The sequence below is a fragment of the Metopolophium dirhodum genome, chromosome 1, assembly GCF_019925205.1.
Source record: "Metopolophium dirhodum isolate CAU chromosome 1, ASM1992520v1, whole genome shotgun sequence".
NCBI lineage: Eukaryota > Metazoa > Arthropoda > Insecta > Hemiptera > Aphididae > Metopolophium > Metopolophium dirhodum.
Window position 1 is genome coordinate 56881633 of NC_083560.1, and position 72089 is coordinate 56953721.

Sequence of the window (72089 nt, forward strand, 5' to 3'; positions counted from 1 at the left end):
CTGACATCTTCTTTAAGTTCCTAACCTATTTAAAGTTCGACAGTTTGTTATATCGAAATAAACCAAATTATTATTATTTGTTTATTAATTATTTTACTGTTCGATATAACGATATAAGTCATATAGTATTACATCCATATTTTGTCTATGTTGCGCGTGGCTCAGAGAGAGAAAACAAATAGTGCGCTGATTTCCTCTTAAGTAATCTTTCAAGGAAATTGTTGTTGTAGTCAATTTCCACATACATAACGTGTTAATTAATAATTCCTAAAGAATTATATTATTTTGTACAAAAGTATTAAAATTAACTTACAATTTTGTATAACCCATGTATTTATAATTTTATAGTTTGAAAAATGTATATTGTATATTTTTTTGTGAAACCGCTACAAGATACTAAATATAGGCACAGCCGAACAGATACTTACTAGGTATACTTGAAAACAGTGGATATTTTAAGAAATTATCACTGGGCGACATGAAAAAAAATTCACGCTGACTATCAAAATCAACATATTATGAGCTTATAAAAAACTTTTCAGTATTAAATATTATAGAAAACATTACCTATATCTAACAATACTATCAAAACTCACAACACATAAATAATTACAAATAATTTATGAGTTAGGTAAATTAATTCTTATTAATTACAAAAAATGGAATCAATATTGTCAATGACATACAATATACATAATATAGGAGTATAATAAATAACATTATAAAAATAGATATAATAATTAAAATTACATTATTTTTTTAAACTTTTTCAAAGAACTTTTGTTACTTTTAACTAACTTAAATAAAGATAGTTACATTTTTTTCCATGTTATTTAGTAACTTATGTTTTATGAGTTAATTTATTTTATTGTCACGTTAAGTTAATTTTATTCCTAAACCACAGATCAAAATATATTACATTTTGTAAAAATGAATTTAAAAATAAAGTAATAATAATGCAAAATATTAAATATTATATTAATTACCTAATATATTATAATTTGTAATAATATTTATTATATTGAATATTCACAGAAATTAACAGAACATTAATTATATTACACCAATACTATTTTTACTAGTATTTATAACCAATGGTAATTTATTATCAAAGTATATATATTTCAATTAGTATTTTTGTATTTTGTAATATATTATAATTATTAAAAATAGGTACAGTATTTAGTTTAAGTCCAAGTATAAAATATTAGATTTTAAATTATTTTATATTTACCGAAAGTCGTCCTGTTGTCGTAATATCGTATGACGTATTACCTTGAAGACTTGAACGTTTAAACTGTTTAAAGGTTCAAAGTGAAATTATTATTTAGCTAATAGCTTGTAGGAACAAGAACTAAAATCAAATCAAAAACAATCAATTTGTAAATATTTGCCGGGACTATACTTACGACCAGATAAAACATGCCGCGTAGAATAAATCACATTTTTGGATTGTATTATTCTATGGATAAGTACTGCCTACGGGCTACGGTGAACGGTCACGTGGATTTTCTATTCTCAATAATTATTTGTCAAACGAAATGATATACGTCATAAATAAATATAAATTAATAAATATAAATTAAACATGATAAATAATCAATAAATACAATTTTATAATAATTTCAAACATCGATATTTTTACAAAAAATGGTTGTCGCCCAGTATATTAGTTAAAATATCCACTGCTTGAAAAGTACACCAATAATAAAATATTCAAATGACAAATGGGCTGTAGTGTATTAAGTGGCTTTGTGTATATTGTATAAAGTGTTCCGACGGGCGACGACCGACGATATTTGTCAAGTGTACTCATTCTTAATTCTTATTTCTTATGTTGGTCAATACTCATGGCCCAATGGTGTTATTTTGACTCGTGTCACATTTACCGACAATCATCGGAAAGAACACCATTACATCTGTGACGAATATGGAATAATTGTACAAGTAATAAGTATTGAAGCCTGAAGGATACCGCTTGTTCGATGGCATGGCAAGTAACCAGCAGGCAGCAGCTTAAAATATTGGCTACAATGAAATATGGCTATAGCATATAAGTAGTAAGTACTACAGCAGTCGTGAGAATATGACTTATAAAATAACAGAATATACAGGAAATTCCCAAAATAGTACGAATATGTTACTATTATATGTCAACATAAACAATGAGTAGACAAATGTCCTAATTAATGTCTTCGACTATTGGCACTGCCAAAAAAATTATTAAAAATCTGGGAACTCATTCTGCCTCTGTGAAATAGTAGATTTGAGATTTCCAGTGTACCATGTCATTAAATTTATGTAGTAATCTAAAATTATGATATTTATGATCGATATTTCTCTATTCTCTGTATCCTTATGAATTATGATATCTGGTAGGTGTAATATGTGATCTATTTATGGAAAAATGGTAAATACTTCTTATAATATTCATAATAATTGTATTTTATTATATTTTAATCTAATCGTTATTGTAAGTTGTTGACTTGTGTTTATATTGCAGGTACCTATATGCAATTTAAAGCGGGTACCTATCTTACAAGTTACAAACGTAATTATCTTATTTTAAAAGAGAATTTTAATGAGTTATTTTCTAAAATATTTAATACCGGCATTCAATTTGTGTAGCAAAAATATATAATTAAATAAAATGTGTGATATTTAGTGATATTTATATAACTGTCTTATTTTTTACGGAAATTATGAGATAAAATTATTAACTATGCCACTATTAATTGTAAACAATTTATTAATATTTATTATTATTTATTTACTTTTATAATTTAATTGAAAATTGTGTAAAGAAATATAAAAATAGCAGTACAGCGGACGCCGGACGGTCAATCGATGGCGGGGTGATACATTTTAAACGGCGTGGTGGCGCGGGCGGGTCGATAACAAACAAGTACCTACCAAAATAAAATTGTATTATAGAGTATAGACGTATAGTATTAGTGTATTACCATTGATTATAATTTATAATATAAACCAATAACAATAATTATCAATAATAATTTATTATTAATCGATAGTATTACAATGACGTAATGTCAATAAGTTTCAAGTACCTATCTATGGTTTATATTATAATGATATTTGAAGAATATTAAATTACAAATACAAAAAAATAACTAAAATCATTTTAAAATTATATATTTAATTTCTTCAAAATTTGAACTCCGAATGCATTTATAAAAAAAATGCGTGGGATGTATTTTGGATAATTTTAAAATGTATTAAGAAAAACTTGAGAGGAATCATGAAACCCATTGATGAACTTTTTCCGAAAAAAATTGTGCCCCAACATAAGATCCTGGATACGCCATTCATGGTATCATTACTGTAATATAGCTAGACAGTTAGTTTATTTTGTTTATTAATTGCCGAATATGTAAATATTGAACGCCGTTATTAGCCATTAAAGTATCAAACTCAATGATTCTTATATTATGAGATGATAATAATTATTAATAATATTATATAGGTAGGTACTGATGTACTATATGTCTATATCACTATTACAATTTACCTTATATTATAATATATACAATATACATGAATATTGAATACATGATACATCAATACATCATATTACATTGGGATGTTTCAATGGTTGTCGTACTCAGGCCCGTACTGGCTTACCGGGGAACCGGGCAAATGCAGTAGGTATCGACGATGCTCCCATGGAAATTACGTCCACATTAAAATGTTAGAGAAATATTGACCAACAGAATTTTCCATTAAAAACCCAATGGTTTTTTGCAGTTCAATATAATTAAAACATGTTTATTATATTTTGTGAAGATTAAAGAGGTAAACCAAATAAAGTAAGAAATACGTACACATAATTGATAATGTTTAAAATATATACAAACGTGGGGCACTGTGGCTACGTTACACCTTACACAGTTATTCATAATAAATAATAATAATAACAATAATATATTATAATATTAATAGTATCATAGAATATATTAATATTTAGTGTTCTAAAAATAATAAAGACCGACCATTTCTGTAAATCGACGGATTCCGCCGGGGACCCCTCACCCGTGTGGTCGTGGTGTGTACCATCGACCGTTTCTATTTTGGGTCTATTATGAGTAAATATGAAATTGTAATGCCTGTTTAGGTTGTATTATTAACTGTGATTTTTGTCACCAACAGTTTATTAGTATAAAATATTTAGTCGTACGGTTCGTTTTATTCACTCCACTCGCATTCGCATACGACCATCGCCCGTTGACCACGTCCTATACAAATTTATTGCGCACAAGTCTACTACGACGGCCAAGAAACATCTAATAGGTATTGTAAGTAGACATTATATTATTAATTAATTTACTATAAAACACCGTTTTGTTTTCATCATATTTTTAAATTGTTCATGTTTAGTTGGTGACAAAAAAAATAACATTATTATTATTATTATTATTATTACCATTATATTAGAATATACTCGTGAGATACTTAAAGAATTATAAGATGTAGGATGATGAGTGACGACACCAATAAATTAACACTTAAAGTTGTATAATTTTCAAAAAATTGTTACTTCATCAATTTCTATTAATATAGTATATACTATACTATCGTCTAATCTATATTATATTAAATATTTTATAATTGGTATTTTTATATTTTAAATATTTTTAAATTCAAATATTTAATACAATATTATCTATTTAAATATTTTATTAAGGGGATAAACGTTATTTGATTTTTTGGTGAAATCAGAAATGACCTATTGTACTTTCTGTATATTATATTGTTGATAAAGAAATTTAATAAAAAAAAACCCCCGACGGATGGGAATTTGCAAACTCGTGTATAACTTTGAAACTAAGTCCGACCGACAAATTCTGTAGGCATCACTGATTATTTTAAAACTCATTTTTCAAACTCAAAAACAAAGGTTTCCAAAAAAAACGTGGGGTTTTGCGACGTGAAACTGTAGAACTACAGTAAAGTGTAAACTGTATTGTCAGTTTTCACCATACTCCTCGAGCACAAAAAAAAGTGTCATTTTTATTTGGATTTTGGAATAAAGTATATAGTTACTATCAGGAATGTCCCGAGTTTTTTAGAGACTCTAATTGTATATAATATAATTAGTTAATTATATACTTAATATATTCTATAGCTTATAAGGACATTTAATACATTATTACTAGTTACTACAAAAATGTCAAATACTAATACCATACTCTGTTTTATTATATGAAAACGTCAAATAAAAATAAAATAAAAAATATCACATTAAAACTTAACTAAACATTTTCTTCCTAGATTTTATTGAAGCGAAGTTCGATCAGATATGTTTATAGTTTATTTTGGATGGGCCCTATACTTTGGTAATCGATATAGATTCCATTTAATGCGAATAAACAGTCATGACGTGTCATTTTGTTAGAAAGAAAAAAAAATCAATTTTTAAACATAAGTCATTAGTCATCATGACTATAAAAATGTCATTATCTTTAAGTTGTTTGGTTTTAAATACGAAAAAGGATTATTTTGAGTATTGAGTTTGTTAACAAATAACAGAAAACAAGTTTAATTTGCATAAATCGTTGTATATATTTCATACTAAAATTGAATATTTAAGTGTTCACTATTCAACCGATGCAAATTGCAAAAATTGATTTATTAATGAATTCAAAACTATTTTAAAAATTGAAATGGAGCATTGGAGCTACTGGAGTCTTGAAGTTGGTAGTCAAAATTTTAGATATATGTTAGGAGTGGCTGGATCATTAAGATAAAAAAAAACAGGTGTTTGCAAGTGCCTTATGTAAAATGTAAAGAAAAGTTTTAATGTATATTGTATTTTCCCCAATAAGATTTTTACCGATCAAGCAACTATGTTTAAGCTTAGGATCGATTTTTATTATTATTGACCATAAATATGTTATTACTAATATCCTCAAAAAATGACCTAAAAAATTTCTAAACATTTGTTTTAAATTTATAAAAATAATTTTTTTTAAATATTTTACTCGTATTTTACTATAAAATTATAACACGAAAATGACACGACGACTGTAATTGGCGAGATAAAATCGGATATTAATCGAATATTAGGAAAAAATAATAAAATGTAGGTATAATAATATTCATTACAATTTACAGACTACAGTCTACTACACGAAAACGACGCTACGACTAATCCGTGAAATAAAATCAGATAACTAATCTTAGTCCGTGATAATTTCCAAGTTTTAAGTTATCGGCATAGACAAAAAACGATAAGAAGTGAACTAGTGTGAAATGAGTAAAAATGACCTAAAAATGTCAAAAAATGCAAAATAAAATTTAGTTGTTCAGATTCAGATGCTAATGAGACACATTTGTGGACAGGAGAGCATTATCAAAAAAGTTCCAAAAAAAAAAAATGCAAAATGCATCAACTTCCGAGCCCTAGTTATTAGTTTTAATACTTTTATAAATATTAGTTTATATTATCATTTATCATGCACTTGTAAAATACGTTAATACTTTTGACTTTTCATCTTATAAATACTAATTATTATTATCAATATAACTGTGTCCACCTATTACTGTATCTACCTTTTATTCCTCACCTGGAGCGTATGGCCCAAAAATGCGTTCGGAACCTAGGATAGATGTCCCCCCAATGACCATGTCTGGGCCGGTCCTTTGGTCGATCGAATGTTCCTACTAAAGACCTAGCAGGTTAAAAAATACATAATATTATGTTAGTTCCTACACGGTGAAATAAAGACATAATATTATGGTAAATTCCTACATGGTAAAAAAATTACTTATCTTATCGTTTATCTGTTATTATTGGAATATAATAGTATGAATTAGGTGTTTATATATTTTATTATTTTTATAATAAATAATAAATTAATAATATATACCTTTTATTAAATTGCCTAATACCTATTTAAATTATTTTTTATATTATCTTATAATTAAACTGATGTCTTATAAAATAGTCTTTTAAATACTAAAAACATTTTTTGCCGTCCAGGAATTTAGGTTCTTACAGTCTTACACTTCTCATTAGTCATCAATTGTTGGAATGAACGTATGTAATTTTTACCTACTACTTTCGTGTAGGAACTTAAAATTCCCCCTCAGATCATGGTTAATAGTTAAATACAATTATTATTTTGCCTACATGCTACTGCATTAAATTTTATATTTTTATAGCATTTATCCACCAATCCACTCATTTGTTTAAAAGTGTAAATAAATTATTACCCTCACGTCTTGGACATGTATTGTTCCCAATATTCCAATGTACACAATAAGTTGAATCGTGTGAAAGTAATTAAATATAAGTGATTACTAAATTAAATGTTTAAGTGTAGACTGTAGACAGTAAATGTATTAATAAATTATAACTATTGACCATAAAATTACCTACCTCTTTTAATATTCTAAAAAGGAAATATTTTTAAAAATAAAATGTGGAAACACAATTACAACTGTGGAAAATATAATTTGATTACCGATGTATTTATTATTATACATCGGGATAAAATATCTATTTTTATTTTTTATCTAATACCTGTCTTGACCAAGGCTTGGTAGCAGTGTAGCAGTAGCACTGAGTTCAGTAGTTCATACAAATATAGGTTACCTACCTACAAATAAAACAGATATCGGCATATAAAACATTTATGCTTCAGATTTTTCAGATTTTATTTTGTGAAAATAGGTCCCAAACTCTCAAATGGCAAACGTAATTTAATTATTAAAAACTATAAAGTCGGCCACTGCTGGGAACATAGAACAGATAAATGGTATAGATTTAAGGATTTAATAAAGTATTATACAGTACTATTAGTATATATATAGTACTAGTATTGGTATTATATAAAATATAATCTGTGGTATATCTATTATTGCCACTAAAAAATAGTATCCTACAAAATATAAAAATTATGATTAATGAACAACAATTTCTGAGAAAGTAGGAAGGGTGAAATATTATAATCATAAGAATTAAATTATGCATTTTACAACACTATGTAATATAACCATGCGTATTAACATTGATTATAAATACTAGTATTTATAATCAATGGTATAAAGTATTAGTTATTACAATATTACATACGTCGCACAGTTGCTTATAATATTTTATATTAATGTATAGGTAAATTTATTCATTTAAATTTCATTTGATTGTTTTGAATTAGTGGTATAGATAAAATAACGTGTATATAGAGTGGGTAGCTAGAGGGGGCAGAGCATTTGTTGTTGAAACCTTTTGGGCTCTAGTTCTATGCTTTTGAGGAGTGAGGATCTCACTGACCCTATTTAAGTTTATCGGTTGTGTATGTAATATTAGTACCTACCAAAGACCAAAGTATTATTACTATTATAGTAGTACAGGTAGTTCAGCTACCGGTAAAGTGGTAAGTATAGTGTACACTGTACTACTGTAGTATATTGTATAATATATGACATGTCAGATTGTCAGTATAATAATTTTCTGAAAATTCATATGAAAATGAAACGATTGTCTAGCAAAATAATAGGTAAAAAAGTGTCTAATATGTCTATATCATTGACAAGGTCGGTGTGTATATAATATTATATTGGTATATTTATATATTATATCATATTATACGTGTGAGTATGTATAATATACTTTATAGGTAGGTAGTCAAAAATAAGGATATGCGTTTCTGTCACATTCTTTTTTCACGAAAATCGACACGACGTGGCATTATAATGTGAGTAATACGCGTCGTTGTTAGTCTGTAAATCGACCTCTATAATAATAATCGCACACCGTATGGCATGGCATGGCGTTTTACCGTCATCCACCGGCACAAATAATAATAAATAATAATATAATACTACGCAGTATTGCAGTAACGCCGACTACGCTGCCGAACGCACTTGGGACGGACGTTAGCAATCGCTATGCGTCTCGCACACTACTCGTCATAATAAATCGTTATATCGTCAACGTAACCGTGTTATAGTTTGTGTACACACATATATATATATATTATAATATAATATACGTGTATGAGGATATCGTGGCGGCGGCGCATGGCGTAACGTCGCATGGGAAAATCGGACGCGAGCCGAAAAAGTAATATTATTTTTATTACGTTTATGGTCGCGTTGACGACACAATAATATTTTACGACCGTCGTTAACAAAAATAATTATTGCCGTTTATTATACATCGACAACGCGTACCGTGTACACACACGTTTGGAAATCGTCGAAATCCCTATTCGTTTGTTTGGAATTTCCTAATTCGATCCATCGGAACTTGTGGATTGGACGATATCTATAATTAACCGACGCCGGCTATTATACGACGATTAATTTTAAATCACAGTCCACTAATTAATATTATTCACGATGCTAATAAGACATCATTGTGCAATGTTTTCGATAAAAATAGCGATCGCGATTTTTGGTATTACAGACAATCGTTGTTATGATTAATAATAATATAAAAATATCCCTACAAACGTTACTGCTAGAACCGACGAGTGCGTATACCCATATGACAATATTATTATTATTGTAATAATATTACGCGTATAACAATATTATATAGTGGGTTTGGCCGTTTGGGCAGCACGTAATATTGTGTCTGAACTCAACGTTGTAAGCGGAGTGAAAAAAAAAATATATATAATATATAACACCAACGACGGGCGGGCGGACGGGAAGTGAAAGAAGAGAAAAAAAAACTAGAAACCAACTCATGGAAAGGTTTAACGTATGTACGTATATATATTTTTTTTTGTTCAACGCGATTTCGTATTTTCGTTCCGCCGCGGCATGTTATATGGATTGTGTCGCCCGTCCGTGTGCGTTTCGGTGCGTGCGCGCGTCGTGTGTTGTGCTCGATGCGCGCGCGCCTGTCGACCGGCGGTTGCGCCAGCAACGGCGGCGGCCAACAATCCGGACGGCTGAGCCGGCGGCGCGGCCTGCACGCAGCACTTTCCACCGCTCTCGTCCCCGTCATCACCGACCACCGCGCCATCATCGTACACACGCGCGCACGCATTCACGCACGCACAAACACACGCACGATAGCACGCACGCACGCACGCCGCACTGTCGCTCGCGTGCGCCGTCGGCCGCCCACCCGCCAGTCCATCGACAACGCGTCCACAACGGTCGTCGGCGTTGTTTTGGTATTACCTTATTACACCACCTCAACCCCTTTCCGCATCGACGGATATCACCGCAGCGGCGCAGCCCGTTCGTCAGCACACCGCTGCCGCTGCTCACCATCGTTGTCGTAGTAGTCGCCGCCGCCGCCGCCGCCGAGTGTATTTGTTATTATTATTATTATTATTATTACTATTATTATTACCATCGAGTATCGAGTGCGCGTCGTCGTGTACTTACCTTCACGTCGTCTCGACTGCCGCAGCTATTATTACTATTATTATTATTATTATTATTTTTAGACGAATTATTATTATTATTATCGCGTTATCGGTGTAATTATTATCGTCGTGTTTTTCGGCGTTAATTTTCGATACTGTCAGTCCTCGAGGTGCCGTGTGTGACGTTCAATCATCGACCGCAGCACTAGCACACACAGTTTGTCGCCCACCGTCCGCCGACACGACAACCGGGGACGCGTTACCGTCGACCGCGAACCTTGTCCGTCCGCATTCCGTGCGCGCGTGTTTACAAAAAGCCATAGGTGCTAGGCACAACAGCCGCCATACCGCAAAACGTACGATCGTCGCCCGTAGCCCATTGTTCCGGATCGGTGGCGACGTGGTTGTCATAGTCGTCGAAACCGAACAAATACTTCGGGCGCGCGCCGTTCCGAGAACCGACGACGTTTGGTGCCGTCGTCTTTGTGCCTATCGATTATGGCGGCAGCTGCCGACGCCGCCGCCGCCGCCGCCATTTCTGTCGCTGCTGCCTTAACGCGACGGGTCACGGTTGTACTCGTTGTAGTTCGTCGTCATCGCGGCCGCCACGACGTTCGCGTGCCTACATTAACGACGCCACGTTTGTGCCACCAGTAGGTGACGCGAATATAGGGTTTTAGTCCGTAGACGTCATTGTCCGAACGACTGCTGACTCCGTACCGTCAAACCGACCGCGTTTTCCGACGTCTCCGAGCCACCTTCCAGCGGTACCTTACTCGTAAGTCCAACCTCGTGTTTCTCACATAACTGATACGATCCACCTGCAATAGTTACCCTAGTTGATGAATCACTCCAAGCAAGTGTCTGGTCTTTTGCCGCGTTCATAATATAATCGCGTTTTTCGCTACAGGTCTTTGCACAAACTCAAATTTTCGATTTTCGAGAATTTACACTGACCTTAGTTATCATTGACATAATATTATTATCTCTGCATTTTAAGTGTTAAGGTTTCCGTTAGATGTCTTATTTGTAACACTTCTGTTAAATTATGTTTCTAGGAGATACCTTCATGTTAAACGAAAATTGTGACTTCAATCATATCAAATGCCATATGAGCCACTTGTTTTGTTACATAGACTTGCGCCTGAAGACGTAAATCACTTGATTCGACAAAATCCTCCTCCTCCCACGATTACCAATCAACCACAGTAAGTAGTCAATTCAAACGTTCTATCATAATTCAAATATACTTAATTTATTTAGTATGGGAAATTTTGTTTCTATTAGAAATGCCCACTCATTTCAAAACAATGAAGGGAACAAAACCCAAACACTGGAGAAGGATGTAGTCTTAAACAAAAGTAATTTACGTTTAGAAAAGAAACAAAAATCGACCGCTCGGTCGTCACCTAAATTACGACATCTAAAATCTAATTTAAATGGCGTGAATCATGATAAACAAGAACAAGAAAAATTTACCAAGGAACAAAAAGTCACAAACAATCGGATAGGAGAAATATCATTTGCTGAAAAATCTAAACATTCTAAACTTTTAACAACTGATTTTTTTAAAAAAGAATTAGTTGTAGTTATTGATAATTGCTTCAATGAGGTGTATAGAGATATGGTAAATAGTACAGCTCAACATCCGAAAACACGAAACCCTACCAATTCAACAGTAGCCTCCAACAGCAATACTAGTAGTAGTAATTCTGTAGCTTCGACTCGAGACTCAGCAGTTGGTAAAGAACACATCATAGATGACACTATTATGATAACAACTACGAAATCTCCACTATCTACTGCAACTCCAGTCGTAGAGGTAAATATTAGTACTTTATTTATAACAAATAAATTAATATTTAAATAATTGTAACTATAGTCTATTCTACAAGAAAATAATCAGTCAGTCGACCGATTTTTGTCAGTGCTGCGCATCTCTGACCAACTATCCGTAGTTAGCGTGTTTAATTAATGTGGTTCTCGATGTGTCCATCACATGTTTTGTGAAGTGTAAAAACTAATTATTCTCTCATGGAATAGACTGTAGGTCTGTTGAACTAATTAAAAATAGTTTTAGAACACTTTTTATGACTATTTTATAATAATGCACCTAGTGCAGATATTTATGGTGAATTTTTTTTTGCAACCAGAAAATATTTGAACATTATTTGCATTTGTTTATACAAATTTGATAAAATGGACATAGTGTGTTATCAAAACGGATACGGAGACCCACCTTATTTGACGAAGTAAAAATGGAATATACACTAGTGCTCTATCAGTTTTGTTATTTGTATACCTATATATTTATTAGTAAACCAAAAATTATTAGACAACAAACATACTACGCATTTTTAAATAAAATTAAAATTTTAGTTATGAAGTCATTAACATATAATTTACCAACACATATTCAAACATTTTATTCATAAGCTGTATAAAATTGAATTACAAAATAATAGTTTTAGACTTATCTAGAGTCACACCTTTATTAATTGATGTTTTCGTATACGTTGCACTGTTCTGTGGAGTTATAGCTATACACCGTGTTTACTGACCAATAAGAAGTGGCACCATTCGAGTTCCATCAAATACGTTAAAATGGTGTCATACCATATTACTTTGTGAATATTTTAATTAATAGAACAATATTATTCCATCTGTTTGGCAATAATGAATGTTAACAAAGACAAGTTAAATTTTGTTATTTAAGTAAACATGGAGTATTCGCCATAAAAGATAATTAATTGGGGGACGGAGTGGCCGAGCGGACTAAGCCTTTGGCTGCGATGCAGTCAACCCGAGTTCGATTCCTCGGCCATGGGCGGCATTTTTCTTTAGGCATGGTGTCCGAAGAACAAGTGCTGCCATCCCCCACCCGGGCATGGCAGATACCTACAAGTACTTGAAAATCTGCCAAAAACCACACACACGTGTTTACCAACCAACAATATCCTCCCCTACAAATAAACAAACAAACAGCTAATGGCCATAGTTGCCGGGCTTAAAGACCAAATAAAAAAAAAAAATTATTAATTGTCACTTAATATATATGAAGATTGTTTTGGTTATGGTTCTTAAGCCTCAACTTTTTATTTAGTCAATCAAGTAAAATAAAGTTTGCCTACTGGCGATCATACATATTTTTATTTAGCTTGAAAATATAATATTTTATTTTTATATATTATACATTTCTAGTTTATTTTTAACTTGTATATATCCTATCTTTTCATAAAATGTTTAGCCTTACACATTAAACATTGCATTTTATTCACAAATATTGCGTTTAGTAAAATTTAGGATTTTTGAGTTGTGGATAGTCTGCTTACCTAAGGTTTTATTTACTAATTAGTCATGGATAATTTCTTGTATTTTTTTCGATTCCATAATATTAGAAAAACATATTTTATAGGACAACAATGGAGTTGTGTTTGTTTTTATAATTATTTGATTAAGTCATAGGATGTCAGCATAATATTTGTTTTCTCTCAGACCCACGCTCAACATAGATAAAAATCTTTTTTATGATTTTTGAGTAATCTTAGAGTAAAATTATCTATTACAAAACTTTTGAGGGTATGACATATCGTTTTTATATTTTAATGTTAATTGATTTTTCATTAAAATTTCAAAATAAAAAAGTAAATTTAAAATGTAAATTTAAATTATGTTTAAATTATTTTGAGACAATATTTAGACAAATCGATTTGTCATACCCTCAAAAATATTATTTTCTATGGTTTTTATAACGGGTGATTTTATTCTAAGATTACTCAAAAACATAAATAAATGATTCTGCATAAATGCGTTTTGTCTATGTTGCATATGGGCTAGAGAGAGAAATCAAATGGTGCGCTGATATCTTCTTAAATAATCTTTCAAAGAAATTGTTGTCGTTGTAAATAAATAAAAAAAAAAAAGATAACTTAGGTATTAAGTATTTTTCTTTTAAAGAAAAGAAGTTTTAAATAATACCGAGCATTAAATATATCTTTGTTACAATATTGCACAACTAAATAAATTGGGTATCTGGTGTTATTGTATGATTTGTATACTACAATATCGCTCATATTTCATAAAGTTTTCACAATTTTCAATTTTTGTACAATAGTTCTTATCTCAAGTAAACATAAGTTCTATACTTCATAACAATAATATGTATACAATTATAACAATTCAATTTACACTTAGGATTAATAATTTTGTTTTTCCTCTTTACTCAGGTGATTGACAAAAAAACAAGAGATATTTCATCAAATGGACAGCAGCCCATTACTGCAGACAGACATGATAAGCAGACCAATTATGACAAGGTTCAGTATGATTCTTCAGGCCTCAGTTTGCGTACAAGGACTATATCGTCAACCACGGTACCTACACCATTGCACCATTCAACAGTTCCTGGATCGTATTCTGTACAACCTAATTGTTCTACTTCATCAGTTACTACTCCTATTCCTAGACCTCGTGGTCGGCCTCCGAGACGAAAAAATTTGAAGCATATTGCTAATAGAAAAGCACTGCAACAAGCTGCTAGTAAACTATCAGAAGAGAAAAAAGTCTGTGATTTAACCACATCAAGTCCTGAAGTAGAATCAGCAGCAATTAGTTTGGAACGTTTGCAGCAACAACAAAAGTCACTGATTGAGTGTAATGGTATTGAAAGTTACGACGACGAGCAAGAAAATAGTGAAAAGGAAGTCTCCTATATTAATCCTATTAAAGATAATAAAAATTTAGCACCGTCACCTGAAGTTGATAAAGATGAAGATAAAGATGATAAAGATGAAGATTGTATTATTGTAGATATCGTTTGTAAAAAGAAAAGTAATAATCGTAAAAGAAAACAATCTGATACCGGAGAAACTGTTGCTGAAAAACGTCTTTTGATATCTGATAATTCTAAAGATTTATTAGTGGAAAAAAGAGTTATAGAAAAGTCTTCACTGCCAGACAAATCAAACGCTGATTTAGTTGAGTATGGTTTCTTAGCTGATTGTAACATTTTTGAACGATACCGACGATGTACTGATTTGAAGTCATCTTCTACTGGTAGTTCTTCAGTTTTATATGGTCGCACATATTGGCCAACAAGTTGGGAATATTCGGCAGCAGCGCTTACAGGTCATGTTCAAAAAAAAACATCTAAAGAAGCATTACGTAAAATAAGATTGATTTGCGGTGGAGGAGCCTCAAGTAAAACCAATTGTACTTCTAATTCAACCTCACTGAAAACCAATTCTACACTTAAGAAGTATCAAACTACAGTTCTTCAAAGACGTGGCAGTGCTTACAAATCATCACCAAAATCTCCTGTTGAAGTGTCTGATGGTGGTTCAAGACATCATCCTTCGACATCAACATCTATTGTAAAACGACAAAAAGGTCGGCCTCCTGGTAGAAAAAACAAGCTATTACAGGTTGTTTTAAAATCAAATAGTCCGCGAAAGTCGCCACGTCAACATGCATCTACATTAGCAGCAATCATGTCTAACAAAGTTGGAAATCTTGATAAAGTTGGAAATCAACAGTCTGATAAACTAGAAGCAGATCTTGAAACTAACCAAAATTCTTTAGACATGGATGTACCATGCTTATTGAAGATGTCCATGCCAAATTATGAACCTATGCCAGGATTCCGTCATCACAGACATCGTCGGCAATTAGAAAACAAACGTATCATTAAACGTCGTCGTCGACGTCGTTCAACTACTCCACCTCCACCAAAATTGTGTGCTCAACAACCAGCTCCACAGCGAATTTCTATAAATACTGCTATAGATCAAGAAAGAGTAAAATTGCGTACAAAACATGTGGATGTAGTGAGAAGGCGAGCACGGGATGAGAGACTACGTGCAGCATTTGTGTGTCAACAATTACATAAAGTACAAGAAATAGCTGAACAAAACCGTTGTAAATTAGCCCAAGAGGTTAAACAAACTCTTGATCCAAATAAAGAAGACTACCAGTTCTCAAATAATGCTATAATATTACCATTTGAAGGCAATCAAGACCAAATTTGGTCTCAAAATGCTGATAGTAATCGAGAACCTGATAATATGTGTTTACAAATAATGTACGAACAAACTGCTGACAAGAGGTTTTTATGTACTAATTTAACAGATGAAACTCTGTTACTGTATTATCAACAACGTGAGTTAGCTTTAACTGAACGTTTAACAAATAATTATCATGGTGAAACATTGTCTTCCGATTTAGGTACAGACATGATATCAAATAAGCGAAAGAAAAAACGGCCAAATATGACTGGTTGGCCAAAAGAAAAACGTCGAAAAATCATAACTACCACATCATCCATGAACACAGCTATAGAAGATCCAAATGGTGATAGTGATACTGAAAGAGATGATATTGCCAAACGTCGAAGAGCAGCAGCAGCAGAACAACAGAGGCTCAGACGTCAACGTATAAAATTGGAGCAGCAGCAGCTACTCAAAGAAAAATCCAAAGTTAAAATAAGAGCTGCCTCGCCTAAGCGAAGAGGACGAAGACCGGGACGCCCAAGGCGCCCTGGTCGTCCTGGTCGTCCAGGTCGCCCAGGTCGTCGTCCTGGCCCAAATAAAAAAAATAAAACTCCAACATACCGTCGTAACAATAGCGTGAGTAGTAATGGTACAACAGCAAGTAGCAATACCAGTAGTGCTACCACTAAAGTAAAAAAAGTAAAAACGCCAAGAAAGCAGCGTACACCTGCACAAAATAAAACTGCTGCACCTATTGCATCTGTAACACCTGTTACACCAAATGCAATTGTAAAACGAAGATGTGGAAGGCCTGTAGGAAGTATTGGTTTACGACAACGATTAAAATTGCAGTTGTTACAACAGAATTGTCAAAACCAAACGCCATCATCCTCTGAACAACAAAAAGAGAATGTTGTCCAGCAACAGTCTAGTACAGGTAAATTGAAATGTGTTATATCAACACGTAATAATCGCATGAAATTATTGTCAACCTCTGGCAGAAGTTCCCCTGCAGCATTGAATCAAAAAAAAACAACAACTGCAAGCAAAACTAAGAAGTCGGCTGCTGCGTATAATTTAACGTCTTCATGTTTAACATCACTTCCATCATCACAGGTGACAGAGGTGGGTAAAATTACTAGAACAACAGCTAAAAGAAGAAGACTCCAACAGCATCAACAAACAGCTACAGCTACAGTTACTTGGGATGTTGGGAGGCCTAAAAGATATCATTCAACCAACCATAGTAGGAATGCTAGTAGTGTGTGTGAAGAAGATTGTTGTTTTGTTGGATCACAACCATTTGAACAACATTGTCCAGGTGGTGGAGGTGGAATAAGTCATAATACTGTGCTTGAAAATCATCAAGATCACCAAAAAGAAAACACAGTACACAGTGGTTTATAGTAGATACTACAGCAATTGTTCATTATTATTATTTATATTTTTTATTAATTATTATTACAATTATTTTTTTTCTTACCAAATGTTTGTATAAATTAGAATTATTATTATTAGATAAAACTGTAAACAAAAACATGTATTCTCTTAGTACATAAAATATAATTTCTAGCCAAATTTTTACCCAAATAAATTTTATACTTCTGTATAAATAACTAACAAATAAACTAGTCGAATATTAATTTTTTTTTATCTTCCATTGTTTCTTTTTTTAAGTAACTCATCAAACACTACCCTTTTCCCGCATTATTATTACAAAGAATTGGTGTGAAAATTGTTAAATAATCTAAAAAAGACTGTTTCGGTTCCTATATGTAAGAAATTATTAATATTTTTTTTTTTGGCTTTTTTTAATATTTTTATTCATTTCTTAGTGTAATCATTCCTGTAACAACTCTTAATTTTTAAATTAAATTAAAATTGTTTAAAAATAATACATTAGTATGAAGTTGTACTGTATTAAGTTGTAAGGAGAAGGTTTTATTTAATTTATATTTTTATAATTTGTACTTATCTTTAATGTTTATTGGTTATATGTTAATGAATTTATTTATTATAATTTTTTTATACATTTATATTATGGCAAAGTTAATAAAAATGGTGCCATGATACTTCTCTTCCCATTATAATAATGTAGAGGATTAATCAAAAACAAATTTAACGATAATTAACTATGTAATAGTATTATATATTATAATGTATTGTGTTTTTGGCCCTACATGATGGGGAATAAAACGAATTTTAAATTATTTTATATAGGGTGAATAAAATGAAAATATTATTTTATTTGAGTGACTTTTTGTAAATAAACAAAATTAAACACTACCTACAATTAACTCTTATACAAAGTATTTTTTTTCTATTGTATATATCATTCAATTGTTTTATATATTTTAAATAGTACAGTAAGACCACTAGTCGGACAATTTCAGTTACCCGACACTTTCTTTTCCCTATGTTTTTCTGATATACAAGAAGTGGCATTTGTGAATTGAACTAAATTAATATGATATACCCAACACGGTTTGGAAACTTACAATGTATATGTTATGAAAAACCTCTAAAAGCATTTATAAATTATAAATTAATTATACATACTTATATTTTTGGATTTATAATACTTAATTTCTTTTTTGATTTAGTCCCTCTTACTCTGATCACCTTGGGACTTATTATTCGGACTACAGAGTCTTACTGTATTGTGATAATTTTAATTATAAAGGGAATAATGGGATTGTTGATAACTGATAAGACATGATGAGAGAGAATGTTCAAAGATAAGAATAACGGCGGTGAACACACGAGTATCAACTTTTCTTATAGAACCTTAAATTATTTATTTTTTTATTGAAATATTTATAAAATTTAATTTAGTATTGAATTGATATTGGATTTAGTAATTTTTTAATTACAGAAATAATGTGTTTCACTCAATTTGTTGTAACTGGAATCCAATTTCAAAAGTCTATTGACCTTTGACCTTTATACCAACTGGTTAATTTTAAGAGCAAGGAATTATTTTTCAAAATACCTACTAAGAAAAAACTAATTAATAGGTAGGTATAAGGTGAAAAAATTACTGCACAAGCTACAAAATAAACTTGAGGAGATCAACTATGTAGATACATGGCTACATCAAACGTTTTTTTATAACCATTTAGTTGCACAATTAGTTTTGGTCCATCGTAATTTTCATCTTAATATTGGTTTAACAGAAACATCAAATTTATATTTATTCAAATAAAAAATAGTATGTAGGTATGGAACCCAGAATATAATATAATATGGAATCAATGCTGCACAACATTTTGGGCCCTGTGTAAAAAAAAATTGGCTTACCCACGGGGAATATCCGAATATGAGAGATCGATCCTCTGTTGATTTTTTTTCAGATATTTAGGTACTTCATGATCATGGTTCATATTATATTCATATCAGTGACACCAAAGTTTTTAAACGTGGTTGGACAATTTCAAAACTTTGTGGCTACAATATCTTAATTTATTTAATATATAGGTATTCCTACATTTACTCATAATAAAGTTATGATGCAAATAAAATGTGACTGGTTGGCTTTTTTAAAAAAAGAGTTACAGTTACGGCCCGACCTTAACTTAAGTCCTTAATCGGGCTTAATGGACTTCAGCACCACTGAATCATATTAATATATTACCATGAACAAAATAAAAATAAATGTAATAAAACTATATTGTAAACTATTCAAATTAATATTATATTTTTTAATATAACTACTACTTAGATGTTCATAAATAATTTATAGTTAAAACAATTGCCTATAGTTAAGAATTTTAATAGTTAAATTATTGTTGATTAAGTATTAAGGTAGGTATCTATTTTAATTTTATTAATTAAATTGTTATGTATCATTTTATCAAGTTTTAATAGGTAAGTACCTACATAGTTTTACATATTTTAGAATAATAAGTAAATTTTAAGGTATATATGTTATTATGGTGTAACGTTAAGAGCATTTTTTAAAACCCTTTAAAGTTTAAACTTATGTAGTTATGTCTATTGAATCACAACAAATTAGGGAAAAGGAACTATTATTAGCGTACATATTATACATTTCAAACAGCATAATGTATTATTAAAATAATTACAATTTAAAAGTTGTAATAATTCAAAAGTATGAACAAATTTTCGACCACAACAATTCGGCGCCTGGGGCAGTTGTCGCAATTGCCCCCACTCCTAAATGCGGCAATAACCATGTCGGTACCTATAACCATGAACGGAAATAATATGAAAAAATTAGAATGTAACTTAACATAAGCGTTACTGCATAAATAGATTATCAATAGATTATATTAGACATCATAAAGTGTAAAAATCACTTGATCTCAACAATGAGAAAATTCCAATTTTCATTGACTATCCATTTAAAAATGCTTAAAACGATGGTGGAAAAATCATTTACCGAAAACTGTTATTTTATAAGTTGTATAGCCGTTTCAAATGTGTGGTTATATGGTATATAGTAGGTAAGTATTGCACGCTTACCCCTACGTTTTACTTTTACCCCTTCGACCAGTGGCGCTGAACTGAAATTTTTCTATGTGTGGCAATGAACAATAACTTATACCCCCATCTATACCCATTGGCATATTTAGGTTTGTGTCCTGGAGGGGGATATGATTTTATCCAGTAGTCCCGGCCGTCCCGCCTTTAAAGTTAGAGGCCTTAAGTAAGGACTCCGAAAACTTTTGCATATTATATACATCCGATGGTAGGGGGATTGATCCGGGGTAAATACACCTCTGCATCTACTCTCACAGCCCACAGGATATTAGAACTAAGTCGTGGGTTCAAATGAGTGAACCATCCACACCAATTTCTTAACCAAAATAAATATTTTTACAAGTATTTACTGCATGGTGTTTACATTTGAGAATTATTTATTATTTGAACACATTACATTTTAAAATATAAATATTTAATGGGTACTATAACATTTAATTAGCATAGAAATAATTTATAACATTTTAAAAATTGACAGTGGTGGCGCGAAGTAAAAATATTAATAATTGCTTTAGTTTCGATAATTCGATGTCAATATCGTTTTCCCATGATATTGTTAAATATTTACTAGGCTAATAATAATAATATGTAATATGTTTGTTTGTATGATGGGTGGTGATCATCCAAGGTATTTTTTCGGAAGAATTAGCCATGTACGTGTTAGGTAGAAATCACAGCAACGAGGACGCGTTATTGGGCGATTTAATAGACTGGACAAGAATGAATACCATTCGGACCGAGATTAGGGCTGATGTCAAGCAAGGGAAGGGGCATCCTACAACAAAGAACAATGTAAGAAGTGGTACAACTGTAGGGTTCTAAAATTTTTACACTTGAAATTTTTCAATTGAAATATTTCAAAATTTTGCTGTTCTTGAAAAATTTCAATGAAATTATGAAAAATATTTTTTATTCTTTTAAACGTGGTCAGTTATAGTCTTATAGATGATTAGAAACAATAAATTAATTACACACTTAGATTTAAAGAAAAACATATTATTTTTGTTGATTTATTATTTCATATTTTTACAGGGGCGTATACAAGGTATGACGAGGGGGGGTCAGATCCCCCCATTGGCTTTTTATTACCTTAGTAAAAAGTTTTGAGAGGGTGGAGGATTTTCCAATTTTCCTCTCCTATTTAGATATACCTTTTTTTTTTGATTCCCCCCTCCCCTTTCAGAAATCATTTCTACGCCACTATTTGTATATTCTATATTATGTAATGCCGAAAAATATTTTGAGAATAAACCATTTTTTTACATGAGTTTTAAAATATTATTGTCAGCGATCCAAAAGATAGATAATGGTTTGAAGTAAAGTTGAAGTTAATTCCAACAATGAATGAAATAATAGTATATTTTCAGTAATTATAAAGTATACAAAAGTCGTATAATATGTGTGTGTATGTGGCTGAGTGATGTGAAGGTGCTCTGGGCTCATTATTTAATAGTTAGATCATATAATTTGTTATAAGTATTATAGATTTGTTAAACAACATATTATAAATTATATGCAAATATGTTACATATTTTTTTTGTTTCATACAATAAACCAACTTTAAAAAATGTTCACTTAGAAGTTGACGACTATAAACTTTTAGATATAATAAACATTTTATTTTTATTTTTCATCAAAATGAAATATTTCATGAATAATGTATGAAATATTTCAAGAAAATAAATGTCATGAAATTAAAAAAAACCCAGGTACAAGACGCGGAGAAGTGGCAACTAGCGCAAAACCAAAATGGGACTCGAAGACGGAAAAGACTGAACAAGTCGGAGTTGGGTGTGCTGTAAAGTCGGTCATTAGACGAGAGATGAAAAAGTCAAGAAAATGTTTTGCTTGCAGCGCAGAGGGGCATTTTGCTAGTAACTGTAAGTCTCAACAGACAGTAAATAATGTGACGATGTCTCAAGAACCGGAGGACAATCCATACATAAGATACGGCGCGGTACAAGGGGTCGACATGACAGTGTTGTTGGATACGGGCAGTTATTACACGCTGCTGAGATCAAAGGTAGCGGCGCGTTGTGGCCTGAAGTTGAGGAAAACAAAAAAGTGTTGTTTGGTTTAGGTAGTGTGTCTGTACCATCGGTGAGTGCTATGGGCAAGGCTGATGTTATAGTGACTGTGGATGGCGTTGAAGCTGGGCCGATCACAGTTCTGATAGTACCGCACAGTGTTTAGCGTTATGATATGATTATGGGTCGCAATTGGATTGATTTTGACACCGTGACGCACATGAAGGAGAGTGGAAAACTCACATTGTGTAAGGCACAGAACGAGATGGGTTTCCGTGATGTGTCAGTCGTGACTTGCGGACTTGCGGACAAATTAGACACGTTGGCGGTGTTAGCGGCGTCCCCCGAACACAATCAGAGACCACTGGTCAGCGAGGACTTCAAGTATGTGAATGCTGAAGTGCCTGATGAAGACAGAACTCAGCTCATGGAGTTTATTAACAGATTCCTCGTTGTTTTGCATTGGAAATCGAAGAACCAAGCTGCACAAAAATGACAGAAATGCAGATCAATGAAATTGAAGGTAGTGAACCGGTTACATGTATACCGTACAAAACTACAACCGCGGATCCCGAAGCGATATCAGAAATTGTCGGTGAGTGGAAGCAGCACGGGTTGATGGTGGAGACTGACTCGCCCTATGCCAGTCCAGTGATTTTGGTTAAACAGGGCGCTAAGAATAGGCTGTGCGTGGATAACTGAAAGCTAAACAAATAAGTGTTGAAGCAAAACGTTCCACTGTCGGGCCTTCAAGAACAAGTGGAGTCGCTGAGGGCCGGGAACTACTTTGTACAGTTAGACATGGCGACAGGATATCTACAAGTTCCATTGTCGGATGCAGCTCAGGTAAAGACAGCGTTCATCACACCTGATGACACAGGTCAGTTTACAAGAATGCCATTTGGGTTGTCCGGTGCACCCGGAGAATTTACCAGACTGATGCGTAAGGTGCTGGGTAACCTACTAGACAAGGTGGTGAAAAACTATTTGGATGACTGGGTCATCGATGCTATAGATTGATCAGATGTGTTGAACAAATTAAACATGATATTGGAAAGACTTAAGGAAGCAAACTTGACACAGAAACCGTCCAAATGCTTGTTTGGAGCCAGGAGTATAGAGTTTTTGGGGTTTGTGGTCGGAGAAGGAAAAATCGGTCAAGGCAAGGGCAAGAGTATTAAGGCGATTGAAGAGTTACCTACTCCGAAGGCTGTCCATGCGATCCGAAGGTTCTTAGGACTCACGGGATTCTTCCGGTGGTTTGTCAGGAACTATGCCACTCTAACCGAACCCCTGATCAGATTGACTAAGAAGGGAATCCAGTTCAAATGGACTACACCTCAAGAAACTGCTTTCAGAGAGTTGAAGAAAATTGTTGTGGACACACCAATCTTTTGTATGTTTAATACCAAAGCGGGAGTGACAGAAGTTCATACGGATGCGAGTGCCGTGGGATTGGGAGCCATGCTGTTGCGGAGTGCAGAGGAGGGAGCACCACTACAAATTGTCTACTGTATCAGTAAGAAGCTGGGCGCGGCTGAGCACGCTATCATTTCTAGAGTTAATGAGCATGGTGTGGGCAATCGACAAGTGGAGAAATTTTTGAGGGTATAAAGTTTTCAATTATAACAGACTGTCAGGTGTTATTTTATTTAAGGACACATAAAGCTCGCAAGTTACCAGGTAGTATGATGTGCTACAAGAGTACAATTTTGATATATACCATTGTCCGGGCACGAAGATGGCGCATGTGGATGCCCTGTCGAGGGACCAGATTTCAGATGAAGAAGGTGAGATACTGGATGAAGTGTTGGTAAGAAGGTTGGACGTATGCATGACCTTAGAAACAGAAGACAAGTTGCGTATGGCACAACATGTGGACGTATCGTTACTATAATGCTTAAACCAGAGAACATCCGAACGAAGGCCGAATAAGCTATTGCACGAGAATAGTCTCAGAGGCAAGTTACTGTATAGAACGTACCAGGGAAAACAACTTTTCGTGATGCCAAGGAGTATGCGTAAGAATATCGTGGTAGCGGCTCACGACCTGGGTGGTCACTTGTCCGTGGATAAGACCATTAGCAAAATCACACAGGACTTTTGGATTGTGGGGCTCCGTAGATACGTAAGGCTCCACATAAAGATGTGTATCGAGTGCTTGATGAATAAGAAACCAAAGGGCAAGCAGCCAGGAGTCTTACACCCCATAAAACCATGACGGAGACTATTTGAAGTTGTCCCCATAGGGACCACATTGGACCTTTTGTAACTAGCACCGAAGGAAATAGGTACATATTAATGTTAGTAGACAATTTAACTAAATTTGTATGTTTATTTGCAGCGAAAGACACTAGTACCGAGGGAGTGTTATATGCGATGGACAAATTTGTGAGTGGTCTGATTGATTTATTTTTTTGATTAATTTTTTTTGTTAGAAACAGGAGAATTTTTACAGGGTGCATTGAACTTCGATTTTTAATCTCGTTGCTTAAAATAAACATAATAAAAATAACAAAATCTTGTGAAAATTGGTCATATTCAAAGTCAGTCGTATTATATGGTTTGGAAATAGAATCTTGAGAATTCAAGTTCCATCCACCTTGTAAGAAGCGTTTCTCTTCTAAAAAAAAAATATCGAAATTGGATCATTATACGAGGCGTGAGAGTATTTCCTGTAAGGCATGTTTTTGAGCAAAAAAACAGGTCACGTGCAGGCCCCTTAATATAAATATTTGGTGAATATTTCAAGATTCTAATGTTATTGGTTTTGAAAATACAACTAAATATCAAAGATCGATTAATGGTATAATATTGGAATTCGATAATTTACCGCTGAATATTAACTATTTTGTAAAGTTAAAACGATCATAATACTGTGCTCACTTATATTGTGTTAGATATTGCTACATTTAAACAATGTGAGGTGCCACTTGCTCACCAAAAAGCCATATTAAAATTTTTTTATAATTTATATAATAATAATTCTTAGTATTCCTTTAATCTATTCTGTGGTTTTAAAACGTTAAAGTTATAAATCTACCTAAAAGTAGTTACGCCATATATTTTTTTTTACTTATTTAAGGCTTAAATACAAGGTTTATTAGCCTACATTTGTTTAATTAAAATTTTGGAAATTTTTTTTTTAATTTTTTATTTAATTATGAAGAAAACGCCATATTTTATACATATAAAAAAAACTATAAATATATATAAATTATAATGACAAATTCTGTGATATCTTTTTTTTGGCCAAGTTCACTCCTTCGGGCATACGGTTAACCTAACAAGTAAATCTAACCTACCCTTCAGTTTACGGGTATAGACCCAACACCCAATCAATTAAATAGCAGGTTGGTATATAGTGGCTCTCTTTGCTTACTACTTACTAGGTAAGTATTTGCAGCTTAAGTATATACTTTAAAAATATAGAGATTACAGTATTACAGTATAATCATATTTGGTTTTCCACAAGCTACAAGTATCAAACCAAACCTTGGAAAACAGCGTTTTTGGGTAGATATAGTCTATGAAAACGTACATGGTCTGGTGTATAATCATTGGCGCAACTAGGGGGGAGATATGAGGGCTTAGCCCCTCTGACTAAGATTTAGCCCTCCCCAAAATATCCCTTATTGATTTAGATATAAGCCTTCTGGCCCCTATGGATTATTTTTAATAAATAATTTTGTTAGGTGGGCTGTAGCCTACCCCCAGAATTTTAACCCTAGTTGCGCCTATGGTTATACTATATATTTTGAACTGTGGCTACCACTTTTACAAGACAATAATACATTATTGTGCACCACGGTTTGTCGGTATTGTAAAAAGTTAATAAAATATACAATGTACAAATGCTAATAGCCAAAAGGTACCTACTATTTGAATTGTTAAATCAAAATCAACATTTTATATTATAATAAAAAATTAAAAATAATACGTATTAAAAATCAAAATGTTAAATAATATTTAATAATAATATTTGAATTTTTAATGTTGATAACTTATCAGTAAATTTCTTCTGCGGATGACATAGGGCACATGCGCAGTACTAGATGCAGCTGCTGCAGGCAATAATTTCAGGACTCTCCCTGAGTTTGTGTCACGCTGTAGTATTGTGTAAACGAGGCTTAATATTAACAATTTACCTCCACGGGCCACGGCACATTACAACTATTATAAATAATAATAGTAATATATTAATTGTTATGATTATACTCGTAATTTTTTATCAACATTATTGTTGTTATGAATTATAGTAATAATAATAATAATGATGATAAAATAATACTCGTAATATTTTATCAATAAACAATATTGTATTCATGTCAATATGTCAATGAGAATAATTTATAATAATTATGCAGTTTAAACGTCCGTGAATGGTGATCGTCTTTTGTTTTGGATTTTTCTTGAGTTTTTACATATTATACGATTAAAATACTTTTTTTTCATTGTGTTTTAATAATTTTCTTTACCAATCCACTGGGAACAATTTTAATTTGTACATTTTCAGACCGTAATCTTAACAAGAAACTATAGGTGTTTTATGTAGAATTGTGTTTTGTTCAGTGAACGATGTTTTAAGGTTCGGAATGTTTGCATGGAAAGAATACATATTACATACTATGGCATTCGCCCTTAGTTCAAAATATTATCAGTAATACATACATTTACTCATGGTATCTCAGATGCAACGAGCATTTGCTCAAAAACTTACCAGCAGCAAGTACGTAGCTAGTATTGGGTTTTTATTTGAAACGCGTTCAATTTAAATTTGATTTTAATTTTTAGTGTCAATTCACCTCCAAAATTGTCGGAAGATTCAGCAGCGTCTTTTAACGCTAACACTATCCCATCAATCAACGATCAAAATATTTCTACCAAAGTAGATGCTATTATACCTACGATTGTGGAGCCTGTGGATTATGAAAACTATAGTCAACAACATCACACTTGTGGTGGCAGTAACAGTATTGAGAATGATGATCCTTTAATGGATTTTCCTGAAGGTTCAGACGATGTAGATGTTTATGTTTTGGCGCGTAAAGTGCGTTCACTAATACCTGCAGGTCCTGAAGAAAATATGTAAGTGTAATGAAATTGTATTGGATTTTTCAAACAATATTAGTATTTATTTATTTCTTAATTTTGTATAATCTTGTTTTGCAAATATAGCACCAAACTAGCACCACATGTACGTGATTTTGTTAGAGCTTACAGCCGAGATTGGCTCGTTGTTGATTATGTTTATAGACAAACAAATACTGTTGAAGATGATAGATCAAGTTTATTAGCTTATGAAGATTCTTGGATACCTTCATCTCGAAGCAGTACTTATAGTAGGACTTCAACAAATTCTGCATCTCAACGTACTCAACAACGTCTAATTTATAAAAATGATCACCATAATTATGTAAAATAAAATAATAATTGATTGTTTCACTTATAGCTAAATGTTGGAAAATTTTGATTTATTTGCAGTCACAACAACCTAAAGATTTAATAAAACACAGCAGTAAAAATTCAAGTTCTACAGGCAATAGTTCTAGTACTGAAAATACATTGGTGTCTAATAATATCAGTGGTGGTTCATCTTCAGCTACAGACCTGATTAACACAGCTAATGATCCATTAATTGGAACTGTATTGCAGAGATTACCCATTGATACACTAGATAGGTTAAATGCAGTAGCACGACAAGAAAATAGACAAGTACTTATAGTTTTATATTTTTATATCAAATTTAAAATGTACGTATATTTAAACAGTAGATTTTAGATTAATTTAATTCTTAATTTTAAACTAATGTAATTAACAAAAATATAGAGTAAGTATTTTATAAAATTAATCATATGCTTATAATATAAATGATCTATTTAATAAGTAATATCAAAGCCATTAATGGTGTTGGTGAATTGATTCTCTCACGGGCTTATTAATTTTTAATCAAATTATAAAATAGTTGAAAATGAAAAATTCTATGTTGATTCAATAATATGTTCAATCATTTTCTTAATTAATTTTTCTCTTCATTAATGATTGATTGTATCAAATATTACTCATCCTATGATTTCTCTAGTTAGTGAAAGACAAAAATATTTACAAGAAATTAAATAGTGCTAGGATAATAATTTGTCCTAGACATAAAAAATCTACAATAATTTTCTTTTAATTGGAAAAAGCACTAATTTAGTTTATGTAGGCTGTAGCTAATGTAAATTGACCATAAGTAATGAAAAAAGCCTTGGAGTAGTACATATTACAATCATGTAAATTATATTAGAAATAAATCATTTACATAATTAGCTTTTTAAATTGAACTTATAGATATTTTAGAGATGTACATATATGTTGTCGTATATATTGAACTAATACAAATAATTTATTAAATAATAATATAGTAACCAATTAAATTATGGTATATAAGCATATTTTTAGAAGCGATTTGAGAATATTTAATGTTTGGACTGCTTTGAATGGTTCTGGTATTTATATTTATGTATTTAAATTGTAATTTTGTTGCTTGACTTTACATCGTAATGAAAGTAATTTACATAATACAATTGTGCCAAACATGGGGCTCAAACCCACGACTCCTAGATTAAGTGTCTCGTGCTCAAGTATTGAGATTGAAAGTAACATATTATATGACAGTTTTAGAAATATTTTATTGATTTGTATTTAATCTATTTGACTATTCATTCCTTAATTGGCATCCAAATTTAATAAAAATATATAAAACTTATCCAAAGTAATCTGTAAGATTATGATAGTATATTATTTCTCTAATATGACATATAATACAACAATTTTGCAACTTTTTTTTTTTTTTATTTTACAAACGCACATATACAATCTATACAGTTTTGTACAATAAGCATATAAGATAAGGGTTAGAAAAACATGGATTTAATTGAATAAGAAGCCACCCATTAGTGGCACTTACTTGGTGATTTTTTTAGGGTAATTAAGGGGGGGATATTTAATTTAAATGATCACGACACCATTTTCTTTTAAGTCTTCGTTGAGGGTTTCCGGGGAGTGAGAGAGTATGTAGCTCTTTAATTAGTGGGTTGGGATGATTTTCAAGTTTGTCAAAGAAATGTATGTAAAAAAGTTTCGCTTCAGCTGTAACGGGTAGAATACCTAGATCTTGGTGGAGAGTTAAATTAGAGACAAAGAAGGGTGCGTTAGTGATTTTTCTGAGAGTAATATTCTGGAAGACTTGGATTTTGTTTAAATTGGATTTTTTGGCCGATCCCCAGAGTTGTAACCCATATGTCCATATAGGTTTTAGGAGAGTTTTATATACAAGTAATTTAGTTTTTAAGCTAGTAAATTTGGTTTTTGATAACAGTGTTTTAAGCGATCTTGATCGAGTGTTAAGGGTCAGTCTTTTAGCTTTTATATGTTTGTTCCAAGTTAATCTTTGATCAAGAATTAATCCTAAATATTTAACAGCATTGAGGGGTGGGATAGGTATGTTGTTAATTGAAATATTTGGGCATTGACCGTGTCTAAGGGTAAAAGTCGTATGAACCGATTTGTTATGATTAACTTTTACACGCCATTTTTCATACCAATCAGATTGTAGATTTAAATGAGACTGTAAATTAGTAGACGCTATGATTGAGTCGTTGTGAATTGAAAAAATGACTTTATCATCTGCATAATCAGCAATTGAGGTATATGGAGTTGAGGGCCGATCAGAAACAAATATGTTAAAGAGTAAGGGGGAGAGAATAGCTCCTTGGGGTACACCGGCGGTAATTGGGGCTATACCTGAAGTTGATGAGCCGCAACGTATTTGAAAATGGCGATTAGTAAGGTAAGATTTAATTAAAAGAAAGAGCGGTGGGGGTAAAAATTTGCGAAGTTTGAAAAGAAGGCCCTTGTGCCATACTCGGTCAAAGGCCTGGGATATATCTAAAAAGACAGCAGTGCAATAGCATTTATTTTCGAGGGATGTTCTTATAGCGTCTACTAATCTGTGGACTTGATGTGTCGTGCTATGTTTAGCTCTAAAGCCAAATTGTGCAGGAGGAAGTATATTATTTTCAAGTAAAAGTGGAGATAGTCTATTAAGAATTAGTCTTTCACAGATTTTAGAAAGGTATGGTAAGAGACTAATAGGTCTATACGAGTTCGGGATATCTGGAGGTTTTTCTGGCTTGGCAAACATAATTATTTGTGAAAATTTCCAGCTTAGTAGAAAATATGAGAGTCGTATGATTGCGTTATATATGTATGTTAGGAGCAAATAGCCTTTTTTGGTAACCATCTAGCGACTTCCGCTGTTATCAAATCGAAACCTGGAGATTTCTTACGAGAGCACTTATTTATCATGTTTTTTACTTCATTGGGTGTGAAGTATTTTACTGGGCGAGCATGTGGTAGTGGAGAGTTTAGATATATTTTAACATTTTCTAAGTGTTATGTGGTTGGAAGGTTTCAGATAGATGGGATTGGAATACTATGGCTTTTTTGTTATCTGTGATAGCTAAAGTATTGTCTGTGTTTTTTAGTGGGCACGACGGAGGTTTGTCTTTTAGAATTCGCTTGGTCTCTCTCCAAAGACTACCATCTGTACTAGATAATGATCGTAATTTTTTTTCAAATTCATTTGTTTTAAGTTTGGCTAGAATCTTTTTCAACGAGTTGGCAAGTTTATTATATGCTGATTTGTGAGATGGAAGCCGAGATGACTGATATCTAGCTCTGGCTCTACGTTTTTCAACAATTAGGCTCCGAATTTGTTCTGGGACTAGGTGGGAATTGGAATAAGTGTTTGGAGGTTTATCTAGTTTGGTAGCTGCCCAAGCAGCTGACTGTATGAGTGTGGTTAGATTATTTACTGCTTCGTCTATATCGAGATTAGATTTTAGTTTGACTTAGAGATTTACTTGTTCATTTATTATATTTTGAAATTGTAAGCGGTTAGTTAGAGGAGAAAATAATCTAGGTACTTCAGTACGAGTTAATGGGGTTGCGGAAATATTGAGTAGTACTGAGGAATGATCTGAGATTAGGTCTAAAATATTATTTACAGAACAGTATAAACTGCTGGGTATTTTTGCAACAAAGATATCTAGAATATCTGGTTTTTTTCTAAGGGATGAATGCCAGTAGGTGGGTTTTGGAGGAGCAAGTATATCGAAATTTTTTAAGTTGATAAAATTATGCAAAACGATGCCACGAGGGTTGTTTGCGCGGTAGCCCCAAGCGTGGTGTTTAGCATTAAAGTCCCCTCCTAATTTTGCAACTTAAAATACATATCTAATATATACAATAGTATACAAAATAATAAGATTGATTACAATAAAATAGTATTAATATAGTTAGTATTAATATGTATTTAATTAACTCTCATAGACATATTTGTTTTACATAAATAAAAATATTTTCAATAAGCACATGATAAATTTACCATCACAGTGGTAATTCACTAGGTAAATATATTTTATTTTATAATATGCTATTTACCATCCTTTTTTTCATTTCATTTATTTTGATTATTGTTATTATTCTTAAGTTATAAATATATAATACATTAACTACAAAAATGTATTAGATATTATTCTTATCATATTTTAGTTACCTTTTTACCTATGGTTATTTAATTTGAAAATGTTTAACCGTCTCTATGACTGTAAATACTTTCATATGATGTAAATAATTGAAATTCTTTTTATTAAATTAAATATTTATAAAAAGAAAATCATAAAAATAATGAAAATTGTTTTATTTCAGAATCGTTTATTTGGCTCATATTTACCTGTAAAAACACGGCAAAAAGGCAATAGTTTTATTGAATACCCGATTAAACCACCAGTACCACGTGAAATTGTATCTAACCGTCGAATTTTAGTCAAATGTCTACAACTTGAGTAATTTATACTGATCAATATTCTTAGTAATTATGTTAAATATATTTTAATGTTTACTTTTTTACTTTTGTCAAAAAAAAAAAAAATAAAAGGTGCTCTTTGGAAATAGAAACTGAACCTATATATGCTCATATGTCATTGTATGATGTTCGGCGCAGGAAAAAGATGTCAGAAAATTTTTATTTTGATTTCAACTCATGTACTACAGCTGGCAATGAAATTGATACAACTACACGCAGTCGTACGTGTGTACTTGATATAGATGGCACAGGATCGACTTCTGGAGATGATTTATTTTTAGTCATTAGACTAGAGAAACCCTTACGTGGTGATTCTGATTCTGTTATTTCTGCTTCAGATACATCAGCATTTTCTAACAACGATAAGGTATATATAATTAATAATAAATATCAAGCTTAATATATCAATACATTTAAATGATTAAGATGGATATGAAATCAAGTAGTAAATCAACTCAACACCATCATGTTAAGTATCGAATGCCATATGCTTGGACTGCTGTGCATTTGGCAGATGTGATTTGCTGTTCTGGTGGTTCAGATAGCCTTGATCGTAATAGTACAGGGAGTGGATCAAATAGCTTAGGTAAGACAAATGTATATTTATTGATATAATTCAAAATTTATCATTTTTAATATTTATATTAATATTTTAAATATAATTATGTATAGATGGAAGGTTTGGACTTAGTGAATTTGATAGATTTCGTAAAAAGTGGACTGCAGCTGGTGGAAGTAGTATGGATTCTAATACAGCTGTTCGTCGAGGGTCACTAGATCGCAGAACTAGTTATTCAACAACAGCTAATAGCAGTGGAACCCTAAGTACATCTAATACTGCTGATAATCGATACAGTTGGTCTTCTGATGAATTTACTACTGATGTATTCCGTCCAGTTACCCTCACTGTCAATGGATTTTTTAAACAAGTATATCATTTTTAATATTCTAGTTGCATAATTAACTTTTATATTCTGTATCCATAATTTTCCATTGTATTGTATTTTGGGCTTATCCCATAGCAATAAATAGATATAACTATATATGTATAACATCAGTAGATACAATGACAATACTACATTACTTAATAGTTTTAAAATTTTATTTTGCAAACATTCATTTATTTAACAGTTCTATAATGTCCGATATTCTTCCAGAAATCATATTATCTATTTATTATAAAATATGTGTAATTTATTGTAAATCTTTTATATTTATTATATTGTTTTATGTGAAATTTTGTAGGAAACCGATAAACTAAAAGATGATGATTTGTATAAATTGTTACAAGAATTAAAAAAACCTTCAAGTTGCCCTTCAAAAAAATTAAAAAATGTTAATGGTTCTTTGAAATTAGACATATCTCCTTGTCCAACTGATGAAGTGAAACAGTGTTTGACTGCAGACCTAATACCATTATTATCATATGATATAGCCTGTAAGATTTTTTTATATTAAAGATTTTTGACTAAAATGTATTAAAATAATTACTGTAAATATTGCAGCCGAGGATAAAATTCGACCAATTAGAGAAATATTGGAGTTTCCATTAGCAAGCTGCCGTGTTTCAAACCCTCACTATGTTTATCGTAATTTGCTTTATGTTTACCCTAAAGAATTGAACTTTGCAGGAAGAACAGGTATTATATTATGAAGTGTATATCTAATTGAAACAAATATTTTTTTTGTCTTAAAGAGAGTTGATACAAAATTAATGTAAATTTGAATGAATCACTTTTAAGGTTCTGCTAGAAATATTGCTGTTAAAGTTCAATTAATGTGTGGCGAAAGACAACCACAAGATGCAGCATATGCTATTTTTGGAAAATCTTCAAGTCCTCGTTATGTATGTGAAGCATATACAACAGTTAGCTACCATCAACGCTGTCCATCATTTTATGATGAAATTAAGATAAAATTACCAGCTGATTTAGATGACCGTCATCATTTATTATTTACATTTTATCATGTAAGCTGCCGTCGTCGTGGAACTCTTGTTGGAGCTCAAGATAATCATCAGCATAAACCACAAGTTGCTCCAGAAACTCCAATTGGATATACAGTATATATTTTATTTTTAATATTTAAAATAATGTTATTATATTTTTATAATAATATGTAATAAATATCATAATGTCATATTAAGAGGACGCTATAGCCATATATGTTGTCTCTATCTAACAAATATACAACATACCAAATTGTAATAGTCCATCTTACTCTATTATTTTTTAAATTAGAGTGTATTGACTTATTATACAATTGGAAGATAAAATTTTTCTTTAGGGCAATTCAAAGGTTATTTTATTTACAAAAATGTAGTTTTAACATGCTTTGTAATCAAAATATCAATAAAAACCACCAAGATGCTATAGATAATAATCTTACGTTTAAATTTTATAAAAGGTAAATTCACTCTAATTTTAAAAATAAAAGTAAATTAGATTATTATGAACGCAAAATTTGGTATAACGTACAATTGTAAAATGGAGACATCACATGCAAGTGTAGCGTCCTCTAAGTTTAATTGTTGTTTCATTGTTTGTTTGTTCTATACTGTTCCAATGTTTTTTTATCTGTACTTTTAAATTTAGATATTTAAATTTTCTCTTTTAACATATTTGCGTAAAAAACTTCTTTACATTTGTAAAATTGAATTTTTTAAGTTAGGCAAAAACAACAATTTCAATAAAATAATTTTCAAACTTTAAGTCTGTTGTTAAACAATTACTCAAAATTATAAGAAATATGGCTTTTTATAGGCTAGCATTGAGAAAAAAAGTTATCAGTTGGTACAAACATGGTGTCACACCTTACATAAGTATATGTTTATAACACTTTTTAACTTTTTTTTAGTGGTTACCTCTATTAAAAGATAGATGTTTAAGTTCTGGAGAAATATGTTTACCTGTTGCATTAGAACCACCACCACCTGCAAATTATTCTTATATTACACCTGATGTGGCATTACCTGGAATTGAATGGGTAGAAAATCATAAGGGCTTATTCACAGTACTTTTGGAGCCAGTGTCATCTATTCATCCTAGGGTATAATTTATAATTACTATAATATATATAAAAAATGTATTTTATAAATATTATGTTGTGTAATGTATTATGTAACTTGCCATTAGTATATAAATAATTATGGTATATATTTTTAGGATATTCATTTAAATAATTTTTTTAATTACTGTTCTGTATTGGAACGTAATCCATTACCAAGGCGAGTGGCTGAATCAAATATTGAAGCTGAACTGAAACATAGGTAATATAAAATTTTTAAATAATAATTTTTCTAATAAAAGTGTCAAATCCTTCTACTGTTACACGGCCAGTGACCTTCTTCTTCTTTTTAAAAATATTCACCTAGAGCTAATGTTTCTAAATGATTGGTTTAACCAATTTCGTTTGACTGTTCATGAACAAAGACTATCGTGAATGGTCTTCTTTCTGTTATCAATACCAACAAATCAAAGTTTTAATATATTTCTATTACGCTTGGTAATTTTACCGAGTCGTAGTAAATTTATTTTACCACCGAGAAAACATCACGTATCAAGGTCAAAAATCTGAAACTCAACTTTTCCAATTATTAGGAAAACTGTTCAAAATTTACTTATATAGAACTAGTTATTATCCCCAATAAAACGGTCTTATTGAACGTTGGCACTACTCTCTTAAAACTCCCATTATGTATTATGAATGGAGAGCGGATTTTCAGGTTTTTACATATACTTATTGAATTTATGCAACTCAACGGGGGTGAAATATGTTGACGATTTATACAGTAGAGAATTAGTAGAAAAAAATAATTATTTTGCATATTAAAGCGTATTATGGAAATAATACCTAGAATAGAGTTAAAAATATTTTGTTGCGCGAAAAAAAAATGTTTATAATTTAAAAATGAAAAATGAAAAATAATTGTTAAAAAAAATAAAAAATTGTTCAATTAATTGTTTGTTATTAAATTGGAAATTGTTTTATTTAATTGATTATTTAAAATGTGACTGAATTTAAATAATTTACCAAAAAAAAGGTATGCAATTATTATTTTCAAGTTTAACCATATTATTACATGATGTGCAATTAATAGATAGTAAATGTAAGTATTATAAATTGTTAAAGTTTAATGTTAACATAATTTAGTATATATTTTATATACAATTTTTCCTATTGTAACTGGTATATAGATTTTTAAATTAATTGAAGAAAAAAAGCAGATTTTTCTATACCATGGATGTTTATTTTTATTTTTTCTAAATTAGGTTTAGTTTAGCAAAATTTTGTTTAATAAGTATTTTCATACAAGTTCGAAAATATTTTATATTATATATATTTTATTTATGATGAATTGCTGTATATATTATTATATAATGATATTAAGAGGGAATACTTAAATATGTTTGTATAAATAACTTTATTAAATTTATAGGATTTCAAATTTGGTTCGTTGTCAAATTGATCCACTTATAGAATATGTACCAGTAGTACTCGATAAATTGCTCTCCCTATTGGTAGAGTCGCCTGTTACTCAGCATCAACAACCCATGAATTTGGGACAAACAATATTTCGTACATTAGCTGATTTGGTGACAATGACAATGGTAAAATGAAAATGAACAATTCAATTTTTTTTATATTTAATTTAATGCATGTTTTGAGTAGAGCCATTCACAAGGTCAGCAAATATTATCTTCTTATGTGCGTTATCAATGTTGCTGCTGTAATGTAGCTGCAGCAGCAGTAGCAAACGCTAAAAATAATACAAGTGAAAGTGAAAATGACGTTTTTTCTGGCGGACAAGAGTATTCAGAAAGACTAGATAAATATTTCCGTTTAAGGTATTATTGTTGTTAATTAAAATATTAAAAGTGTTCATAAATAATAATTTATTTCCACAGAAGTAACAGTGATCCAGACACAACAAAAAAACCTTGTTCTTCACCACTTTTGGATGGTAATACCTTTGCTGCATTTAAAAATAGTGGGTTGGACAGGGCGTGCAGTATGAAAACTGGTATGTATAAATCATTTATCACAATTGTTTGTTTTAAGCAGTATTTTATTTAAAACTCAAACAATAATTTGTCTAAATAGGCTGTTTATATTTTTGAAATTCTGTTTAATAGCATCTACTAATATTTTGATTTACGGTTTGAATTATTTTTAAGGCCGCTGTCAAGGGGGTGTTCCACCATCACAATTTGAAGAGCAACAACATCAGCTATTCTGTTCTGATCAAAAGAGGTTGACTTCCATCAAAAGTGTACACGAAGAATTAGCATTACAATGGGTGGTAGCAACTAGTACAGTACGACGAGACGCTGCAGCTAACAATTCAAGGTTAACTATTCAAAATTGTAATAAGTTATTTTCAAACATAAATAAATATTTTGTTTTCCAGATTTTTTTTTGATGTTATAATTAAAAGCATGGCCGTTTCATTAGCAATGGTGCCAGGAGGATTAGATGGTGATCGTAAAAATCGTTTTAGTGATCAATTTTTTGACGATATTTCCACATTATGTACGAGTTTTGCTCTAGATATTGTATCCAATTACGAGAAAGACTCTAAGGTATAACCATTAAGTATATAAGTATGTACAATTTACTTTTGTATAGTGAAAATTATCCAAGTAGGTTTTATCATTTAAATATAATATAATAAATTATAAGTGTTCTTATAACCAAATTATGATTATAAAAAATTGAATAGGATATCCTTTCAAAAAAGACTAAACTTTCTCAATGTTAAGGCCCAAATTTAAGACAATCAGTTAAAATTTGTAATAAATTAAAAACCTTATTTAGAATTATTATATTTTTTTTTGAAAGTATATCATGTGACAAGAATTGCACATATTTTTGAGGGTAGGCTGATAAATGTACAATATTTGATAAATATATATTTATTTTGAATTTTTTGTATTTAATGTTATGTTGTATACATATAAATACTAGGCCCCACTGAAAAAACTTATGTGGGAGCCCAGGAGTTCTAAGACAAATTATATAAGAAATTAAAAATATATATATATATATTTTTTCTGATATATATAATATATTACTTTTATTTCGTTTGAATAGTTTATAATACAAAACTAAACTAAATTGTTTATAACAAATTTTATTTCTAGCAGGTGAACATAATTAATTGCAATTTAGGGTGGTTTTTGCATGATTTGCTATCTTTAGCTGACAGAGGATTTGTATTTGGTCTGATAAATACATATGTGAAAACATTATTTTCAAAACAGCAAAGTCTTCTTATCCAATTACCACATCATGAAAACTACTCCGCTTTGTCTAGTCTAAAAGTAATTGTATTAAATAAATATTAAATTTTGATACTCGTGTAGTATGCTATTTACTTCTTTGGTGTAGTATGCTACCTACCGTAAAATACCTACTTATTAAAAAGTTTACGGTTGTTTACCATTTTTACATACTGATTAATAACAATTTATTTAACTTAAATGTACTTAATTTATTGATGATAATCATTGTTAAGTATTTTAACTGTTATGCTGTGTTTCGTTATCCCAGAAAACTTCAAATATATTGACAATTACCGTTTTGTGTTTAAATTTTTGGCCACCACCATTCTCTTTTGGTTGGCGCCTGGCTATCCAACATATCTGTTGCTTAACACGGCAATGTGGAAGGTTACTATGGGGTTTGGTGGATATTTACCAGTATAATTGATACTTAATTGTTATAGTATTGTTGGAATGTTATTAATATGTTGTTTATCTTAAGAAGACATGATACTCCCATGTGTTGTCCCTGTCTGACATGTGCTTAACATGACAAATTCTACGCTCAGTAGAACATGTGCAGCTCTGCCAATTTAAAAATTAGAGTGAATTGACCTTTTATTCTAAAGGTAAGATTATTATCTAGGCAACCTATGGGCTTTTTATTATATTTTAATTTTAAAGCGAGTTATGAGTATTTTAAGATGTATAAACAATTTACAATTTATGCACTTGTAAGATGGAGACAACACATGCTGATATCACATCATCTTAATAACTCAAGCCACAGTTACTTTCCCGGAGTAAAATTAAATAAAAATATAGCAAATAGTAGGTATGCCATATTTTCCTGTAGGTAGCGTACTGCACATGTACAGTTTTATGGTAGGTAGCATACTACACAAGTACCCACATTTTTTTGGATTGTATGTTCAATTATAATTTTTTTGGGTTTACTTAAATAATTTTATCACATTTTTTAACAATATTTTTTCACAGTTGGACTTTTTGAAAATCGTTTGTAGCCATGAACATTATGTGCCATTGAATTTGATAAGTAATAATTTTCATAATCTGTCACCCACGTTCTCTGTGGCATCTACAATTTCAAGTCAGTCTTTGTCAATGGCCAGTAATACAATAACAACTATCACAGAATCTACAGTAAAAGAATATTCTGAATTATCATTAGGATTTCGTCGTCATCATTATTTGGTTGGCTTAGTGTTATCAGAGTTTGTCACAGTGTTACAATGTTCTAAAAGGTAAATTAACATATTATATTATTCTAATTTGACTATACAAATTTTTAATGATGAACCATTTAAATTTTTGTTAAGTGATTTAAAAGTCAAGGAAAAAGTGGTTGATTTATTATTGGGTCTCATGTCGTCTCATGATACTCGGTATCAACAAGATAGGTGGTCGTCCAGACGCAAAGCGTCAACAAGAGTTGCTCTCATGTATCTACCATTATTAACAGCTGTAACCACAGATTCATCATTTCTAAATTTATTACAATTAGACTTTGAAAATAGCAATGATGTGGTTAAAAATAAACATCTCAATAGTGACAACGAAAGTGATTTTGATTTGCATTATGTCGATGGTTATAAAAGTAATAATTAAAAATAAAATGTTGTTATTACTCATCAATAATAATTATATTGTTAATTGCAGCTCCTGAAAAAAGTACCGATGATAATGTTAATGCCATTTCAGCGTCATCATTAATGGGTGTAAAAAATACCACAGCGTCTTGGTACAGACAAACAAATAAAAATAATTGCCGTAAACCTAAATTGAATGCAGTTACGTCCACTAAAGTCCTAGCTTGCATATTATGGATATTAAAAAATTTAGACAATGACATAATGCAAGTGTGGTTAGCAGAGTCATCTCATCAAAGAGCTCAAAATACATTGTCAATATTGACATTGTGTATTAACCGTTTCTACAATAATTCGAACAACTACAAAAAGGTTTTGATTAATTTTACTTGCATTTTTCACATATTGAAGCCTATAATACAATATCAATTTTTTAATCAATATTTTACCTAATTTCAGGGTAACCATAAATGTGTGAATTGTAATTCTCAACCTTCATTTACATCAACTACTAACTCTGCCCAACAAGCTCCTAGTGAGACGTATAATAGTAATGATAGTAGTAATAACTTGTCAACAACAGCTTCAACCACATCGTTATCGTCTACTTCTCAATTGTCAACTACTGATGATGTGAAATCGAGGCTCGAGGATGTTATATTAGGCCAAGGGTCAGCTAGATCAGAGTTGATGCGTCGAAAGGGTTGGTTATTCATTTTTTAATTTTTAATTATTTCAATGTGAATTGTTTTGGATTATAAATTTGATTTTTAAATTGTTATTTGAAATAATCATTTTATTTTCAGCCGGACTCGATGCTGGTAATGGCACTACCGGTACTACTAGTAAAGTGAGATGGAGAAAAGACCATGTATTGACATATAATAGGCCTTCATCATTGCAATCTTGTTCCTGTAATGTCGATTGTCAACAACAACTCGATAAGATATTTGGCACCAATCAAGATCAACCTGATGTAGAATTAGATTTAGTAAACGAAATTGGTTTCATAATACTTGACACCATTGAACAAATCATTCAGGTCTTTTTTTTTATTTTCATAAAATTATGTTTAAAAAAATCTATAAATTGATGTTTTACGGTAATAAATGGTTTTTAGGTGGCTTCTTTGCCTGCTGGCTTAAAAAATTCAAATCCTGTCCATTGGTCGATTCATCGTATTTTCAAACTGCTTCTTCGAGCCATGTCTACTATTACTGCTACTTCTAATAATCAACAATACACTAGTGGTAGTTCTACTAGTTCAACATCAACAACAGCTGCATTACAATGCATGTTTGGTACACAGAGATCAATGGTTGCAAAGTTTCCAGAGCTTTTATTTGGAGATGGCCAAGATGAAAGAGATTTAGATGTCAATGACGATGATAAAGAAATCGAAAACTACCACTTTTCTACTAGCAGTCCATCATCTAATCGTTGTGCTAATCTTATATTGATGTTATTACGCCATTGTGCTATAAAATCGAGTTCAATAGGAGTCCGAGCACAAGCAGCTGCCTCTTTATACTCGTTGATGCGTCAAAACTTTGACATCGAAAATGTATGTGTATTAATTATATTGAAATTCATATACCTAGGTAATTTAGACATAACTTTAAAAAACTAAAATTGTATTTAAACAACTGTTGACATTGCTACATTAATAGTTATTTGACAAACAATATTCTTTACAATGTAACATTCTAAAACCTAGATTTTATAAGTTTAACTCAATTGTTTTTATATAGTATGTATAACATATTACATATATTTTTTTTTAGAATTTTGCTCGTGTGAAGATGCAAATAACTGTGGCATTAAGCACATTAATAGGAGGAGCTGGAGCGTCATCAACAGCTGCATCTGAAAGTAGAAAAGAAGGATTGTGTTTCAATGAAGAGTATTTGAGACGGGTGTTGAAGACAATACTTTTGTATGCTGAAAGGGATTCTGTTGAATTACAAAACACTACATTCCCCGACCAGGTGAACCTAATAATAATAATAAAACTTGGTTATTGGTGTATTAAAAAAAGCATGGATGACTTAACCTTTTTTTAAACATTGACTTGCTTGGTTCTAAAATAAAAATATATGCATAACTATAACTTGTGCCATACTACGATACCAATGGTTCTAATTATACATTTATATCTATTAGGTAAAAGATCTGGTATTAAACTTGCACACAATACTTTCGGATACGGTCCAAATGAAAGCATATAGCCAAGATCCAGACATGTTAATGGATTTGATGTACCGTGTAGCTAAGGGGTATCAGCAGACCTCATCACCGGATCTCCGGCTTGCATGGCTAGAAAACATGGCTCGAAAACATAATCAGGTTTGATAATTATATTTAAATATTATAATTTATATTTTTAAAAGGAATGATGATAAATAAATATTATAATCATGTAATTATATAATTTGTATTTCTATAATACGATAAACAAAAATAATTTGTTTATTGTAGAGAAACAATTTTACCGAAGCAGCTATGTGTTTAATTCATGGTGCTGCATTAGTCATTGAGTATCTGACTACCACAGAGAACCTTGATTTAATTGGATGTAGAGGGGCAACATGTCTAGAGTGTGTATCGCCCAATGTGTTGGAAGAATGTGCAGTATCGGACGATGTGATGGTTGTCAGTCAAGCGGCCGATCAAGTTTGTTTGGGCGACGAATTCACCGAAATTGGACTCGTGTCATTGTTGGACAGAGCAGCAGAATTATTCCAAAAGGTTAAAACATTATTTTATTTTACTACACAGAAAAACATAATTTATAACCAAATTATAATTGTAGGCCGGTATGTTTGAAGTAATGAGTCAAGTGTATAACAAGGTAGCAATACCTCTAATAGAAAAGACTAACGACTACAAAAAACTATCTGATACATATTTGTAAGTATATTCACCACTCATAGAAGTATAATAAGACAAAAGACAAAATAAATTTATTAATTATCTTATGAATTATTTAAATAGGAAATTACACGATGCGTATGGTAAATTAGAAAAGTTACAGGGTCGTCGGGTATTTGGGACATATTTTCGTGTTGGATTTTATGGTGCCAAGTTTTTTGGATCTGATGGGTTGGATGGTGAGGAATTTGTCTACAAAGAACCCACACTTACAAAACTTTCAGAGATATTTGGACGTTTACAGGTGAACTATAAGTTTCAAGAGTAAACCATGCGTGTATAAAATGTAGATTGATCGATGTTTGTTTTTAAAATATAGAATTTTTATTCTGAACGATTTGGTGAAGATTGTGTAACTATTATCAAAGATTCTAACACGGTAGATGTGACTTCACTGGATCCAAGGAAAGCATACATACAAATCACATATGTAGAACCGTACTTTGATGCGTACGAACGGCGTATGCGTGCCACACATTTCCAAAGAAATTTTAACTTGAGTAATTATTTTTGATACAATGTGCAATTACTTTAGTATGTCTACATGTTTTAAAACTTTTTCAGAACGCTTCGTGTTTTTCACACCATTTACTCCCGATGGTCGAGCACATGGACAACTAAATCAACAGTATAAACGTAAGACTATTTTGACCATTGCACATCATTTTCCCTATTTGAAAACCCGAATTCGCGTACAAAGTCGCCAGACGATTGTTATGGGACCTATAGAGGTGGCGTTAGAAGACTTAAAAAAGAAAACTGACGAATTAGCACGTAGTGTCCGTCAGCATCCGGCCGATCCAAAAATGTTACAAATGGTCCTCCAAGGGTGTATAGGTAATTAGTAAAATACTTTATTCAGATACGGTTCATGTTTTTTAATAATTATTATTAATTAAAACCAGGCACTACTGTAAATCGAGGGCCTATGGAAATGGCTACAGTGTTTTTAGCTCCACCACGATATGACAAAAATAATACCAATGATAGAATTCTAGAAATCCCAGATGAATGTTCAGTGCAACCGCCACCACCACGATTACAAAACAAATTACGACTGTGCTTTAAAGATTTTTCCAAAAAGTAATTTAGTTTTTTACATAGTATGATTAGGGATTTTGTTGTGGCGTTGTGTGCATTATATTTAATTATGGCGATTTATGTGCATTATTTATTTATCTAGATGTGCTGATGCCTTAGCAAAAAACAAAACTCTTATTGGTCCCGATCAACGAGATTATCAACGTGAACTTGAGCGTAATTACAGACGATTTACAGATCAGTTAGCTCCACTTTTGATAGCTGCAACTTCGTCTCATTTTGGTAGTGGTGATCCAGGCTTCATTAATTCAACAATCACACGTGGTCCTTATGGCCTCCATCATAATGGTGGATGTAATATTACTACTCAGACATATGATGACAATAATGATAACCAAGACGAAGAAGATGATACAACGATAACAAACATTAGCAATAGCGGTAATGAGATGAATACGCCTAACAATATTAATGGTGATTCAACGTTTACAATGTAAATGTTATTATAAACAAAATTTGTGATCTTTTTAAACATAACTTTTGTGTAAACAAAAGTAATTGAGTACTTATTTAATAATTAAGTTTTACTAATATAAGACTACCTATCTTAATAATAATTAACTTTTTTTTTTTAAAATAGGCATAATTAAAACCAAAGCAATTTTTTTACTTATTTTTAGTGTGACTTTTTATAAATTTAATTAGAATATTTGTGTGATTTATTACTATTTATTATTTAATATAAGCTATATGATATCTATCTTAAAATATTTGTTATTTATTTCTTGGTTTTATTATATTATTTAAATAATTATAGTTAATACTATAATAGACCGTTAAATACCTTTCCAAATAAATGGTTGTATGATGAAATGCATATAGCCCAGCATAAATATAATAACTTAGTAGTTATAACGATTCAGAATATGAAATTATACTTAGTGATAAGATAAACGTTTATATTACTAACACATATCATTATATCACAACAAATTGTATCCCCGTATTATCATCCAATTAATTAAAACATTAAAATTTATAAAAAAATAATAATAATAATAATAATACAGAAATAATAATATGGGTAAATAAGATATAATTTTATTTTTATTTTGTGAATTGGATATCTTTCTTTTTGCAGTAGACATTGAACATGAACTATATCTTGATTATTCTGACCTAAAAAATGGCATACTAATATATTATTGACTTATTGTAGTGTAATAAGATAGATGATTTGCATTACATTTTGTTTACCTCTACTATGTTTTTTTCATTACCAAAATCAAAATGTATTATTATATCAAACGCCAAGTCAATCCAGTCATAAAATATTAAAAATTACAATGATTACAGTTTTCAATAAATTTTTCAATTTTGGAACAATGATACTTTAGTACTATATTACTATGACTTCTATAGTACTTTGTGGTAGAATCTTATTGTCAACAACTGTTATTAGTAATAATAAAGTAATAACTTATTACTTTGTGTTTGATAGTTATACGTATTTTAGTATTTTTTTTTTTCGTGTATGTATAACAGTGATAATGATAATGGTACTAATAGTATAAAATACAATCAACAACCTACACAATAAAATAAAATAAAGTAAAATGTCAATCACTAAGTAATATAATAGAAGCAAAATATGTGTAATATTTGGTATTATTTTACTACAGTGAGGAGGAACGGATTGGCCCACTGGGAATTTTCCAATTACCCGGTGGACCGCTGTCTACATTTATCATTTATAATTCAATATTATTAACAATAATATTGTAATATTATCTCGTTGGTCAGGAGATTTAAAAATAAAAATGAACTCTTCTTTTAGTGCCGGTTCTTTTGGGTATAGCAGTAATAAATAAAAATAATTACTAAATTATAGGACTATATGCATCTATGCCACTTTCGATCAGGTTAAGCATCTATGCCACTTTCGATCAGGTTAAGCATCTATGAATTTTAAAATAAAATAATCTAAAAATAGATTGGTTTTTCTTATCCTCCTGACGATGCCCGTATGCTTATCGCTGTACGCACCGCATGTATGCATGGGTCGAATTTTGATCCCAATCCGTCCCTGACAGTGAGTAACGAATCAGCAAAATGCAAATACTGTTCTGTTTTGTACTCTTAAGGATGTACTCTCTAATAAAGGTTGTTTAACCGCAAACCTCTGTAGTTATTCGGTTTGGCAATTGGCATCGGTACTCGGTAGGTATTAGGTATTATATACTAGTCAATAGGTAATAATAGTTACAATAGGTAATAATACTACAATAGAAAAAGTACCGAAAGGAACGATGGAACGAGTTTGGAGTCGTTCTTTTTGTGAACCTGGAACGAAAGGAACGATTCATTAAAGGGAATGAAAAATCCAATCACTCACACAGATATATAGATAAGAAACAGATTATTATGTATATCTAACATCTGTGCAATATTGGTCATATTCTTTACTCTATGGAAATATGGCTATACTTTATATTTGTGGCTGTAATAGTACTCGGCGATCGTTATCGTCAGGTTTATAATTATTAGTATCTACCATGAACTAAGATAGTATGGACTGGTGGCGACAAGATGGGCGGGTGGTAGTGGTGCGGTCATGTTTTAAAACGTAGTTTCCGTAGAGGGGGAAATCTTGCAGCCGAAGCGATCGTAGTGTTATTTTCATGAACTACCAAGTATCAACTATTCAACTGTTCCGTTCGTTCGCTGGTCGGCGGGCGCGCGCTGCACAGTGGGCGTGCGGTGGGTTGTACTCTTCTTTGTTATCTATTATTTTTACTTATTTTCCCTCGTAAATTCTTAAATAATATAAATAATAAATTGTGTTTATTATTTATTATTAGTATTAGTTATATATAATTTGAAATAGTGTCAACTCTTTCAAATAGATAGCGTTTCAGTCGCTAAATTTCTCCCACTACAGAAATACCGTTGAATAACTTGACCGCAAATATTAACACCGTCGCCAGTCCATACTATCTTAGTTCATGGTATCTACTATCTACGATTCCCATGTATTATCTCCCGTGGAAAAGTTTTGTAAATGAGCGATAAGATAGACTAACAAAATAAAAATACGAATTTAACATTTAAGACTTTTGCAGTGACTTTGATAGACCATGAAAATATTTTTTTGGTTTTCTTAAAATTACGGAGGCTATAAATACGCCTCTGGGGCAAGCTCTGCATATGATGTGTGTTGCATTGTCAATTTTTTTCACGAGGTGTCTGTGCTATCTAGCAGTTATCCCCATTTTATAAGGTTATCTTTCGTTCGTACTATTCCTGTCTTGAATAGGTTTAGTGTGCGCCAATCCGGCCATGATTCATTATGACCACCTGGTGGAAGTGACTCGTCTGGCACCCAGCCAGAGGTACTGCTTATCTGATTTCTCCATCTGGTCGTTCTGTCTACTTCAGGAAGCGTCGACGACATGACTTTTGTGTGGTTCATGAAACATTTCCTGGACTTGAGACGGGTGGGTTGTGGAGTTACTCTGATGTTATTTTCGTTCTTTCCCAATCTCGTATGTAGATCTTCTTATTGATGGGGGAGCTATTCCCGATAGTATGTATATTTGTTCAACCGGTGAATTTTTTAGGCAACCGGTTATAAGACGGCAAGACTCGTTTAGTGCAACATCGACTTTTTTAGTGTGTGAAGCCATAGTTCTTAAGACGTGAGGATTACAGCCCCATGTGGAGCCGCTGAGCTTTCGCTGTATACTATTTCTTGTCATTATTTTTTGCTTAATGTTTTCGCAGAGGAATTTGTATGTGATGGATTGCTCTAGCGTTACTCCGAGATATTTTGGACGTTGTGTGTTAGTAAGTTTTATCCCGTTCCATTAGACGTTAAGAGTACGGCTGGCACATCGATTCCTCAGGGGAAAAGCACAGACTTGTGTTCCACTTGGGTTGGGTTTTAAGTGATTGCGCCTTTAATATTTCCCAAGGGCGTCCAAAGTAGCCGCTAATTTTTCCTCTACATTTTCAAAATTTTAATGTTGTGCTTCTATTGCTGTATCTTCTGCGTAGATGTAGTGTTGTACGTACTGATATTGGTTGGTATTTTTAGAGATTATCCTCCTACTATTTTTGTCATGATGATTTACAAAGAATCTTCTGTTACTAAGAAGGACTTCGAAAATTCTTCGAAACTCGTAATTCATAGTGGTATCATAGAGTTGCTTGAGCATTAGTCTGTGGTTTACCGTGTCGTATGCTGCCGTTCGATCTACGATCGACACACCTGTGACTTTCTTGTTTTTGAAACCATTCTCGATTGTTTGGGTCAAATAAGTATCTGTCCAGTGTATGATTTTCATGGGCGGAAACCAGCTTGTTCTTAGATTAGTTATTACTGTCCACAAAAGATACTAGGCGGTTAAGCAGTATTCTTTCAAAAAGTTTGTATGTGTGGCACGGAAAGGATATTGGGTGATAGTTCTTAGAGTCATCCTTATCTTTCCCTGGTTTTAGTAAGGCTATGATTTTAGTTTTCCTCCATATCCTAGGGATGTTTTTCCGATTTTTTATTTCGTTATATAAGGTGAGTATCCAATTCTTGGCTTTCGGTCCAAAATGGCGGTTCTGCTCGACGAAAAATTATCTAGTTCGGTTGCTTTCCTAAGTTTCATTGTCCCTATAGCTGTGTTCATTTTGATCCTCGTCGAAAGGCCAACTGAGGTGGTTCTCTTCCTTTTTTATGTTTCGTGTTATTCTTTTATCGGGTTTATCTTCCTGTTTGAATTTTTGAGTTTTTCTAGTCTATTATAGTTGGTGAGCAATTTAATCGGGAGTGACGTTCTACAGTCCTCTCGTTAGCAGGGTCACTATTTAATTAGGCCCCACACGTTTTTGCTAATATGTTTCATGTCTGTTTTCTCTAAAAGTTCGTGCCATTTGTTTCTTTTTTCCTGTTCAATTGCATTTGTGAGCTCTTCCCATTTGTTTCTGGTTTGTCCATGATCTCGCTTGATAGTCCAGGTATGTGATGTGACCTACATTCTCTCAGTATGTGTTTCCGGGATATACGTTTTACTTTTTTTACAAAGGATTCATAATGTTCGGGTAGTGGTTCGAGATTATCTTTGCTTGAATCGAGGTCTTCTAAGAAAAGGTTCCACTGTGCTTTCATGAAATTGTATCTCCTTTGGAATGGGACAATATTGGGTCTTACCACAACCTCAATCTGGCAGTTTATAAGTGTTGTGTGTTTGGAATGGGGGTCTCCCATATTTTTTGTACAGAGTTGGCTGATGGATTCACTGGCTAATATAAGGTTGTGATTATATTCTTTCTTCCAACGACCACTATTGGAGGAAGAGGGTAGTTTGTTACTGTGAATTAGAACCATGTCTTCGCCTTGTGCCCAGTTTTCTACTGCTACACTATAATTGTTTGACTCTGTATAGCCCCAACTTGAACTATGGCCATTAAAATCACTTATAACTATGTTACGATTGTGTTGTAGGATGCATTCGGATTTGAGATTGGGAGCTATGAAAGGGGCAATTGGTGGTTTATAGATCGATGAAACAGATATGTTCGGTAGAGGCACTGTAATGAATTCGATGTCGTTTTGTGCGTTTATCTTGATGAAATGGATGAATATATTAGGTTTTGCGAAAATAGCACTATCGTATATCATATGATGCCTTATCGGTACTAGATTCATTTCCCATATACTTAATGTATTCATATTCTGGTTTCAATGGGTCTAAATTTCCTATAACCTATTCTATTACGAGTGTCTATGTACTTACTAAAAATATACTTCTCGAAGAGGTTAACAAATTTTTAGAAACTATGAGTTTAAATATTTATGTTTTTTAGTATAATTTATAATATTTATTATTTATGCATAACTATAATGAGTTTATTATTTTTTTTTGAGTTAGTATATTTATTTTAGTTAATATTTTAATATTTGATGCTAAAAATAAAATGTTTATAATTAAAAGCATAAATCACATTGTTCAACGTGACTTTTTCCATACGTAGTATTTGGATTTCATACAACAGCACAATACTCTAACATTGATTTCACAAAAGCTTAATAGTGTATCTTTAAAGAATTCCCCAACTTAAACTCACTACATCATTGATTAATAAATCCAAGCATTTTTAATCTCTGCAAAGAGTTACTTCTGTGTGTGCATAAAAATAACGTGTATAATGTAAAAAATTTGACATAAAGATACACACCATTATTACTGGCAGAGTTCCATCGGGTATTATCAATAATATAAACATGATCAAGGCTCTTTTTAAAAGGACATTGTGTGGTGTTTTTCAATATTCAATTATATTCCCTGGTTTTCGACCCAAGAGACCACAGCTCTAAGGTACTGCTGTAACAGCTGACAGTCATGAATAGAATCAACTTCAGCAAATAACGTTCGATCATTTACGAAAAAATGAACCGATAGTCACTAAGAACGCTCTGAACACTGTTAATAAAGAGCGCATTATGTAGAGGAGAAAGGTGTTATATTTCCACCTTGGGATCTTCCGAAGGAACATAGAATACTGCAGATTTTACATCTGATACTTTCACATATTTCTTTCAATTGATTAGTGATGAAAAAAAAAACCATGAGAAATAGTTCACCAAATCCAGAATTGTCTAAAACGTTTCTTATATACTTTAGTAAACTCTGTCAAATGCTTTTTTAAAATCTGTTTAAATCACATCTACTTATTAACGACGTTTGAATACATAAATACTTTAGAAATATAATTCATGAATTTAAGATTACAGGTTGTTGTCAATTTATCGTGATGAAAGCCATGTTGACTGTTGTTCACTTACTAGAAGAGGGTTATCTGACGGTTTGATACAATGTAGGTTAAGGGACTTATAGTTTACCAAAGTGGCTATGAATAGGTGTATAACTAAGGTCAACAATATTTGAATCATCGTCGGACTTAACTTGTGTTAATGAACTTTCTTTAAATATTTTAGGAAAAACTCCGGAGGCGAGTAACTTACGAAACAAAAACCAAATCGAATAACCCAATACAGGTTTAAGACACACAGAAATTCGCCCGATAAGCCATCTAAACCTATAAATTTAACATGCTGTTGCTTTGCTAGCCCATCTTAAACCACATTGATATAAAGATAGGGAGATTGTTAACTAAATAGAAAATATGGCACTCGATGTTGGGTTTAACGTTAACGAAGCTGAAGTGTTGTGCAAGTAAATTAACAACTTCCTTTCCATAATACCATTTCACCAGTTAACTCCATTAAGGCCAACAGTTTCCAAAAAGACATCAAAGAGTTATATTTCCTAATAAAATCCCAAAAAAGTTTTGGGTTGGAACAAAGTGCCCTAATTTACCAGTCACCTTTTTAAACCATGTAAGCTTTTCGTATTTGACAAACTAGATCAAAAGAACTTCTATAGAAAACCATATTGAAAAGTTAGAGCACGTATATGTTGTACCAGGCACAAGTTTTAGAATCTGTTTAGACTACTGTAGATGTTCACACATAGTGCGATAGTATCGACAAGTTTGATTTGAATGATGTTATGGATTTTAACCAATTAAAGAACAATTAGGAATCAGAAATACTCGAATAATTAGCTTTGTGAAAGTCGAAATATAAGTGAAACTCATTAAATCGGGATACTTAATAGAGGAGTTGAACCAAATTGATAAAGAAAGATGATAGCGATATGCTGTTACTGCAAGAATATTGGAAACATTTACACTAAAATGCTTATCATTAACAAACATAAGGTAAAGCAACTGATAAAGTTGAGAATAATTTTATTGATTTAAAAAAAGTTATGGAACGTTGAAAGTTTTATGAACAAAATAGACAATAGTTGAAAATTGTATACACTAGTACTGCGCTGGTTGACTGGTTGACCAAGATCATTATTCGACTAATTGCATTAGGCAAGATTATGGTGGAAAGTAAATCTTTAATTATTGTATTCTTAAACATTTCATAAGATTAAAAGGAGAACTGGATTGGCAAATATACACCACCATCCACCGTCCACCAGCTATAAGCTTATTACTGCTAAAGAAAGATGAAACTCACAAATATTTGTTGAATACCCTCGTTTTTGATGAAAATCGTGCGTAATGGCAAGTTAGCCTCGACTCGCCTATCTGCTAGAGATTCAAGACCAAGCTTATGCATAACTGGTTGGTAGTGACTAGTAGAGTTGAGGATAATCAATATTCAGTATAAATGATGTTGAGTTTAAAAGCCACCTTTGGGCACATTCTATAAAAGAATAATCCCAGCTGTACAGGGGTTCCAGAGTACTGAAGCATACTCTATAAGGGATCTAATATTGGAACTGTAAATAGCCTTAATTGAAGTGATTAACTTAAATTCCTTGGATAAGCGTAATACAAAAATAAGTGTCTGAGCACTTTTACAAACATTGAATCAATGTAGGGGTGAAAGTTCAACCTATGGCTAATTATTTCATATAAATATGTTTTATTATATACCGACACAAGATTTGAGCTATTAATGACATAGTTTAAGTTGATAGTAGATCGAGACCTAGAGAAAGACATAGAGTGGAATTTATTAGGATTGAATTGTAATCCAATTTTGTAAAAAAGTTAATTTTGTAATGAATGGTAGTTTGCTAATGTAACAACTCGACTAAAGATTTTGAGGTCATCCGTGAACATGGAGAAATTGCAAGAGGGAATCACATTTTTAATTCCATTAATAAATAGAGAAAAAAACAGAGGGAATAAGTGTCCTCCTTGAAGAACACGTGAACCGATTTCGATAACGTTGGATTTATGTCCAAAAACGTTAATCCAATAAACTCTGCCTGATATATACGATTTGATTAAAGTAAGAACAGGCTCACCGAAACCTGACTTGTAAAGAATATCTATGAGAATATGGTGATTGACTCTGTCAAAAGCTTTGACAAAGTCCATGAATATGAAATCGACCTGAGAGCTTTCATCAAAAAGTTTAATAATCAAGTTGTTAAATACAATTAAGTTTGACAAAACTGAGCGGCTGGGTCTGAAACCACATTGTTCATCAATGTGGTTGGATATTCCGTAACACTAATAGCTTAAATAGCTTGGAAATATGATTCAATATCTCAATATAACTCAAGATCTAATTAACGATGCTCATCGGAATCTGATAAGGCGGTCATGAATTAACTAGCAAAAAATAACCAGTAGTGCTGCAAGGGGCAGTAATAACGCAGTATCACAATGAACCGATTATAGATGCATTCAGGTATACAATTAGTTCTAAATATTGACACATATTGTCGAGTGTTGACATAAAGTGCTATTAGTTTTTTTTACAGCTGTTTTAAATAGTCACTTTGTTAGTCAGTTTATTATAGGGCGATGTGCAACCTGTATATCTTTAATCGTGCTTAAGATTGAAATCAGTTTATAATTTTTTACATCAAACTTATGATGTTCCTGGTTTTGAATACCGAGGTGACAGAACTCAGCTACTAGTGGGTCACTCACTGAAACGAGGCTTCGCACGCACCCGGGCTCCGTTTAAAAAGGATGCTTTCCCACAGGAGCTAATAAACTGACGTTTATCGACTACGCACACTCCTTCAAAATAATGGCATCTAAGGAAGCCAAAGTCATCGATAAACTCTACTAACAGGCTGGTTCTATCACAAAACTGGGTAACCCCTCCAATGGGAGAAAGGGAGGACTTCCCAGCACTGCTGACCCATCAGATTTCCATAAGGAAACCCCGCCTCTTCCTTGAACGCCTCTGTCCTCATTAAAGTCTCTTCAGACTGCAGCTAAGAGGAGAGCTGGAGACTACACGCTTTGGAATTTCCGACATTTGGCACTAAAGTGTAAGCCACACGAGAAACGTCAACCTTTTTGTAGACATGGGTAGGAGTGCAAATTCAGTTCAAACCCCTTCACTGGGAGACCTGGGGGTATATCCAGGATATCCACACTCTCAGAATTGCATACTAGTCCTTGCAGTCGAATTCAACGTCCAAAATGTTAATAATCCTAAGGAAGATCTCCTATCGAATTTGGTGGCATGACTGAGTCTCGCTGAACTCGTGCTTCATCTCTATTTTCGTGATGGGTGCAACCTCTATAATTGACGTCGCTTTCTATAAGAATAAATACTTACAAGAAAACTGGAAGATCCTGGTTAGGGATTCCTACAGCTATCACACCTACTTAGATTTCGTGGTCAACCCCATGCCACCCTCTCCAATAGCTTCCTAGCCGACTACGGTGATTATCTCTAGCTAGTCACTAAAGAGGATCGATCAAGGGCCCTTTGCTCCTTTCTTAGCTCAGATCCAATGATCCCAGAAGCTCCAGAGGCTTAAGGACTCCCAAGCATTGTCTTTGCTGAAGCTTAAAATGACTGTGACCTGTGATGCCTAGATACCACTTCAAACCCAAGGTCCCATAGTGAAGCGTCCTGTGTACCGATTACCGGACTTAACTTGATAGTAGATTTTCACTCTCTGAAGGACATATTATGCAGTCCTTAGTTGTCTTAGACAGGATGGCTTACGAGTCCCAGAACCAACTATTCCACGGATAGAAAGAGGCTGAGAGTCGTTATCAAGAAATTAAAGAAGGGGGGGGGGGGGGGTAGGATCCTAGGATTTGTGTGCCCATGTCGAAAGAGACCCTCGGGGAAAGCCCTACCACATGGCAATGAAGAAATTCTAGGCTCTACTAAAATCTACAGCTGACATTCTCTGTGGGTCTTTGATTACCTACCTATTAATCTCACAAAGAGGGAGGCTTTCTTGAGTGAAGCAGAAGGGACGTTTAGGATCTTATATAAAATGTTGGAAGAGATCCCAACTATCAAGGAAGTTGAGGAGAGGATTAGACAGGCTACTGATGAGTATTAACTGAGTACTCCAGTGAGATGGGTCTAGGCTGGCTCACGAAGAAGCCAAGCATGGTCAGCCTAGAGTGGCTGACATCGAGTCGGTGGAAAAATGTGATATGATCATATATGTTGTTGTGAGAGTTGTTGAGGCAGGACATCTCCCGTTTTCCTCCAATTATTGTCACAAATAGGATGAGCATAGTGGGGTTGTTCCATCTACCTCCCTTCGTATGTAGATGATTATATACATCATTTGTATTCATATTACCTCAATATTCACTAGGACTATGTACTATGTAAAAGTTCAAGTAAAAAAAGGTAGAGTTGGTGCAGTAGATGCATGTTGAATGCGATGTTTAGATAAAAGTATACTAATTAGTTCACAATTGGTTCACATACGAAAAAAAAGTTACATATTATTTACTATCCCCCGTAGGTGCACTGCCTATTTCAGTTTCATTTATCTTTAGGCAACGCTTGTAATACATTAATACACCTAGTAAACCAGAGGCGGATAGCTAAATTAATGTTACCGGGAAATGTATTACCGTTTATTTATTTCGTATGGCTGGTATACAAATCAACACAGTTAAGGCCACAATATATATCGAATATAAATCAAAACATGAGTATAAAATAAAAATAAAATAACTACAGTTAAAAATATAAATATAAAAATGTAAATAGTTAAATAAATAAGTAATGATAGTAGGGGCGCATGGTTATTGTTTACAAATAAAATCCATAGTCATAAGGCAATGTCTAGTTCTCGAATCCATTCTAATGCTTCATTATTTGCCCCATGAATTCCCTCAATGCCGGTTGAACCTCCTTTTCGGGCAATCTTCCACACTATGGTGTATTGTTTGGTTATTGTGACCGCAATCACACGTAGGGCTGTCCTTAAGACCCCATTTGGACATCATGGAGCCGCACCGGCCGTGACCAGTTCGAATTCTGTTTAGTATGGACCATACATCGCGTGGTAAATCCATGCCTTCTACACCTTTATTAGGGTCTGACACTAGACCACTATTTTTTACATCAGTTGATGTCCAGTTTTCGCACCATTCTTTTGTACCCTCAAAGTTTGATAGTGCTCCTAGCTAACTAACTCCTTAGCTGTGCTCCACGGGGGCTTTCTTAATTTTAGCCTGAGGTTAGGTGTATTTATCAGCATTTGGTATAACAGGGACTTTTTCGTCTTATCAGCTTTGGTTTTTGTTCTAAGCAGTGCCTCCTTCCTGCGTAATGTTGGTGGCAGAATATTAGTTAAGACTGGTAACCATTGTGTCGGTGTGCTTTTTACTGTTCCACTAACTATTCTCATTGCGCTGTTGAGTTGTGTGTCTATTTTTTTCGTATGTGTACTGTTACACCAGACTTGAGCACCGTATTCTGCGGTACTGTAAACTAGGGCAAACGTAGCTGTTCTTAGAGTCCTGCCATCTGCTCCCCAGCCCGTGCTGGCAAGTTTCTGTATTATGTTGATGCGCGAATGTAGCTTCTTCGTTGTTTTCTCAATGTGTTCTTTAAAGGTAAGTGAGCGGTCGAGAGTAATTCCTAGGTACTTGGGTTTGAAACTGTGTTGGACTTGTACACCATTGAAAATCACCTTTAGTTCTTCATAAGCTTGTTTATTATTTAAATGGAATGCACACACCTTCGTTTTCGTGGGGTTGGGTTTTAGTCGCCATTTATAGAAATAATCGCCTAGTGTAGCAAGATCGTCGTTTAATGTGTTGCTCCCGTCTCTTAATTCCCTGCTTTGGTGTACGATAGCGATGTCGTCAGCATATTGGAACATAAGTCCTTTGGTTTTTGGTATATCATGCAGATTAAGGTTGAATAGGGTTGGTGCAAGTACTGAACGTTGCGGAAGACCATTGTTTGCTGTGCGCCATTTGCTTCCTTTGCAGCCCATAAAAACCTGGTAGCGACGATTAGTTAGCATATTTTCTAGGAGAGTTACAAGGTTTTTTCAAGGTATAGCTTTGCTAAATTTATACATAAGTCCGTGTCTCCAAACCGTGTCATATGCAGCAGAAAGGTCGACAAATGCAGCACTGGATTTTAACTTGTTTTGAAATCCCGCTTCTATTAGGGTAGTAAGCGCAAGTACCTGTTCCTCACAACCCCTATTTTCTCGAAATCCTGCCTGTCCAACTGGAATTAGTTTGTCGATATGGGGCTGTATACGTTCTAAGATAATTCTCTCGAGTAACTTGAATGGAACACTCAGAAGTGAAATTGGACGGAGATCTGCAGCGTCAAGACCATCTTTCCCGGGTTTAAGCAAGGCAATGACCTTAGCTCTCTTGAACAGTTTTGGCAGCTGTCCACTTCTAAGTATTTCGCTATAAAAAGATGTTAACCATGCACGGGTTTTTGGTCCAGAGAATTTAAGAAATTCTGAGTAAATTTTGTCATACCCGGCAGCTTTATTTATTTTAGTTTTCCTTAAAGCATTATTTATTTCCTCGGGTGAGAAATCTGCTCCAAGTGAAGTATGAGGTTCTAATGTCTTTTTGCGGTGTCTTAATTCTGACTTAATTATTCGTGCGTGTTTCTTGTCCATTGCTAGTTTACTCATTCCCGTTAGTCTGGTAGCTACTTGATTCGGGTTGATTGTGTGTTGTTTCATACTACCCTGGTTGACAGCCCCCATTCTCTTGAGAAGACCCCACGCCTTGTGGCTTGAGTGCTTAAAATCCATCTTCTCAGTGGTTTCCTGCCATCTTTGTTTTCTTTTTGTGTTTAGAGCGCTTATAAGATTATCAGCATCATTGTTGGACTTTGTTTTTTGAAACTCTTCGAAAAGTTCGGAGCATGATTCATCCCAGCCCGGGATGAATTGTTTTCTAAACCCTCTTGGAACATGTTTATACGCTGTTGCTTTGACTGCACCAATGAATCGTTCGTAGCAGTTTACTGTTGGTGGTATCCATTGGATTACATGGTCTAGTCATTAGCATATTCGACCCATTTTGCCTTTCTAAAATTCCACCGTGGTTTTGGTAAAGAACGAATTAATGGTACTTTTAGGCCATATTCCAATAGTACAGGTCGATGTTGGCTATGAGGGAAGTCTCCTAATATATGTCTTGTCGCTATTGTAGGTTCGTCTAAGGTATTCCTTGATGTAATGCTAAGATCAGGGGTGTAGTCTTTGCGCCATCTGGCTGACCTAAAAGTTCCCATATCCTTAGCGTTATAGTTAAGTTCCAAATTGTGTAGAGCAATCCATTCTTGGAGCACTTCTCCGTTATCGTCATTTTGATCATAGCCCCAGTCACTGTTGTGGCTGTTAAAGTCACCTATATACACGGCCGGGTGATCGAATAGTTTCACGGGCGGGTTTTCCCAATTGGCATTAGCTGGTTTATATATATTTATTATTGTGACGCTATCTATTATAGTTGCTAATATTTCTATGTTATTCAAATGGCTTCTGTAGACTACATTTGCTGTATCAATATCATTTTTGACATATGTTGCTATACCATATTGCTTTTGATTGATGGCTCCAATTAATGTGTATCCAGCTATGTATCCTCGTTTTTGCAAATCGGCTTCGTCAGTTGTGTGTGTTTCCTGAAGGGCAATGACATCCACTTTATTGTTGATCATAATTTTTGATAATATCTCGCATTTGGCTTTAGAGATACCCTCAATATTGAGGTGACATATCCTAAGGTAAGTACCAATATTTAGCGTCAAGTGGTCCTTAAAAGGACCATTTTTGTTAGGCATTGTTAGTGTTTATTTGTATTGCTGGGTATCAGCGCCTAGTTAATGGTATTAGTTATACTAGTATATTGTTTATGCCTGTTAGCGTTAACGGATACTAGTATATGCAGGGGAGGCCACGTGCAGGCTACCATCATCTCCCCCATGTATTACCGTAAGGGTCCAATAAAAGAAAAAGAAATACATTTTTACCACGCACATATAATACATATTTTTTATATTTACAAATGTTATCATTAATTAATTTTTCATATGATAGTCAAAAGTTTAGAATTTAGATGCTATAATATTTTTAAATATACATTTTCATAATACCTATAATAACACTATAATAATATTATATCAGAATTTATGAACTATAAAGCCTTAAATTTTAATACTTAATCTTAATACTATTCAATACTGAAGCACTTTTTTGAGGAGATCACTTTTGGTTGAAATTTTGTTTATTATATCATTATTATCGAGATCCATTAAAATGTCTTTTTCTACACTCATTAACATGAGTGTTTCAAGGATCTGCTCACTTAAAGTACTACGAATTGATGTTTTCACATGTTTTAATTTAGAAAAACTACGTTCACATGACACTTGGCTCACTGATAAAGTTAACAATAGTTTGTAAGCTAAATAAAATCTTGGATATGCATTGGTATACAGATTATAGCGAACCAATACAAAAAACAGCAAATGTGACACTTTTCGTCAGATGATTTACAACAAGAACTTTCTTGCGGTATGTTATCTAATATTGTTTCATCTGTCAAATCATTGTTTTTATAATCTTCTTTATCGGAGCTATTATTTGATTTGGTGTTGTTATACTCTTCTGTCAAACTTTGACTCAATGTTTCCCATTTTAAAGCAAAATTCTGCAATTCTTGCTGTAAAGATTGTAAAGTTATATCATTATTAAATTTTTTTATTATACTAAAAACTTTTTCTAAAGAATTTGGGGGTATTTGTCTTGAAATTTCTTTGAAATTTTGTAGATCTAAGCATGAAAAATCAGCGCAGAGTTGTCCGTATTACTACTATTTTTCAAGAAGTAAGCATCTACACTATTACCATGTGTTTTACTTTTTTCATGCTCTTCAATACGTTGGTAAATATGTCGCCAATCATTTACGCCTACTGTAAATGTATTTTTGTCACACACAGTTCCAAACGCTAGACATATACTACAAAATAAAGCTGAATGTTTGGAACTATAAGTTAACCAAATTCGTTTACTACCATCATAACGATAGAATACTCTATTTGATGTAAAAGGAATGTCTCTATCTGGTTGATTTGGATGATACAACATAAAATGATTAATAAAATTATAGTTCGGTTTTCTAAAATAGTCTATCTCATTAATTTTATTGATATTATTTATCGGTTTTTCAATAATAATGTCCTTATTTGTTTACAACGCACTCTGCTCATTCTGACTAACATCATTTTTATTTAAAATTTCAATTTCTAATCCAATTGTTTGATGTTCAATAGGTAAAGGCAGTTTTTTGATATTATTAACATTTTGTTCAATATTATCAGATGTTTCAGAAGTTGCTGAAAATTTAAAAAAAATATTTATTTTTATACAAGTTTTTCCTTGTTCAATTAATAATTGTTTTTGTTTTTCTAGACGTTTTTCATGGCCACTTTTTTTTATTTTTGGTTGTTGGTCATCCATATTATCTACTTGTTCGATCGAATAATATAAATTATTAAGTGTAAAATTATTTTTACTCACTTGAAAACAGAAGGCAGAGACCGAGGAAAGTATTCAAAAATAAAAATCTGTATGTTGTTTCGGTAGCGAAATAAGGAAAAATATAAAATAGTTTAGAACGCACTACGCAGTCGGATCGTCAAATAATATTATTGTGACAGTTCACATTAGTATTTGGTAAAAATGTAGAATGTACCGATATTCGATAAAACTGCGATTAGATAAGGTCGACCGCCACACGCCGATGCTATATAGATTGTATTAATGTAAGCATGTGGGGCAATACGTTCTATTATTGTTAATTTTAGTATTTAGCTTAATTTTCATTATCTGTAAAATTATTATTTAATTTATTAAGTATAAATTGTATAAAAAGTTACATATTAGTTCGGCCCTGTGTGGCTGTGTATATTTTTAAGTATTGACTATTGAGTAGCTACTATATCGAACTCTGTAATTATAAGTGTATAAACAAAAAAAAAAATTATTATAGAGAGGAGGGCCTACCGGGATTTGCCCGGTATCCCGGTGGGCCTATCCACCCCTGTAGTAAACTATATAAGTTTAGTAAGTTTAATCAGTATACTAAGGTAAGTAATATAAAGGACTAGTTATGTATGGATATCAGGGGCGCCATTTCAGTTTTTTTTTAAGGTGTGCAAACAATTAAAGAGGCCAATTTTTTCCCACCTCCAGACCAATCGTTAAAAAAACGATTCTAGTGTTTTCAGTTTTTCATTACAGAATTTTTAGTATCAAAAACATACTTAATAAAAACATATTTTCATAGGTAACACATAAATTAATAAACTAAATATAAATTATTCAAATAGGATATCAAACAAAAGGGAAAATACAAATTAATTATTCAAAGCTGAGTTTATGACTTAAGCATAAAGTAAAGTAAAGCGTGCAATGCAATGGAAATAATAAACAACTTGAAATATAATAGTTTATTATTATAACGACCTTTATATTTTAATAGTTTACATTAATAAATATAAAATAATAACATAGGTAATAATAATTATAAAAACATAGCAGCATAGGTTATTATTTAAGCTGGTATCTCCGTTGCTTCATAATTGAAAATGCATCTACAGCTTTATATAAATCTACGCACTTAGCTTCTTCTTTCTCTACATTTAAAACCATAAGATAACTCAATCTGTCATCTCCCATTGTAGTACGTAAGAAAGTTTTAACATTTTTAAGGGATGAAAACAATCATTTATTTGAAGCAGTAGTAATTGGAAGAATCTTTAGTATAGAAATTATTTTTAAAGTTTCAGAAAGGGCTGCTGGAAGTTGTGATAAAGAGGATACAATAGAATCAAAATTTAGTTGAATAATTTTATTGCCTTGAAGCAATGATTTGGCAGATGGAAATTCTGTTAACATTTTGGATATATTTATTTCAAAATAATTATAGTGATTTATAAATGAATGAAGTTAGGAACACTTTGGATTGAAAAAATCAGGACTTGAGTGATCAAATATTTCAAAAACTCTAAATATTTCTTGGTTTTTTTCAGAAAAGTGTTCATTAAGCTCAGTCACAAGCCTTGAGAAATTAAGCAAAAATGTTATTAATTTAAGCATTAAGCTAGTAGTTATAAATCTAAAATAGTAAAATGCATACATAAAATTAAAAATAGTAAAATAGTTGATAAGTTATTTGTTTATTTATTTTAATATTTTTACCTGTCAATTATAACATATAAAATATCTTTTTTAAATTTTGTGGATCAGCTAGTTTTAATGCAGATTTTCCAATCGTGGACTCGACTCTATTCATCTAGTTTTCTGTTATAACATCTCTTCTAGAACGGTTATTCCTTACATCCTCTTCAATATTAATTTGGTTTTTAGTTGCACATACAATAGCTTTCTCATGCATTTTTGTAAGAGCAGTATCACTTCTCAAAATTAAAAGTTCATATTTTGTAGAATTAACACGATTAATACCTGCAGACAGTAATATTGATGCATTTTGAAATTCACAAGAAGCAGTGTTGTATCGGCGATCCTGACCAGCGGTTGTCACCTGACACATGGTCCTCAGGATATAGGCGGGGCAGGGCAAATAATAAATAACGACAAATTGAGTTTTAAAAAAATACAAATACTTGCATGTATTGTGTTTTACATGCACAACAAGTTACAATATAAATCAGTACACAAGTTACAGGGGGGGGGGGGGGGAATAACGGGGAACACCAACTGGCCTGCACTGCTGCGACGTAGACTGGAATGACGAGCTGAAGTCTGAGCTGCTGAACTGCTGATCCTCTCGTACGATGGTGACACGAACGTGTGTACCGGTGGTGTTGAGCAACTTGCACGAGCGAGTGCGAATGTAAAGTGCGAAGCGGAACTGCTGGCTTGACCCGTATGACACGAGCGTGCACCCGAACGTGGGGCAGCGGGCTGACGACCACAGCCAATTTCCTCGTGGAACAACGGACAATGAACAATCGAAGACTGATCGTAGAGCAACAAATTGTGTAACAACAATTAAATTACGTTGAGCAACGTCGTAACGTAACGCGTAACGTAACATACGACGTAACGCGACAAGATGGCCGACAAGCATAAACAGCAACGAGAGAACACTCAAAAACGTGGTTTTAGTGAAGACAGTACAGACGAGCGAGTCGGTACACACGTGGACATGGGGCTGGAACGAGCACACACCAACAAACAACTAGAGAAGAAAAGTCACGGCACCGCTCGGACACACCGGCGCCGAGCCTGGTAACGGCTACCACGACAGTCTAGCCAACATATCGGTAGACGACAAGCAGCGCCCGATTACCGATTACTCGATTACCGTGGTAGTCAACACAGCGTGGCCACGGATGGCGGCAGCTTGTTGTCAAACGGATCAAACATACTCCCCCTTGCCAGTTCGAGCGAACTTGCAACAGAGACTTCGATCAACCATGATATAGGCGGCAGAACAAGTGACCACTTGAACGGAACAGTTGAGCAGGTCGAACGGAACAGTTGAATGAGCAGGTCGAACGGAGCAGTTGAATGAGCAGGTCGAACGGAGCAGTTGAGCAGACCAGAGCAATGATCGGGTTTTAACAAAGGGACAACATTATTAACAGTCTTTTTTTTGCAAAGAAATAAAATAATTTAATTACACGAGCAATTGCTAGAGCGTTAGCTGAACTAATATCACAATATTTAACAATAGGAACAAGAATTAATTCATATCACAAAATAATATTCAGTCTTCAATTACAATTTTTTTTGAAGTATACAAATACTATAACAGCTTAATACCTGAAAATATAATCAATAGAAAAAACAATACAAATTACCATACCTTACCCTGGTTCCCGAGGCGGATCAGCCGACGTAACATCTAGTAGTAGGCGTGCTGATGGCTGGTAAGATAATTAAATATTTACATAATGAGCATAGCAATAACATACAAATATAAAGCGTAAATGGATACAGGATACAGGAGCTAGGGGTATCTTAATACCTACGGATCTGTGGGTAGAGGTACTAGTTTCACCACTGGCCTAGTAAACACCCCCTGTTTGGTAATAACCTTAGCCACCCGTACCACCTTATCGGTTCCTGGATACACCTCAATGATTCTTCCTAATGGCCACGATAGCGGAGGCGCATCATTAACCTTGACGATAACCATGGTACCAACTACGAGATTGGTATCAGTCTTCGTCCACCTACCACGAGCTTGGAGGGTGTTCAAATACTCCCGAGACCAACGTCGCCAAAAGAACTGGAAAGACTGCTGGAGGAGCTTCCAGCGAGTCTGCAGACTCACTTGCGCACTGGTACTAATAGGTTCTGGGATTGACAACAGAGGGCGACCAATCAAAAAATGACCGGGTGTTAAACATTCCAAATCATTTGGGTCAGATGATGCTGGTACTAGGGGACGCAAATTCAAGGCAGCCTCTACCCTACACAACACCGTTGTGAACTCTTCCAAGGTCCAAATTTGGGAATCCATTGCATGAACAGGCAATGACTTCGCCGACTTAACGGCGGCTTCCCAAATTCCTCCGAAATGGGGAGCACCAGGAGGGTTGAAATGCCATTCACACGCAATATGACCTGACAACTGATCTCTACTATCAGGACTATTGACCAATAGACGCAGCTGCCTCAATGCACCAACAAAATTGGTGCCACAATCCGAATAGATGGACGACGGTAGGCCACGGCGAGCTACGAATCTATCCAGGGTTAACAAGAAGGCTTCAGTCGAGAGGGCAGACACTGGTTGTAGGTGCACCGCTTTGGTGGTCATGCAAACAAAAACAGCAATGTAAACCTTTACGATGCGCGCCTTTCGCAGGCTGAGTTCCTTCATTTGCAAGAGACCTGCGTAATCTATGCCGACTATTGAAAACGGGTGAGCTTTTCGGACCCGGAACCCTGGCAGAGCAGCCATGATGGGTTGTGGATGATCAGCAGACATTTTCGCACATAACACGCATTTGCGAATCACCCGATGAACTATCAGGCGAATGTCGATGACCCAGAATCGCTATTGAACGAGAGCGATGAGCAACCGCGGCCGAGCGTAACATGCATAGAGATGCCAATGACGTGTGATCAGAACAGCTAAGTGAGATTCTTTCGGAACTAACATAGGATGCTTTCGTCTCTCCGACCAATTGGAGTTCTGCATCCGTCCACCAACGTGGATTATGCCGGCTGAATCCAAGAACGGGCACAGACGGGCTAGCGCCTTGGACTGGACCGGGCTCCCCCGACGTAGGCCGCCCACTAATTGGCTCAAATAGCATTCCTGAGCACTCCTAACGACCACGAGCCTCATTCAATTCAGAATGTTTCAAAAAACCTAACTCGACCTTTCTCCTTTGACACAACCGAATGAACCGACGTACCTGAGCTACCACGCGGATCATCTGGTGAAAGGAGGAGAACCGAATAAACCATTCGACCGGAGGATCTTCACGGGTCAATAAACACACTGGTTTTACTTCCGGCAGCCCTTCAAATTCTAATTGAGGGATTTCCTGAGACCAAGCTTCGACTGGAGATTGCAAGAAGGTCGGACCCCGCCAATAGAGCTTGCATCGCCTAAGCTCGTCAGGGAGGAGACCTCGAGACGCGCAGTCAGCCGGATTATCCTCGGATCGCACATGTTGCCAGCGGCAACCAGGTACCGCGGACTGAATCTAATATATCCGGTTAGACACGTGTCTCCGAGCGGTGCCGTGACTTTTCTTCTTTTGTTTTTGGTTGTGTGCTCGCTCCAGCCCCGTGTCCACGTGTGTACCGACTCGCTCGTCCGTACTGTCTTCACTAAGGCAGCTTGTTATCAAACGGATCGAACAAGCAGAATCAATAGTTTTTAATACTTTCTTCATTAAAATCAACATTATTATAAAATTATAAGAAGGTATTTCATCAAGTAATCCCGTTAGTTGACTACCAATTGAACATTTTGCATAGTATTTATGAGACAAAGATTAAGTATGTGTGCATAGCAATGGATATATACAGCATGTGGTATAATATTTGATATCCTTTGCTGTACCCCTGTATATTTGTCACTCATTACCGATGCCCCATCGTAACACTGGCCTACACATCTGTTAATATCTAAATTATTATCTGCTAATATTTTGAAAATTTCTTGAGCTAAATGCTGTGCATCACACTTTTTCATATGGAAACGACCTAAAGCCTTTTCATGGATATTAAAACTTTCATCAATAAATCGAATAATAAAACTCATTTGTTCTATTTTACCAGCATCTTTAGTTTCATCAACTAATATCAAATAAGCTTTAATGTTCACCATTTTTTTCAAAATATTTTCTACTGTACATTTAGCAAGAACACTGATTAAGTCATTTTGATACCCGTGTGAAGTATAGTGACCATATCTTGATTGCAATTTTGTTTTAATTTTTTCATCACCAAAGGTTAGGTTAGGTCTCAAGTATTTCAATAAAATTGCCTTTATTTTCTGACTCATATGTCTCATTTGATTCATAGGTCATCGATTAATCATAGAACAATAATTAATGATATTTTGATATAATGAAATACGATAACAACTATGTGATAATGCATGCTGTGATAACAGTAACAACTAATAACCGTTCATACATTCCGTGTGTATAGTAAAGATATTTTTAAAAAGAAATATAGAATAGATGCATATCATTATGTCTTTTTTCGATCAGTAACCATTTACCATTTACACATATTTGTGTGTGCCATTGGATAAAGTGATGCCGATATCAATTTATCAATTATCAAATTAAAGAACACAATCACGGATTAAGATATCTTAGTCCGTGAACACAATATTATAATATTATTTATGATTATCAGTGAATAGCTGCGGTGCATGCACAATTAAAGATTGGCAAACTGAAGGCCATAGTATTAATGATGCCTAGGCCAATTGTGGACAGCAAAATTACAGGGTGTGCGAGTGCACACCCTGCCCTCCCCCCCCCCCCCCCAAATAGCGCCCCTGATGGATATTAAAGAAGTTTTCCACAGTTTTATATTTGCTGTTTCCAGGATTATCTACCTCGTTAATCATAATTAATAATAATTTGTGTTCTTTTAATTATAGTAGGTACCTATATTATTACTCTTGTATTACGCCTATGCATTTTAATTAAGTACCTACTAATTTATGAAAATATATTTTTAATTGTTTTTATATTTGTATAAAAATTAAATTTAAATTAAAAATGTAATATTAAAACAATTCACGGTTTTAATTATACCTAGGTAAATAAAATAATATTGCCATATACGTAATGTAAACAATTTTTTATACTATTCCAATATAAAATATAATTTTCGTAGGTATACCTACGTACATTTGCGGATTGTATTTAAATATGTCTGCATACATACATAAATTAAATCAATTTCGAAACTAGGATAATTATAAAAGTATAATGTAAAACTGTAAAAGTAAAAGTTAATAGATAATTTATAAATAAAAGAAATATATATCATATGAATATTTGTTCCGAACAATAACTTTATTAATTTACATTAAATCGATGTTTTATCTTCAACATTTTTATCATTTGCATTTTAATATGATTTTTTTTTTTTTTATAAAAAATATGTAGGTATATTCTGTTTTATTTTTAAAATATAAATACATAATCTTTAGCTCCTATCTTATCGATGCTATGAGGAGACTTAGAGTATAACAAGCGTAGATAGTTGACTTATTACAACATATATTCATGCAATATATAGTGTATACATTGATACACGATACAGCATATTATGTAAATTCTATTGCACTGAAGAAGTGGTGAATTAGTCTTGAGTTTTGACGCTGTTATGAGTGTTTATTACTCATATTTAAGTTATAGGTTAATAAGATAATATATATTATGTAAAATGTTAATAAAATTTTTCTTAAGAGTGATTAATATATAATCTATAATAATCTATTAAAAAAGATACTTTAATATTTTTTAATGCATTAATATTCAATATAGCATTGCGCACACACACACACACACACACACACACATATATATATATATATATATAAAGCCAATATTTATTTATTAACAAAACGTATACATAGGTATAGTTAAAATATTTAAAATTTAAAATATGTGAATGATAATAAGCAAAAATTATTTTTGTTAGTCTATGGATAATGCAATAATCATAATCATTAATCGAGCATTTCTGTTCCAAATAGTAATAAATAATTAATGAATACAGAATAGTCCTTAATCATAGACAGTTGAATATTATAAAGTTAATTAAACGTAGGTATAAAATACATTTTTAAAATATATTATCATGCAACTCAAAGCAATTGAGAACTCCAATAATTTTTTTTTTATAAATACGCGTTTGAATAAACAATTATGGTGAAATTAATTGATTCCACGAATTGCAATAGTATATTTTTATTTATTGTAAATAAATAGTTTTATTTTTATATTTTCATAAAATGTTCAGTCTGATTTAAGTCTGTACAACTTAAATAAAATATTATTTTTACTCAATGTCCCCATATTCTAACTATATATAATAAAATTATATTAAATTTAATAAATGGTAAAAAAGTCAAGCAATTATTCTTAAAGCCCAAATGTAAATGTTCTACCTACACTACAAAAGTCTTTTTTCAATTAAAATTAATTTACTGTACATTATAGATTTTGCTGTTTTCATTTCATATAGTTTACAGTTTGAATTGATATCTTATTGATATTTTTATTTTTTTTTAACTGAGATACTGAAATATTGTTATTGCGTGAAATGTGAACTCAGAATTATTATAACATAATGTTGTATATACGAAGTTACTGAGTGAACATTTTTATTATTAAACATTGGAGTGGATTTTTGCAAGAGAGAATAAAAATCTGTATAATAATTTAATGGTTATGCATATATATTATGTAATATGGTAAATGAATCAAAAAAGGAAAATTGCTCAATTTACCTACCTGCTCGTAATTAACATTATTTTTTATTTTTTATTATATACCGTATCACATATTTTATTCTGCTAAAAAATTAACTTGTATCCACTAGATATACTCGAAAATTGTCTGATAATTTTAATAAACGATATTTTTACTGTATAATAGGTATAATATTTATAATTTATATACGATTTATACCCATGTTGATTATTTCTCATTTATATTTAATTTATTTAAGAAATTTGACTTATAAATATGAGTTCTTACTTATTCTTCAACTTTAAATGGCTTTTATTTTTTTAAACTTTTTTACTTTAATCTTTTGTTTTTTATCCATCTAAACTACTTAGACAATTTTGAATAATGATATTTTTTGAACGATTAAAAGTTCAATAAAGGTAACATTTTTATTCCATAATTTTATTATTTTTATACCTTTTACATTTAAATTGTAATTTCAGTATTCCAAATTTTAATAAAGATTTATTATATTCCAGAATTTCAAAAATGTTCACTTTGTTTTAATACTATTATTACTATTACTACGCCCTATGAAAGCGTATAATAGGTACTCCTATTGAGAGAGCTCCGTTTGCAACCATCTTCTGAATGCATATTATGTCAAAGTGAATGAACTTTTATGTTTTAATTTTAATTTATTATATAAATGTATTCTGCGTTTTTAAAATTGTAGGGATTATTGTAGGAATACCGTATACCGAAGTTTGCAAATGTAATTTGATAATTAACTTTATTATAATAAGCCTCAAAATGTATTCTATAATGAAAAATAAATAATATTAACCGAGTTAATTAAATAATAACGTGTGTTGTTATATCACAATGTATTAATATAATATAATTATGGTATAAATGTATAATATAGTATTAACTATTAATTAATTTTCTTTTGGTAAAACGTTTGTGTAAGAAACTTATTTGCGCACATAATATTTTAAAAAATCTAATGATAACCAACCCGTTTGCTCACAAAAATTATTAACATGGAAATTCATTTTCAGATAGAACCCAATAGTTAAACAATTAAACATTTATTTGCTTATAGATCATTACATTATACGGGGTATGACCTAAATGGCTATATATGACTAAATAATAACAATATATAATAGAATACCTAGAGCATAATACAAAACTTTAAAAGTTTAGTTTGGTGACGATATCCACATTTATTTCACAAGTCACAACGATAAACACTATGCATACATTTACGGTAATTAATACACATAGACAATAACGTGTAGAAACGTACTACACTCGATTTTCCGTCGATGTTTTCCATTCATTTAAACAAAAATATATTTGAAGTAGGTACAGGAACACACAGTTTAAAATATATGCCCGCATTATCAACTATTTTAATTAGTGTACCTGTAATCCGGAAGGCTGGAAATGTGCACAAGCTATTTGAAACAGGGTGACAATTGTTCGTAAATTAGTGCACAAACGAGTCGTAAAATTGTATGCGAATGAATTGTCTTTTAGGTGAATTGTTTTAGCTAAAACTTCCTAGTACTTGCATACCTATTATAATACATAATATTACCTATACAGGTACCTATATGATATTATATCGGTACTTACTAATTTGGTTCTGAACTGATTGAATGGTGATTATCACTGATAAATACCTCCTTTTAAAACATACTTACATAATACATTAGTAATCGCCTGAAGCTCAGCCGAAATGGAGGTGATTAAAATGTTTCAATACAACTATTGATAGGGATGGCTCTTATTGGAGGAAATTGGGTAGTTATCCCCCCCCCCCCAAAAAAAAAAATAAGTTGTATAGGGTCCTAAAAACAATTAAAAAATAGTTTTAATTATTTCAATTCAACTACTGGCCATAGAATAGTACTTTAAACTTTTTCTTTGTAAAATAAGCAAATATTTTAGATGAAAAACATATTCATAATATTTATTACTATCTTTTTCTGTGAACGTCTGCTATTGTTTTATTGTAATTTATGAATAAATACGTAGTAAAAACTAAAAAACCACAACCAATCGAAATGTACTATAAACAGATATTGATGGACTGCAAATATGAAAATAAAAACAAAAAATAATAGACACAAAAATAGGATTTTTTGGTACTGTTATCATTATGAAATTATTGTAACTATGTTTTTTACAAATTAAGTGATCTTGAAAACTAATCCCTTGTATTTAGGTATTTTAAAGTATTAGACCCACTCCTGCTGACCACAATAATTATGCTGAATTTACACCTATGAAGGATAGGTACTCTTCTATATGATCATATTTATTAACCTATTGCATTTTTTTTTTTAATGCTAATTTGATAATATTAGAGCTTTAGATATAATTATAAATATATTTTAAAAACCAAGGTTTACTTTTAAGGGGTGAAATTCATCCACTCTACGAATATGCCACTGTCATACACCGCAGTGGCACAGCATTACATACTAAATATTTTATACGCGTGTAATATACATAATTTTTAAATTTTAATGACTCGTTTTATAGTACAGCGTATTAACGTATGCAATTTAAGTGTGACCCTATATAGTAAAATAATAATAACATAATGTATAATATACACCAGCTATATTGGTACTCGTGCAATATGATATATATACATAGATTGACACAGTTTATTATTT

General features: G+C 32.4%; 4 protein-coding genes across 8 annotated transcripts; 3 read left to right on the forward strand and 1 right to left on the reverse strand.

Annotated features, from left to right (window-relative positions):
• Window positions 1-8874: 8874 nt before the first annotated feature.
• LOC132933836 (uncharacterized) lies at window positions 8875-18645 on the forward strand. Of its 4 annotated transcripts, none has more exons than XM_061000110.1 (4): window positions 8875-9085; window positions 11408-11557; window positions 11637-12171; window positions 14576-18645. In XM_061000110.1, exons 2-4 carry the CDS (start codon window positions 11454-11456, stop codon window positions 17741-17743), a joined length of 3807 nt encoding a protein of 1268 aa, XP_060856093.1. In that variant the 5' UTR covers window positions 8875-9085; window positions 11408-11453; the 3' UTR covers window positions 17744-18645. The 4 variants fall into 4 exon arrangements, with proteins under 4 accessions (XP_060856093.1, XP_060856091.1, XP_060856092.1 ...); XM_061000108.1 differs by lacking the exon at window positions 8875-9085 and adding an exon at window positions 9122-9734; XM_061000109.1 differs by lacking the exon at window positions 8875-9085 and adding an exon at window positions 9122-9730.
• Window positions 18646-23910: 5265 nt separating this feature from the next.
• Window positions 23911-24480, forward strand: LOC132940263 (uncharacterized). Its single transcript, XM_061007756.1, has one exon. It carries the CDS (start codon window positions 23911-23913, stop codon window positions 24478-24480), a length of 570 nt encoding a protein of 189 aa, XP_060863739.1.
• A 2673-nt stretch (window positions 24481-27153) lies between these two features.
• On the forward strand, window positions 27154-45389 carry LOC132934346 (dedicator of cytokinesis protein 7). Of its 2 annotated transcripts, none has more exons than XM_061000653.1 (34): window positions 27154-27595; window positions 27661-27954; window positions 28045-28282; window positions 28351-28581; window positions 32620-32756; window positions 32849-33143; window positions 33203-33362; window positions 33449-33705; window positions 34022-34214; window positions 34282-34416; window positions 34519-34838; window positions 35633-35824; window positions 35941-36044; window positions 37215-37386; window positions 37448-37623; window positions 37684-37799; window positions 37954-38125; window positions 38187-38358; window positions 38920-39099; window positions 40039-40304; window positions 40380-40657; window positions 40720-41021; window positions 41109-41352; window positions 41456-41691; window positions 41770-42213; window positions 42434-42637; window positions 42813-42995; window positions 43128-43397; window positions 43462-43559; window positions 43644-43824; window positions 43900-44080; window positions 44145-44417; window positions 44486-44663; window positions 44764-45389. In XM_061000653.1, exons 1-34 carry the CDS (start codon window positions 27546-27548, stop codon window positions 45116-45118), a joined length of 7287 nt encoding a protein of 2428 aa, XP_060856636.1. In that variant the 5' UTR covers window positions 27154-27545; the 3' UTR covers window positions 45119-45389. The 2 variants fall into 2 exon arrangements, with proteins under 2 accessions (XP_060856636.1, XP_060856637.1); XM_061000654.1 differs by having other exon boundaries at window positions 38923-39099.
• Window positions 45390-63817: 18428 nt separating this feature from the next.
• LOC132940289 (uncharacterized) lies at window positions 63818-65417 on the reverse strand. The gene is made up of 2 exons (XM_061007800.1): window positions 64560-65417; window positions 63818-64093 (listed from the first exon to the last, which is right to left on the reverse strand). Exons 1-2 carry the CDS (start codon window positions 65415-65417, stop codon window positions 63818-63820), a joined length of 1134 nt encoding a protein of 377 aa, XP_060863783.1.
• Between the last annotated feature and the right edge of the window lie 6672 nt (window positions 65418-72089).

Bases quoted from the DNA above. Each gene is read 5' to 3' on its own strand.
- LOC132940263 (XM_061007756.1), top strand. From the start codon at position 23,911: ATGATATTGGAAAGACTTAAGGAAGCAAACTTGACACAGAAACCGTCC.
- LOC132940289 (XM_061007800.1), bottom strand. From the start codon at position 65,417: ATGGCTGCTCTGCCAGGGTTCCGGGTCCGAAAAGCTCACCCGTTTTCA. The intron at 64,094-64,559 runs GTACGGGTGGCT...TGCAAAAAAAAG, and splicing joins ATCCAGGAACCGATAAGGTG to ACTGTTAATAATGTTGTCCC.
- LOC132934346 (XM_061000653.1), top strand. From the start codon at position 27,546: ATGGTATCTCAGATGCAACGAGCATTTGCTCAAAAACTTACCAGCAGC. The intron at 27,955-28,044 runs GTAAGTGTAATG...TTGCAAATATAG, and splicing joins GCAGGTCCTGAAGAAAATAT to CACCAAACTAGCACCACATG. The intron at 38,359-38,919 runs GTATAACCATTA...TTTTATTTCTAG, and splicing joins ATTACGAGAAAGACTCTAAG to CAGGTGAACATAATTAATTG.
- LOC132933836 (XM_061000110.1), top strand. From the start codon at position 11,454: ATGCCATATGAGCCACTTGTTTTGTTACATAGACTTGCGCCTGAAGAC. The intron at 11,558-11,636 runs GTAAGTAGTCAA...TGTTTCTATTAG, and splicing joins ACGATTACCAATCAACCACA to AAATGCCCACTCATTTCAAA. The intron at 12,172-14,575 runs GTAAATATTAGT...CTCTTTACTCAG, and splicing joins CTGCAACTCCAGTCGTAGAG to GTGATTGACAAAAAAACAAG.